The 60,948-nt window shown below is 33.8% G+C and overlaps 8 protein-coding genes across 15 annotated transcripts; 4 read left to right on the top strand and 4 right to left on the bottom strand.

Annotated features, from left to right (window-relative positions):
- Nucleotides 1-5,022: 5,022 nt before the first annotated feature.
- On the bottom strand, nt 5,023-7,820 carry LOC106429447 (probable dolichyl pyrophosphate Man9GlcNAc2 alpha-1,3-glucosyltransferase). The gene is made up of 6 exons (XM_013870191.3): nt 7,325-7,820; nt 6,973-7,147; nt 6,772-6,879; nt 6,118-6,279; nt 5,757-6,009; nt 5,023-5,680 (listed from the first exon to the last, which is right to left on the bottom strand). The coding sequence occupies exons 1-6, from the start codon at nt 7,714-7,716 to the stop codon at nt 5,229-5,231; spliced, it is 1,542 nt and encodes a 513-aa protein (XP_013725645.1). The 5' UTR covers nt 7,717-7,820; the 3' UTR covers nt 5,023-5,228.
- A 3,460-nt stretch (nt 7,821-11,280) lies between these two features.
- LOC106429448 (ubiquitin receptor RAD23d) lies at nt 11,281-14,147 on the top strand. Of its 2 annotated transcripts, XM_013870192.3 has the most exons (12): nt 11,282-11,438; nt 11,857-12,015; nt 12,119-12,175; nt 12,297-12,352; nt 12,448-12,504; nt 12,613-12,790; nt 12,894-13,037; nt 13,147-13,212; nt 13,302-13,349; nt 13,433-13,539; nt 13,625-13,703; nt 13,846-14,147. In XM_013870192.3, the coding sequence occupies exons 1-12, from the start codon at nt 11,373-11,375 to the stop codon at nt 13,963-13,965; spliced, it is 1,137 nt and encodes a 378-aa protein (XP_013725646.1). In that variant the 5' UTR covers nt 11,282-11,372; the 3' UTR covers nt 13,966-14,147. The 2 variants fall into 2 exon arrangements, with proteins under 2 accessions (XP_022550376.1, XP_013725646.1); XM_022694655.2 differs by lacking the exon at nt 12,448-12,504 and having other exon boundaries at nt 11,281-11,438.
- Nucleotides 14,148-23,821: 9,674 nt separating this feature from the next.
- Nucleotides 23,822-25,653, bottom strand: LOC106429450 (ATPase GET3C-like). 3 transcript variants are annotated; one of them, XM_022694654.2, is made up of 8 exons: nt 25,496-25,653; nt 25,345-25,413; nt 25,199-25,276; nt 25,055-25,132; nt 24,884-24,982; nt 24,567-24,724; nt 24,395-24,484; nt 23,822-24,221 (listed from the first exon to the last, which is right to left on the bottom strand). In XM_022694654.2, exons 1-6 carry the CDS (start codon nt 25,538-25,540, stop codon nt 24,602-24,604), a joined length of 492 nt encoding a protein of 163 aa, XP_022550375.2. In that variant the 5' UTR covers nt 25,541-25,653; the 3' UTR covers nt 23,822-24,221; nt 24,395-24,484; nt 24,567-24,601. The 3 variants fall into 3 exon arrangements, 1 of the variants encoding a protein (XP_022550375.2); XR_002655052.2 differs by lacking the exon at nt 25,496-25,653 and having other exon boundaries at nt 25,199-25,265; nt 25,345-25,415; XR_007322494.1 differs by lacking the exon at nt 25,496-25,653 and having other exon boundaries at nt 24,377-24,484; nt 25,199-25,265; nt 25,345-25,414.
- Nucleotides 25,654-27,402: 1,749 nt separating this feature from the next.
- LOC111202200 (14-3-3-like protein GF14 psi) lies at nt 27,403-29,208 on the top strand. 3 transcript variants are annotated; one of them, XM_048754761.1, is made up of 5 exons: nt 27,403-27,576; nt 27,897-28,375; nt 28,467-28,589; nt 28,694-28,810; nt 28,906-29,208. In XM_048754761.1, the coding sequence occupies exons 2-5, from the start codon at nt 27,902-27,904 to the stop codon at nt 28,963-28,965; spliced, it is 774 nt and encodes a 257-aa protein (XP_048610718.1). In that variant the 5' UTR covers nt 27,403-27,576; nt 27,897-27,901; the 3' UTR covers nt 28,966-29,208. The 3 variants fall into 3 exon arrangements, with proteins under 3 accessions (XP_048610718.1, XP_048610720.1, XP_048610719.1); XM_048754763.1 differs by having other exon boundaries at nt 27,471-27,576; nt 27,838-28,375; XM_048754762.1 differs by having other exon boundaries at nt 27,504-27,576; nt 27,786-28,375.
- A 3,270-nt stretch (nt 29,209-32,478) lies between these two features.
- LOC106429455 (RHOMBOID-like protein 9, chloroplastic) lies at nt 32,479-34,921 on the bottom strand. The gene is made up of 7 exons (XM_013870200.3): nt 34,753-34,921; nt 34,087-34,471; nt 33,851-33,992; nt 33,607-33,772; nt 33,250-33,420; nt 33,005-33,159; nt 32,479-32,932 (listed from the first exon to the last, which is right to left on the bottom strand). Exons 2-7 carry the CDS (start codon nt 34,451-34,453, stop codon nt 32,677-32,679), a joined length of 1,257 nt encoding a protein of 418 aa, XP_013725654.1. The 5' UTR covers nt 34,454-34,471; nt 34,753-34,921; the 3' UTR covers nt 32,479-32,676.
- A 4,796-nt stretch (nt 34,922-39,717) lies between these two features.
- LOC106429429 lies at nt 39,718-42,069 on the top strand. The gene is made up of 3 exons (XM_013870175.1): nt 39,718-40,002; nt 40,045-41,665; nt 41,765-42,069. The coding sequence occupies exons 1-3, from the start codon at nt 39,718-39,720 to the stop codon at nt 42,067-42,069; spliced, it is 2,211 nt and encodes a 736-aa protein (XP_013725629.1).
- A 4,618-nt stretch (nt 42,070-46,687) lies between these two features.
- On the top strand, nt 46,688-47,303 carry LOC125585522 (asparagine synthetase [glutamine-hydrolyzing] 3-like). Its single transcript, XM_048754760.1, has 2 exons — nt 46,688-46,804; nt 46,871-47,303. The coding sequence occupies exons 1-2, from the start codon at nt 46,733-46,735 to the stop codon at nt 47,078-47,080; spliced, it is 282 nt and encodes a 93-aa protein (XP_048610717.1). The 5' UTR covers nt 46,688-46,732; the 3' UTR covers nt 47,081-47,303.
- A 10,801-nt stretch (nt 47,304-58,104) lies between these two features.
- Nucleotides 58,105-59,307, bottom strand: LOC106429457 (protein THYLAKOID ASSEMBLY 8, chloroplastic). Of its 3 annotated transcripts, none has more exons than XM_013870203.3 (2): nt 58,563-59,307; nt 58,105-58,463 (listed from the first exon to the last, which is right to left on the bottom strand). In XM_013870203.3, the coding sequence occupies exons 1-2, from the start codon at nt 59,219-59,221 to the stop codon at nt 58,451-58,453; spliced, it is 672 nt and encodes a 223-aa protein (XP_013725657.1). In that variant the 5' UTR covers nt 59,222-59,307; the 3' UTR covers nt 58,105-58,450. The 3 variants fall into 3 exon arrangements, with proteins under 3 accessions (XP_013725657.1, XP_013725655.1, XP_013725656.1); XM_013870201.3 differs by having other exon boundaries at nt 58,105-58,494; nt 58,563-59,266; XM_013870202.3 differs by having other exon boundaries at nt 58,105-58,469; nt 58,563-59,265.
- Between the last annotated feature and the right edge of the window lie 1,641 nt (nt 59,308-60,948).

Below are 60,948 nucleotides of genomic sequence, written 5' to 3'. Positions count from 1 at the left end.
ATTCTATAACAGTTTGATATATTAGATTTGAACACTAATATATTAATATAGTTTTTCGGTTATTTTTTTCAAAATTTTGATTCTTAGATATGTATCTGGAGTGAAACTAATTTTTACATATGTCTATTATTTTTAATTGACACTTATGTAATTCACCGAATTCATAGAAAAAGTTAAAAAAAACTTAACTCATATCAATGAAACAAAGACGGGAACGACAACACAATTTTATAAAGGTAGAAAATAAAATCAATTATGGAGAGTCAATAGTAAACAAATCTAGAGCAGAAAACCTAATCCCCTTTCGTCATTATATAATCGATGTTGCCTATTTGGTTTTGGAGATTTGTGTCAGCCACAAAACTTAATTTTTTTTGTGCATATGAAGTCTTAAAAATAATTAAAATGAGATGTAATACGTTCACTATTCAACAACGATGATATATTTAATAGACCAACATTTGTATTCGTTATTATATAATCGATAAAAATTGTAGTATTGCAAAATGTTAAAACTATTTAATAAATAAACATTATTATAAAAACTCATTCCGCGCATGCGCGCGGCTTATCACCTAGTAAATTTATATTCTCTGAACGTACGATCTGATATTTGTACAATTTGATGTGATATCTGACATAATATTCTATCAATTTTCATCTGTCATATAAGATTGTTAGAAATGTATCAATCGTGATACACACTGCTCAGTGTTGATCATTTGAAATTAAAAATAAACAGTGTCTATACCATGATAACACCAATGTCTTAGCCAATCTAGTAAACCAAATCTTTGTAAATCAAGAATTATCTTGTTACTATATGAATATACTAGTTTTCTTTTGTAGATGAAATCAGGAAACCATGCGTGCATATAAAAATATACTTTCTCTATTAGAAAGAAGATCTTGCCGCAAATAAGAAAAGCCAAGGCATTGGAGCTACTCAGATAATTATTTATGTATTGGGAAAAGATTGCGAATCTGGGAAGTATACCTGAGAAGCAAAAGAGCTATAATATAATACTCAGCAAGACTAGCCACTGAGATCTCTCATATGAAATCTGTTTAAAGAAATAAAACATGATTTAATATTGAAATAAGCGTTGCTAAAAGAAAAAGATTTAATATTGGAATAAGCTTGTCAATAGACTTTTTAGTTTTTTTTTTCTTTTTGAGCAACCAATAGACTTTTCAGTTAAACAACGAAAGATTGTCAATATAGACTCGTTCTTTGATTTTCCGTAGGTATCTTGTTCTTTGATTTACCATTTATCACAAAAGTCGACGATGAAATAAACAATGGGCTTGCGGAAGTAAGTTTACAAAATATTAGATATGCCTAGCTTTCAATGTCACGTCTATAAACAAGCATAAACTATCAGATAATAGGCTTACGTCGTGGCGTAAACGCACCAAACTGATTAGTGTTCAAGTTGTTACTTCTAGGAATTCATTGGGTGCGGATCATGATGTGTCGTCGACCTGCGCTGGGTTCGTGCCGAAAGTCACGTATGTTGTCCGGAAACCAAGGTCCGTACTTTAAAGCATCGTCGGGCATATGATTCATGCAAAATGATGTCGGTTTTCCTATCCGCTTTTGTGATTGTTGACCAGAAAGCTTAGGATTTAAATGTTTACAATGTAAAATCCTAATGTTTAGTTATTTAAATCTTTTTCCATGTTTTTGAGACTTAAACAACTTGTAATTTCATTTTCATCAATGAGTATTTACAATTTAGTGAAAAAAGGTTGTTACTTCTTTTTCTAGTGAAGAAAAAACTTACTAGCAACTATTGAAAACACTTTTAGCAACAAACAAAAAACTATTGAAAAACACATGAAAGGAGAAAACACAATCTTTGGAGAATGAGTTCCAGTCATTTGAAGATTAATAGACATGAAAGGATAATTTGAACATGATTGCATCAATCGTTTAACTCATTATCAACTAAAACTTACAATCCAATGGAGAAGCTTATGGTTGTTGTCTACGTCAACTCCATTTAGGGAAACGGGAGCGGCTCGTTATCCCGGAAATACCAAGGCAAGACGAAACACTGAAAATTTGAGACTTTAATCGGATCAACTTCGTAGGAATCATGGTTAACAACTCAATAATAAAAATTATTTGGCAATGAATACAAGACTCATTTACCAATAAAATATACTACTCCCTCTGTTTTTTAAAGATGAATGTTCTAGGATTTTTACACTTATTAAGAAACCATATTAAAACTTAGTTATTAATGCATAGTTTTTTGTAACTTTATATTTCTTATATTTTTAAACCAATAGGATTAAAAGAAATGTAATTAATATTTTTGAAACACATAATTTTTCATTATTAGTTGACAAAATATGTTTTAAAAACATGAAAAATACATCTTTTGGAAATAAAATATTTCTCTAAAACATCCATCTTTAAAAAACAGAGGGATTACTGTATTATTTACTTCCTTACATCTAACCCCACTTTTGGTGCGAGACATACATTTCTAAGAGCATCATCATTGGTCACCAGACCATATAAGTTTCTTCCCAAATATAATATTGATATTATGTATATAGCTTAATTGTCTTATTAATTTTAACACTGCAAACAAAATTAATCAAATAATATATTGACACATGTTAAATCGTCTATGAAGAAATGTTTAACGTCTCTGTGGGAAAAAGCTAGTGACAACCTCTTTCTTCTTTTACTTCTTTTTCTTTCCTCTTTCTAATTAATTTGTATTATTTAATGCATAAGAAACGGTGTAACATACGCACACTGCCGATGTTAGAATCTTTCAAATTAATTTGTATTATTTAATGCATAAGAAACGGTGTAAGCACACTGCCGATGCTCTGACATATTTCTCACAAACTGCTGCAAATCTATATTATAATGATTGATTTTTTTTTCTCTTATAAGCGTGCCACGTCAGTATTTTGTGGGTTCCACTTTTAAAAAGTGTCAAGTCTATGGTTCGAACCCCGGTTATTAAAATAAAAACACAAACATTTATACCACTAAACTAAAGGATACTTTGTACATTGATGGCCGAAACTAATATATATTTATGAAGATCGGAAACTCTTGTTTCTTCGGCTTTCTCTGTGGGCCGGGCCTAGGGAAGGAAAATAATATAGATTATTTTTAATTGATTTCCTGATTCTTTGTTGAATAATATTAATTGCAGATTCTGTGATTCATGAGTTTATTACCGCCGGACGTGCTAATCATTACAAGCCATCTTTGAAAGCCGGTCCCATTGTGTAAGTCAATCGTTTTGAGGTTGATTAGGTGCTCAAGCATGTACAAGATAACTGATCATTCCTTCCTCATTCGTTTCATCTCACCAACTATTATCGATGAAGTCATCACAGATGCTCCTAAGATCAATCTCCACTCATAATTAGATTGTTTGACAATTTTCAAGTGATTGCGAACACAAACCTAGAACTCCCAGGTATATTATCATATTGCATCTGGGTTTATATTATGTTTTGATATCATAACTGATATTTAAACTCGCAGATGTGGTTGGACAAATCCGTTCTATCCAGGACTCTGGCCTTATCAAAGAAACAACCCGAGTCGTTATCCGTCTTCTCATTGATCCGTAAGAAACAATCAACACACAATTCCCTTTATATTATTATCTATATTGTGCTAATATCAATAATCAAAAATATTTCATACCCAAAGTATGTGGTCGTCTATTTATCTCCCTTACTTATCAAATTAATTTTACACAAACATTTATTTTACAGCTTAAAAGAAACCACAACATCCCAAACAATCAAAACACCAAAAATTAGAATTCCAAAAAAGACAAATCATTAATGATCACCTCTCTTTTTTGTCTAATCTTAGAAATAAACTTCAAAACAAATATACCAAAACAATCACCTCAACTAAAACTCAACGATACATACATCGAGTCAGCTAAACAAATACAAACTACACGGCCAATTATTTAACAATTTACAAACTTACTTTCGCAAAGAAGAAGACGAAGACGACAACCAAGATCAGTGAAATTACCTAAACAAAAAAGCAGAGTAGATTACGAACTCTGATAAATACAACTAAACAATGATTTTTGTTTACATATTACCCATCAAATAAAAGAGAAACAAACACAACCAAACCAGAAGATACAAGATAAAATCCCGACAGACACAAAGGCGGCAACAACATCTCCACCTACTCACTCCTCTTGTCTTATAAAAACAACTTACATGTCCAATATCAACAGGTCAATGTTATTGTCTTCTTATGAGAAATACATAAATTCGTTTAAAACTCATTAATGCCCAAATACTCAGAACTGTCACTCATTTTATAGTTATTTCTACAAGTCTTCATGTATTTGTTTTAAATGTCCGGTAAGAGCAACAAGTTTAAAAATAAAAAAGAAACATATAACAAACATAATAAGGATAATAAAAATTATTACTTAATACACAAAACTTACAAACTAAATTGGAGAAAAAATATCCAGAAAGAAAGGTACTCTCAACAACTTTAATATAATTTATGTACTCTTAATAATACAAGAAACAAATTAAAAAGACAAACAAACAATAAGTCTCGGTGACACAACAAACAACATCACGAACTATATCAATCACATTACTAACACAGTTTAGTACTTCATAAGTGGAGAACAATGCATACACAATTCATAATCACAACTCCAACCCTATAACGATAAAAAAATTTGAAAAACAACTCAAAACGCAAAATTCACAACTACAATAACCCTAGAAAATATTGAGATGAAACAAAAACTTTGTCCACAACTCCGCGCTTGCACGGAGGCAATGCCCCCGGTACTTTGAATGTATAACTAAAATGGTAATCACTACTTTTTAAATTTAAAATCCACTATTCAAACCACATTTCTATACGAAAAGTTTCATCCTGGCCGTAGATTAAAAGTGTCCACATTTTATGTAATTTTGTACGCTCATTATTTGATTGATGATATATTAAGTTCGATCCTGGCCGTCATTAAGGAGACACCATGAACATATTAATCTGTTTGCTAGGAAAAAAAAATACAAAACTTATAAACTTATAAAAAAGTTTATTTCTTTTCATAAAAGACTCAATCTTTACCTCAATATATATAATCTACCGTATGCTACAGATTATGCGCATTACAAAAGTCTGATGACTAAACCACCGATTTGTTAGACAACCTGACTCGAAGAGTTTTGTCTTCTAATCTTCAGATTTGTTTCTTTTCTTTATCCGCAGACCTGAAACGACTCGAGAAATTCCACTGCGTATAGTTTATGTAAAAGGCAAACATAACAAAAAATGAGAAGCATAGAATCATGATCAGTGCTTCGAATAGGAAAGGGTACTTTTGAGGAGGTTGAATGGTCAGGTAAACGACATGGAGAACTAGGGAGATGAAGAAGTGGGTTCTAAGTAAGAAAACATAACCAGGGAAGCTTGTAAAGGAGAACGATGAAGCTTTAGTTTTCGGTAACTGGGAATGATAGATGAGGGTAAAGAGCAAATGTAAGGTTAAGTAAGGAAGCAAGAGATTGTCACGGCAGAGAAGAGGGAACATCGAGAAGAGAGCGTAATAGGTTAAATGATTGAAATGGTCAGGGATTTTGAGAGCTAGCAGTGTTGCGGCTAGAAAAGGCATCAGGATTGATTTCTCATGCACTGCAGATTCAAAAGAAGAATGTTAGATACTAAAAGGTTGTGGGGTGGAGATTGAAGATGAAATGTATATATATACCTTGGAAAGAAAACAAGTAGAAAGCCATTGAACTATTGAGCAAGCCATAGAGGAAACCTTCGTTGCTTGGTGAAAAGATTTGATGAACCATTGAAGGGAGAGACGCTAATACAGTTGCGGCTAAGCTTATAGACTTGAGAGAAGGTGTTGTGAATAGTTTTTTCCATTTTATGAGAATGGAAGTGGTGCACCAGAAATTTGCAACGTAATCCTCGTATATTCCCCTCTCAAATGGAGCAAGACGGGAGAGAACCTGCGTCATCAGCATTTTGATTCACCAATCAGCTATGTGCAGTTTACATCAGAGGAGGAAGCAAGAAGTACAATTTCACAGTTTGAAAATGATCAAATGTGTATTTACCATTAAAAAGTCGTCTACAGAATGCAAATACGGCCACCAAACAATAACGAATGTCACAATGACTGCAATTCCAAGCTTCAGCAAAGAAAGTATAGGATTTTTCCGTCTTAGGCATTTACCAAGTAGATGGCTGAAAAAGGCAGGAGCAAAGTATGCACTCATCTGCAGACATAAACAAAGAAACATATCCAATGATCAGATGATTGTTAAATCAAAGTATCAAGAACCGTCCTTAGACTAACAAAACTGTATGTATAGAAACATGCAAAGATGTATGGGCAAACTACACTACTCCCTTAAAACTATTACAGACTTTGACATCATATATCACACATTTATACTCAAACATCATCACCATCTTAATTCAACACCATGTCTCCATCATTACACAACACAAAGATAATCAAACACGCCATGCAAGCTAAGAAGTCAAAAAAAAAAAATCAGAGAGATGGTAAAGCTTCAACAGATTCTCAAGAAATAAACAAGCCAACAACAAGAAGATTGACAAAGAACAAAACAGCAGTTTGCAACGTAACTGAACTATCACGTCATTGGTCTATAAGATTCATAAAAGCCATTACAAGTGAGATCACGTCTTTGTAAAACAGGGCAACGCTATACCAACATTCAACTAGAGTACCCAAACGTTACCTGTTTATGGCTAAGAGCAAGAGTGAACAAAACACAAGTAAGAACCTCGCTCCCACAGAGTACGGCAGCAATAGCACCCACTGTAAGTCCCAAACTGATACAATTGTACTAAAAACAAACAAACAAACAAACAAACTAATGAGAATCAAAACAGAGACAACACTTCATACAAAACCTGAAAAGTCATTAAAAAAAAAAAACCTGAAAATGACCATGATCAATGAGAATTAAACAAGGGTTCAACAGAATCATCGCAATATGCCAAGCCACTTGGCTCTTGGCACGGTTCCTATGGTACACCAACACGAAAAAGAGAGCAGATGGGAAGAATATGAGAGCATCAGACGACAAAACCGTCCACCTCATCAATAACTTTCTGCACAAAAGAAACCAGATTTAACTCTAAAACACACAACAATCAACAAAAGAAGGAGACTTTATGGCATCAGATGAAGCATGAGTTGATCTGTAGATCATCATTATAAGACTTTCTGCACAAAAGTTTCAACCTTTTATCAGATCAAGCATGATTTGATATGCAGATCATCATTACCCAATGTAAGATTCGTGGCCACGGGAGCTGAAAAGAGAAACGGACTCGGGATTGAAGAATCGGAGGAGGATGCCGTGGATGTAACTCTGGTAAGCAGTTAAAGGAGGGTAATCGAGTCCCCAGTAAGTGAGATCGTTCTGAGTGCCGTTTCTGTACCAATCGGTGGCTGGGAGGTTTGTGGTTATCTCCATCCAGTGCCTCTGAGCTTCGAAGTCTCCGAACTTGGGTGGAGTTCCGGCGCCGGAGTAGGGGAACATCGAGACGGCGGATCGGATCAGTAATGCGAAGAGGGAGATGCAGAGGAAAGAGGTGGTCGTTCCTTTGTGTGATAGCCACCACCAGGCGTCGATGGGAGCGGCGGTGCCATCGCCGGAAAGATTCTTCTTCGGCATCTTTTGGTTTAGTTTTTGGGTTGGGAGTGTGTCGATTAGAACCAAAATGATCGGATCGGGTTTCGAATTTTGTAAGTGCGGGTGGACAAAATATCCACATGAAATTTGATTTGAAAATGCAAGTGTTTTTACAAATTCATTCCAAGATAAATTATGTTTGTTTTAACAAAATTTAAACTATTAAAAATAAAGTATATTTTGTACTTAATCCTGAATTTTCCATACTAATTACCATATTTCATGCCACTGACTTAAACCATTCGTATTAAATTATCAAACCACTTTAATTTAATTTACTTATTTAATCGATCATCATTAATGACTTTAACCTATCGTGTAATTTTTTTTTACAAAATTTGGAAAATCTCCACATATCTAATCAATGCTTCATGCCGTTGACTGCTCCAACCTGTTCGAAAACACATGTTAGACAGCCGGCTAATCGCATGCAAATCGGACTATATCCGTGACGGATTGATGATAAGATTAATTTTGTCATTTCATACATCATTTAACCTATTTTTTTAAAAAAAATTGACAAAATAAGCGCATACTCACCTTGAACCCGGATATGTATGTATTTAACAAACACTTCTAATCACTATGCTATGTCACAACAACACTAAACAAGCACATAACTAATATATATACCTATATGCGATTAATTGATTTGGAGCTAGGCATGCGTTGCGCCCGTTTAGCTATTTCTTGAACATTGCATATATGTATGTTCAACCTAAACAATAAAATTATCAAATATTCAGTCAGCTAAAATGCAATTCAAAACGAGAACACCTTATTGTCCTTTGATTAAAATGTTTTCATGCCGTTTACTTACCATCGTCCTCACAAGGATGTCTTTATCATGTTAATACTTTAATTTTTAACTCAGAAAATCATATGTCCTTTCGGTTTGTATAGATTAAAATATGACTTATCATAAGAAAAAAAATCCGGTTTGTCAAAGTACATTCTGAAACAAAATGTGAAACCGATTTATAGATACATGCAATCAAGGACATTCAAAACATAATTCCTATTTTCAGGTGTGCAATTAACAAAGTGTAAATCATATATACGAATATTCCTATCAACAATCTTTATTCAATAATTTTTTCATAGTATCTTCTACGCGACTCACCATTATTTTTAAATTTCTTTTTGGATAAAATTTCCTATAGATACGATTTAACTGCACATACTAGGAATATCCAAGCATAATGTGTGTGATTAAAGGCCTTATGATATTTTATATATTAATTTTTTTTAGATTTTGAGAAAATTAAAGTCTATATGAATTTTAAAATTTTAAAAAATAATTTAAACGGGTTATCTGAATCTGAACCGAGCCCGTGAAGATCCGGACCGAACCTGAACCAAAATTTATAAATACATGGTTGAAATCTTCAAACTCAAAAACTCGAAATCTGAATAGATCTGAACCGAACCCAAATAGTTCACGAATCCGAATGGATACTAGCATCGTATAAATACATTTGAAAAAGATAATCAATTATATTTGATTTATAAAAATAAAACAAGCATCCGCGCGGATCAAAGTCTAGTGTATGTTAACATACAAACCACCATCCAACAAAAGCCGACAAATAAGTCTAGAAAAAATCACAACAAAAGCGTAGAAAACATGATCATCCAACAAAAGACTAGAAAATGGCCGTCTAACAAAAGCCGAGGCTGCATAAGACACGGCCATTAACACATGTCAGCATAGCCGAAAATAACATGACATCCAGAATCAGCTGGAGTGACAACCCCAGAAGCTTTTTGAGAGGCTGGGGAAGAAACTTGAGGAAGAGGACCTTGAGAAGCTGAAGAAGAAACATGAGGAGGAGGACCTTAAGAAGCCTGCAAAAGAACTTGATTATTCAATGTAAATACAATTTTTTCTTAACACAAATCTGATTCTTCGTGTGAGATCTAGAGTTGTGATAATCAATTCCACAAATTCCACAGTGCATGACATGTTTCTTGTTCTTTGGTTGTTTCTTCCCTGGAGATTCATTTACCAATTTCTTCGTTTTCTTATCTGCTTTGGTTATCTTTTTATTTCCGGGTTGTGATGGCTCTGGAGGAATATGTACATCTGGAGCATTTATTGAAGGCGAAAACAAAGATCTTCTTCTTTGCGGGTCTTTTAAATTCAAATATCGGGTCAGGTTACAGTTCTGATCCAGATATATGTTTTATCGGGTATTATTTTGTCTTGGTTTAGTTTTGTTGGGATTATTGTACAAGATTCGAGATTTCAAATTCGGTTTTCAAATTCGGTTTGGTGCTATAAGATAGCTCTCATGGGGAAGTAGCTCCTCGACCCTATTGAGTTACATCATCTCAAAGATCTTAAATAGTGTACTCTTGAGGTGAAGTAATATGTGATACATTTTTTTAAAAATGTGATTTTACCCATTAAATTTCCTTGTTAAAAATAGCATCCTACATGTTGGACCCAAAATCAGTTCGTCCTAACTTGGCAATGGGCCTAGAAAGGCCGAGCAAAGGAAAGGCTAAGAAGAGAAGCGATGGAAGCCGAATCGAATCAGATCGGAAATTATCACGAGGCCCGTTGAGAAGGCAAAGCCCAACTCAGATAGAGCTCCTCTGACAAGACTAGTATCGAAGTCCGGAGATCGCGGAGAAGTTAAGAGAAATCAGAGACCAATCCACTATAAGAAGGGATCGATGGGCACAAAGAAAGACACAGAGAAAACCCTAGAGAGAGCTATATACACTCATCGGCCTCATTTCACATTGCTTTAAGTCTTTTCTCTTATCGACCTCGTTTGTAACGTCGGATCACATTTCTCTTGTTGTATTCGATCTTGTTAATCAATAAAATTCATCTTTGCCTACTGGAATCTGATTACATCGTTGTGTTCTAAAAATATCGTTGCCCACGTGATATTTTCTTCCCCAGATTAAACTTTCAATCATTACAAAATACTCAGTGTAGATTTTAGGATCTACACTACCCACTTTAGAAATTAATTTGTATATTGGAATCCAAAAAGTGTTATAAATATTATATACAAATGTTATCATAAAAATATATTATATGGTATTCTGGATATACTCAAGATTTAATTATTTTATTTTTAGTATTGTATCTCTATATATTTTTTAACAATAGTTGATTTATGTTTTAAGGAAACTCCAAGCCAAAAAAACTCCAAGCCAAAAAAAGTAAACCTAAATTTCAGACCAATAAATCTTAAAGACATATGTGTGTTTAAATTTAATTATTTTTTATAAAAGTTATTTAATGATAAAATATTTAAGGCTATTATAAGAATTTTGTTTCCTACGATTTACTTTGCGGAGTAAATTTCGCATGCCAATATCTAAAAATCCCAAACCCAAGCAGTAACTCAGTTGATTCTATGAGGAGACTATAATCATCTGTACGCACATACACTTAATTCCATACTCACTTAACAATCCAACGGATCAGAAATCATGACTGTTTCTTAGTCTCCACACGATCTTTGCACACCAAAGCTAGTATAGGCTTGCGAGCAGGCGATCAGTAATTACAATTGTTAATAGTTGGATATATATAAGCCGACTCGAGAGCCCCAAAAGCGGTCTCTCTCTAAATTTTGCTTCTCTCTTCTCTCAAGTTTTCTCCTAAACAAACGATGAAGATCTTCGTCAAGACTCTCAAGGGGACCAACTTCGAGATCGAAGTGAATCCGGCTGATACGGTAACCCTAATTCCTCAATTCGAGAATCTCTCTCGCGTTAACTGTTTATTAGGTATTAGGTCTGATTGGGTTCCTGTAATCATGAGGGTCTGATTCTTATCTTGGTGGAACTGGGTTTGGAATAGTGAATCTCACGACTCTGATTTAAAATTCAGCTGTTGTTTCGGGATGAGAATTCGTTTGTGGCGATTCGTGGTTCCGTTTGAATTCAAAATTAGGGTTTCTTTGTGAGTCATGATACTAATGGCTTGAGTGTGTATAGTATCTTTGTCTTCGTGATCTTACTTGAATCTAAGTTTGCTCTAAAGTTTACTTAGAGTTAGGATCCTTCTGGGTTTCTTTTCTTTATAAGTTTTTATAGATTCATACAATATAAGACTCAATATGTACGTTTGGTTAACAATTGGGGTTGTGACAGATCTCTGATACTAAGAGAAGAATAGAAACTCATCAAGGTGCGCAATACCCGGCGGCTCAGCAGATGCTAATCCACCAAGGAAAAGTTCTCAAGGATGAGACTACATTGGAAGAGAACAACGTTGTCGAGAACAGTTTCATTGTCATCATGTTGTCTAAGGTCTGATCTTTTTTCATTTTTTTTTTTTTAATGTTTTTGGTAGTTCTAGTAGTTTCTGGATGATAACTCGTTGTACGATTGTTTTTTTTTTTTTTTGACTTAGGCCAAGGTTTCTTCAAGCGGGGCATCAACTGCCTCTGCGCCTGCACCAGCACCTCAGGTTAATAAAGTTCTTTTTATGTATTTGGCTATGGTTTACTTTTGTGTTCAAGACTCTCTAATTGCAAGTGAAAAAGAAAATCTGTTCCGGCTAATTGAATTGAATTGCTTTGCTCTTTTAGGCTCAGCCTGCACAGACAGTAGCTACACCACAGGTGGCTGCTCCAACTGTCTCAGTGTAAGTTCCATGCCTTCCTCTCGCTTTGGTTTAACCCAATCTGTTGATGAATCCCTCTATATGCGCCGCTTTGTATTATTGCTTGCGTTTTGCAGTCCAGAGCCTACAAGTGTAGCTGCAACCGTTGCAGCACCTAGTGCTGCTGCTGCTTCGTAAGCACTTATATCATAACTGCTAAATATTCTTTTTCGTATTTAGTCTTCCATTGTTTGGTTATCAAATATCTTGTGTTTCCTTTTATTTTCTGGGGAATTGAACAGGACGCAAACAGATGTGTATGGTCAAGCAGCGTCAAACCTTGTTGCTGGGAATACTCTGGAGTCCACTGTCCAGCAAATTCTTGACATGGGTGGAGGTAGTTGGGACCGTGACACTGTTGTCCGAGCCCTGAGAGCCGCCTTTAACAACCCTGAAAGGGCTGTTGAATATCTCTACTCTGTATGCTTCATTCCACTTTATTATTTTTCACTTACCTTTTCGTTTGTCCTAAGTACAGTATCCTCTGATCCATCTGTTGATGTTTGGTTTTGATACACTTCAGGGAATCCCTTCTCAAGCTGAAATCCCGCCAGCCCCTCAAGCCCCAGCTACTGGTGGACAGGCAGCAAATCCTCTAGCACAAGAAGCTGCTCCAGTTTCTGCAACTGGTGGTCCAAACGCAAATCCATTAGACCTGTTCCCTCAGGTAGAGTTTTTTTTTAAGTCTCACAGTAGCATATAATTAACCTATTTTAATATATTTTCCATTTGTTTGGATTTGTTATATGAGTTCACTCTTATCTGTCTTCACTCAGGGCATGCCCGCAGCAGACGCTGGTGCTGGAGCTGGTAATCTTGATTTCCTGCGTAACAGTCAACAGGTATCTTCACATTCCTCTCCGTTTTGAGTAAAGTGAGTCCTCAATCCGTTCCTCTTATGATAATGACAATTTGTTTACCAATGCTACAGTTCCAAGCCCTGCGAGCTATGGTACAAGCGAACCCACAAATTTTACAGGTACACTTTAATCTATTCCTGTTCAGTTCCTGATAGGCTTTAATCACACAATCATATTCCGCTCACATCGTTTTGTTATGCAGCCTATGCTTCAGGAGCTCGGTAAACAAAACCCGCAGCTTGTGCGTCTAATTCAAGAGCACCAGGCCGACTTCCTACGCTTGATAAATGAACCGGTCGAGGGAGAAGAGTGAGTTTATTCTCACATACATTTTCATTTATTTGTTTGTCCCGAAGACTGATTTTTCATTTACTTTTACAAATACAACCTGCAGGAACGCCATGGAACAGTTGGAAGCAGCCATGCCACAAGCTGTTACCGTCACACCTGAAGAGCGTGAAGCCATTGAACGGGTTTGTTCCTCTCTTTTGTTTGAATTTGTAGGCAATTTCAATGGAGGCTCTTCATCTTCTAGTCGTTTGTGTTCAAATCTGATTTTCTTCTTCTGTCTTGTATTGAAAATTTGATTTTGATATTGTTTGTCTGGGTACACAGCTGGAAGCGATGGGGTTTGATCGTGCGATGGTCTTGGAGGTGTTCTTTGCGTGCAACAAGAATGAAGAACTTGCAGCTAACTATCTTCTAGATCACATGCACGAGTTTGAAGAACAATAGTGGAAGAAGAAACAGATCAATTCCATTCCTCCTCCCTCATAAACTCAGAGACCCATCTTTCTGTTTTTCTTTTCTCATTTACTTTTATATGATATGTTTCTCGTCTTCTCCAGTGCAGTTGACAAGTTTCATGTTTATGCTACATTTTAAAAAAACTTATCATAGCTTTTCTGGTTTGAAAATGTTCTTCTCTCTATTTGGTTAGATCATCAGTTGAAAATTAGTAAAAGGAAGGTGTTAGGGAAGAAAAGAAAAAAGATAACTTAAGTGCCCGTAAGACCGGCGTTTTCTCGTTTGACTCCAGACCTGCGTTTTTTGGTTTGACTCCAAAACACTACAAGTCTACTATAGAAAACTGAAGGATAACAGTATAGTTTATGATAAATCTGTACTTACAGTTTCAACAGCTAGTATTAGTTTCATTCTCTCCATCAACAGCACATCTTTGAGATATGTTATTATCTTCGGATGAACTATTAAAACTAAATGGATTGTTTCCTTGATTGCAAGTATTTACTGATGTTTTATAAATGGAGGAGGTGCTTTACATTTTAGGGATAAGGTGATTTTATAGTTTGAACTTTGAAGATTAAGCGAAATGTTTTTTTTTTAATCTTTTTACATCAAACAAATGTTTATTCTCTATTATTCAAACAAAAAGTAGTATGGACACCATTAAAACGTATTGAAGATTCTTTACCAGACGTTTCGAGTTTCTAGTTAACAGTGTAGAAAATCTATACATAGAAAATTCAGCTTCCGTTATGAACCAAATGATGATCGACCATGGACGAGCCCGTACAGCATGCCCAATCCGGGACATGATAAAGACAACCAGAGACTGTGTTTATCTAGTATATATTCCATGTATATCTGTAACGTAGTGTTTATCCTTATCATTATCTTGTTAGGATAAACATGACCTTATGACGGTCTAATACCTTGTATATATATGGACCTTCTGGTCGACAGTAATGATAACAGAAGTATTTCCCCAACACTTCATTTACAACACGTTATCAGCACGACGTTGCTCTCATAAACCCTAACCCTAAAAACCAGAAATAAATCCGAGCAGTAAAAACCCTAATTCCCGACAAACTTCAAACAGCTCTATCCCTCAACTCCGGTGGATCCAGACGACGAGCCAGATACCAAATTAAAGCTTTTGACGAGACGAAGCCAACGCCGCTAACCCCGCATCAATCAGAGTTCGGACGCGCCCCCACGCTCAGCTACAATACAGGCGGAAAATTTGTTCCAGAAACCAAAATCTCTCTCAACCATGTACCAGTCTCCTATTCCAACAAGCAGCAACAAAAACAATAATTTCGAGCAATCCATCAGCTAACCAGGAAGATCTCTAACTGATAGACCGATCAACCTATCAAAAGTTTTCAGGTATCATCGAAAACTCATCTAAAACCCATAAAGTATTAAATACCCCCATCCGCAGCCATGTAGCTATATTTAGCAACATGTCTCTGCAAATAAAATAAAACCAGAAACCATAAACTCTTTAAAATCTCGAACCTGAACTTGTTTTGAACATGTTCTTAATCTGAAACTGATTTTAATATTGTTTAAAACTTTTTCTGATGATAGTTTCACATTAGAACTGTTTAGGATTGAAAGTTAAACAATTTTTTTAAAAAATCTGACTGCTATATGTTGAAAGAAACCGACTGTTACTTGCTTAAACTTATCATTATTGTCCTGTTTAATGTTCTTATCTGATCTGAATCAACTAGAACTGTTAAGGACTGCATGTTACATAATTGTTTTTGAAAATCTGATCATGGTTTCATAAATTAATCCGAGGTTTTACCTCATGTTCTTGTCTGAGAAATTTGTTTTCCTCATGATTGATAACGACTAGAACTTGATTAGGATTGAAAAAAATATTTTTTAATATTTAAAATCGAAATATCAGAGATATATCTGAGAAAATATATTTATTTTTAAATCGAAAAATATATAATAAATTGCTTGAATAAATCAAATCTTCCTGATTTATTTTTTTTAAGTCACAATAATTTCTTATTTGATTATTTTTCGAAAAAAAATAATAATAAATATATGGTATATTTTTCGAAAATTCTAACCTGATTTCATGATTGAATTGGTTTGCTTGATTGCATATTGTTTGCATACTAATATTGCATACTGAACATGAAATCTCGACTGTTAGGGATATAGATCATTCATAGTTTTCAAGCAATCTGATCTGAACTGAAAAAAAAAAATCATTATACTAAATGATCCGATCCAATGGGATGAAGAAAATATGGAACATTTTCCTGATCATCTAAGATAGAATCCCTAAAGGCCTTGAAACCTTGTGTTTGAAATAAGAGGACCTTAAATCTGAAAAATACATTGATCTACACCTTAAACCGTATGGTTTTAAGAAAATGCATCATTTAGAGAAAAAAATTTCTTTTGGTCCGTGTGTGGCATTGATATGAAGCATGAAAAATTTCAAAAAGATTACTTGATTAAGACCTGTTTTGAATAATTTTCCGACATTCTGATTTTATGTTTTCATATCTGATTTGATTTATTTGTTATTCATTTATGTTATTGAAATAATAAAAACGATTTTGTTTTTATATATTATCTTGCTTCGTCTTGCTTGATGATTCTTGATTAAATAACAAACAAAACCTTAATAAAAGGATAATCAGTCCACTGATAGTTGATTTCATGCATGGTTTAACTTTACCTTGATTGTATAGGTTTAACTTTACCTTCCTGCAATCACATAAAATGAATTGTTGGGTGTAGACTAATGAGTTAGTTCACTGATAGATTGATTTCTCGCATAGATTTAACTTCATCTTGATTGTATAGGTTCAACTTTACCTTCCTACAATCACTTGAAATCAATTAATTGGTACTGACAATGGCAAAAGACACGACATTATTCAGACCCATTGAGTTACAAAGATTTACAACATTCTACATTGAACCAGTGAGCAAAGAAAATACGATTCCTTTCAGATTTTTGAAAAATCGCCTAAAAGCATTGTGAATGCCTATACCCATATTTTCTACTGATTTATTCTATGCAAAGGATCAGTATGAAAGAGGCATAAAGCCATGGTAACCAGTATGGTTCACCACGAAATAAACACTTATGGCATGACCAGATTAGCCATCTTGATCCAAAACATGATGAAAAATTAATTAAGGCACAAAAGTGATCCCATAAAATCTCACAATGTGATATAAGTACACAAAAGGGAAAATCACTAAAATAATTAAGGCTCCACTGTCCTAAGCACTACGAAATTATGAGTGTCCTAAGCACTACGAAATTATGAGTATGTTCATGAGGGGGAGAAAGGTCTAAAACCCACAGTCCATGATCATATCATAAATTCGGATTCCATGGTTTACAATCATAATATACACGGCTGGAAAGCTTTAAAGCCCTCACTAATGGTACATCACCCACGTCCAGCCTAAAGCTTAAGGACATTATGTATATAAATATTGATTTACATCAGGCCATACATGTAAGCATAGACATTCTCACCTCTGAATGATTAAGGGTCATAAACTAGACATATACACAAACCATCTTAAGAAAATACGAATATTCCACCACATATATGTGTGCCATTTAAGATGGAACCTCAGATGAGGATTGAGAATATATATTAGATAAATAAGAATTCCTCCACGAAACTAAAATGTATCTTGTGCCAAACATGGATGATTTAATCAAGTGGCCAAGAACACAGATTACAAAAGATAGTAATCCGATTATCCAACTTTGAAAGGAGAAAGTTATCAGGCTGATAAAGAGTAAAGAGTAAAAGAGAAATATAATGGTATCAACCATAGTTGTCTTGGCAAGATTCTCAGACCAAAGATTATGATCTAGACGTTCTAAAAGAATATGATCAAAAGATATAAAAGCTAGCAGAAATATATGCCAGACACACTGACCCGAAAAGAAAAAATGACTATGTCATACCAGCTTAAGCACCCCGAATTAGATGTCTAAGAGACACAATCAAGTTGCTACAATGTCTATTAGAGATAGAAAAATAAGTTCCAAATAATAAGGAACCTCGGAAAGTAATGAAAGGTGCTCAGAATCGTACAAATTCGAGTTCATAAGAGAAACCAGTTCAGACAGAGAAATAAGGTTGCGCAACCACACATCTAAGGTACCAGACCATGTAGTTTGGGACGCCAAACTGCAAGGTATAAAGGTCTTGGATAATAAGATCTCAAAATCTAATTAGATCATGTCTGGAACAGTATGAAACTAAAGATAAAGAGTGTTAACACCAAAGATGTATTTACATACATAAGAGCTCATAAAAGATTGTAGTACTTGGGATTTGAAGGATATAACCTGAGGATCATGAACCCACGTAGAGTACTCATAAAACCTATATAGGGACGTGGGGCGTTCAAAGAATTCAAAGTAATTATAAGACAGATGGGCGTAGTAACCATGTACATACTAAAAATCCATCTAAGAAAGAAACTAGTGAATGGATCTTGTGAGATAAGAAATTCCGTGAGATTAAAGGACATGACCACATGGTATAGTGTGTCCATGTTCCTTCTAAATAACATTCAAGTATAGCTTGATTACACAAGGATACTCACAAGGACCAATGAACAATTTATAAAGAGATATGCTCCTATATGGTGGATGCTACTACATAAAATCAAGTTTGATTTTGTCTGGATATTTACTAAAGAAATAATGGTGTAGTAAGCAGCAAATGGATCACTAGATAAATGTATCAACGTACCATAGAAATATGAGAAAGAAATTCTCATAGAACAAGCTTTGTTCTTAAGTTGTTTATGGATTGTAATATACAGCAGCTGTAAGTAATATGAAAAACTAAGTATTTACTTAGTGCAGTCAGTCCATACAGAAAATATTATAATTCCTTGTGATCATAATAAAGACCAACTGAGAGAAAAATGTTTAATGGTTCAAAGGTTCAATAATACAAGTTATCGATTGATTAAACAGGCTATGTTTTACATATGGAAAGTGATTAGAAAAATCATAGCCGTGTGTGTGTGTATGATTAAGTCAGCATGTCTAAGTGAGAACCATAAACCAGGATAGTGACCAGAAGGATGTCTGGTCGTGGCTTAATGATTATAAGCATTGCTAAAGCAAGAAAAGATCGATAACCATGTACAAAGGACATGAGTGTATGACTGCGAATTCATTGTGTGATGAGTTTCATTGCAGCAAATAATTATTGATGGTATGACCTTAGACACTCATGATTATGAACGAATATAGACAAGGTCTATAGCTCAACATGGATCAACAAAAGAAAATAAAGAATGATTGGTTACAATGGATAAAGCCATTGGCACATACGAAGAGATATAAGTCCGAATGAACGAAAGATATGAAGTAAAGTTGTTCGTATGTGTTCTGGGTCTATGACTCAATATATATTGAATGTCCACGTTTTGGGAAAGCCATATAACCAAAGATAATCCGTGGGACATGAAAAAAGACCTGCAAGTAAAGTTTTATTGCAGATTATGAAGTCCATCTGAGCACCCTTGAAGCACCATCAGTTAAACCAAGACATGGAGTGATCAGCAGCAAAGATGTACATCCTGACCACATCTTAATGGAGTTCCAAAAGACATACCAACGTCCAAGACTTACAAGTTCATTCAAGGAGAATCCAGCTGATCATCTTCACCAAGTCATAGGCAACTTCAACGTTCAAGAAGACTCGGATACCAGATGGGAATGCGTCTACTACAGTGATGCATTCATCTGGGGGAGTTCATGTGTTATACTATTTTTCCTGTCCTTGGTTTCCCATTTTGCCACATTGGTTTTGGGGTTTTTCAGGAGAGATTTTAATGAGGCAGCATTAAGCATGCAACGAACCTGTACAGGATGTGTCGATCTAGGGTGAGTGTTATAAACCAAATGATGATCGACCATGGACCAGCCCGTACTGCAGGCCCAATCCGGGACATGATAAAGACAACCAGAGACTATGTGTTTATCTAGTATATATTCCATGTATATCTGTAACATAGTGTTTATCCTTATCCTTATCTTGTTAGGATAAACATGACCTTATGACGGTCTAATACCTTGTATATATATGGACCTTCTGGTCGACAGTAATGATAACAGAAGTATTTCCCCAACACTTCATTTACAACAGCTTCAATAATTTTAGAAAATATATGTATATATATTCTTTTGGCTTTCTATAGAAATATTTGTATTGTATTAAATCTGAAAATTTATGATGTTTAAATAAATACCTAAAATAACATGACTTTTTTCATGGAATATAAATTATAGGCCTGGGCATTTTAACCTGGACCCGAAGACCCGAACCGGAACCGACCCAAAAATACCCGACCCGGAACCGGACCGAAAATTTACAAGTACCTTTTGGGTCTAAATTTTTTTTATCCGAAAGAACCGGAACCGAAAAGGAACCGACCCGAATAGACCCGGACCCGAAAAGAACCGACCCAAATAGACCCGACCCGATAAGAACCGATTTGTACCCGACTTAAAAACTTGTATATCTAAAACTATGATGTTTTTGTGTTCTATTTTATATATATTATTTTATGATTTAGTTGAAATATCTTTTGTTAACAACATTTTTTATTATTTTTTAACATTTTTAAAGTAATATAAAGCTTTAAAATGTAAAATTTAGAGTTTTAAAATATTTTATTTTAATTATTAATAGTTTCATTTAAGTCGTTTTGTAAAATTTTAGATATATATGACAAATATTCAACTAAAGTTGATGGAATTGGGTATATCATGTCCTTTTCAGATCCTAAATATCCGAACCCGACCCGGACCCGATATGGACCCGAAAAATTACGGGTATTTTATGGGTATTTTAATTATATACCCGAACCGACCCGGACCCGAGAAGAACCGACCCGATCCCAAACCGAAATTTTTTAAGTACCTATTGAATCTAAATATTTAGGATCCGAAACGACCCGGACCCGAAAAGAACCGGCCCGAACCCGACCCGAAGACCCGAACGCCCAGGCCTAATAAATTATATCAGTTGATATAAGTTTATGATAAAAATTTTAAGAAAATTTAGCTGTTATAGGAATATCAATAATGTTACATGTGAATATTTGTAAGGTTTAGAAAAATTGATATGTTTATTAAAAAGTATTTGTATTGTACTAAATTCAGAAATATATAGAATATAATAATTAAAATAAATATTTTCTATGGGTCTGATTGGTAAGGGCTGTAGCTTTAAAATTTTTGCTGTAGAAAAAAATCTGTAGACTTTTTGCTGTGGCTTTAGATTTTACTGCTGTAGAATTTTATGGAAAGCACTAAAAAATTGCTTTGGATATTTGGCTCCGCAGAGCATTTGTACAGCTGTAGGTTATTTCAAGAGCTGTGGTTTCAAAAAAAAATTTAAAGTTTGATTGCTCTGAATTTGGTGCTTTAGAAATAAATAGGACTGTGGACAACACCTACAGCAACTACCAATCACCCCCTAAAATTCTAGGATTTGGTTGTTTTATAAGATTTTTTCTCAAATACTGTTCACTTTAAAAATGACACATGAAACATTTCCATTTTGATAGATAAGATATGGTTTTAGTATCTTTAAAATGTAGTTTTATACCACAAATTTTTTAATACATTAAATTTTCTAAATCATTTATAAATATTTAATAATAATTTATAAAACACTTAAAGAATTTTATAATCCCCTTAAATACTGAACCCTAAACAATAACCAGTAAACATAAACCTAAATACTAGAGTGTTTTTGTAAAGTGATAGCCAAATTATGATATTTCAAGCCATTTCTCTTGTGTTTATTCAATTATCAATAAGGTGTTTAGACTAATTGTTTTATAAAAGGTTTGATTAGCTTTGTTGTTACCATCCGCAAATAAGATATGTTTGTGAATTGTGTGTTTGTTAACTGTTGATAACAATTATAAATAACTAGGGGTTTGTCCGCCCGTATGGCGGATTGTTGTTTATTTGTGATATTACTTTTTGGATCTATTTTATGTTATGCTAATGTTATAAAGTATAGCTTCCTATATCCGTAATTAAAATTTGTTGATGGTCATGAACGCTTAACATCAAAGAGGTTCTTTTGGTTGACGGTTGGCTATGTTTTATAATATTCGGATCATTGACAACATCTATTGTTCAACTCAAATGGGTTTTCGTAATGTTTGAGTAACAATTATTTATATAGTAGGAAAATAATTCAATGAACAAACTTATTTTTGTGTACATGCGGCGAAAGTAAAGGAAAAAACCATTACAACTATATTAGTAAGTAAATGGGAATCTACAATGGTCAGCTATCCATTAACATGTTTGCATAAATAAATTGGTTAGCATATTTCTACTAAATATGATTTTCTTTAAGAGTTTCCTGTTTATGAAAGATAGTTTTGGAGCTTAATCGGTGGTTACATAGTTATGTAATGTAATATAATATAATATATTTATTTTTTCTATAATTGGTTGTTACATGTGATGATTTTAATGTGGATCTGGTCGACACATTTTATTTGAAAGAAGATGACGGAGGTCCATAATTAGAGAACGTCTTAGTCAAGCAATTTTGGATGAGAAGCCCCGAGGTTCCTGGCCCTGTTTTTGTATTTTTCTGTTTGGCTGCAGTAGTTAAACAACATTGGAGATGGAGTGGGGAGAGTAAATGCTGAAATCGCAAAACAAAGCCAATGAAAACAGAGAAAGCAATAGCTTCATGCAGTTGCTTGATTCTTCAGAGTTCTCATGTCTGAAGGAGGAGACCCAGTCCATGATTGTTCGGTTGATTAGTGAGAGGATTGAAGCTGGCGGAGGTAGTAAAGAGGGCCTTACTTAAACGTAACAGTATAGAAGGAACTTTTGTATGTTTTCTGTTTTCCATGAAGGTTATTTGTAGGTTGACTAAATTTTCTTACACATTTTAATAAATCTTGAGCATATGAGCGAAATCAAGTTACTGAATATCTGATGTTCTGTTTCGTCAAAGTCTGAAAGTAAGGTAGAATAAGTAAACTGTATGGAAAATTAGAAAACTATCGTAGATATTGCTATTCTTAGGAATTTGGGAAACTTTTATATATTTCCATGGTGGGATTTCTGGTCCTTTGTATGAATCACATTCCTTGTTCGAAGATTTTTTATGCAAAATATGTTATCAATGTCTGTCATTATTTGCTTAGTTTTCCTTTTACGCAGAGGCATTTGATTAAGAGTTGGCTTATAATGACGACATAACCAAGAGCAAATTGATTATATGTTTCATCTATGTATTGGGTCCTGTCTTGCATGAGAATGGTTCATTATAAAATAAGAAAAGAGTAATATTAAAAAAAGTCAAATCTCCAAAATAGCACATTTATAAGTTTATATCACAAAAATAGCACTCAAAAACTAAAATGACCAAAATAGCACATTTTTAAGTTTATCCTTTGAAAATTTTAATTTTTTTATTTTTCAAAATTTGAAATCTTATCCCCAAAACCTCATTTCTCAACTCTAAACCCTAAACTCTAAACCCTAAACCCTAAACCATAAACCCAAAACCCTAAACTCTAAACCCTAAACCCTAAACTCTAAACCCTAAACCCTAAACTCTAAAATCTAAATCCTAAACCCTAAACCCTAAACTCTAAACCCTAAACCCTAAACCCTAAACCCTAAATCCTAAACCCCACCCTTTAATTCTAAACCCTAACTTTGTGACTTTTGATAAAACATTAAGTGCTATTTTTGTAACTTTTGACCTTGAGTGCTAGTTTGGGAACATAAACTTGATTTAATGCTATTTTTGTCTTTTTCTCATTAAAAAACTTCAAACGTCTAGCAACTGGAAACGAAAACAAATGCAACAGAATTGTAAATTAGATAGGGGACCTTCTGTCCTAACATAAACCGAGTGAAAAAAGACAAAGCATATGTCAACACATTGGCTTAGTTCCTCATATCATCTCCTTCAAAGATCTATGCATTTCGGGCCTTCTTCAGTGGATTTCCCTTCTGGTGAACCTTGGGCGACGTCACAAACGTCCTCAGAAATTGATTCCTATTGCTCACTGTTTGGTATGGTTCCCTCAGCATCAGATGGTTCCTTGGGTTCGTCACCACCCTCAGGGGGATTACAGCCAGAGGAGACACCAAAATGGAACTTGGAAGAAGCACATTTCTTTCCATGCTTATCATCATCAGGGTTGTGGGCACCACCCTATTGAGAAACAGTAGAACATATTACTATTTTTGTTATATAAGGAGTCAAGTAAATATATTATTTTTATTGATGTACATGTGGAGCAAAAAAAGGTCCTGGTATCCTATCAGTGGGATCGAAGATCCTTGCAATAGTGAAGGACTTATGATTACCCGAGAAATTGAACTCACTGAGCTTGAGATGGAATATGTATGTATTTCCAACAATGTCTTTAGGAATTGAGGGATTTGATAGCCTCTTGGGTCTTGTTCATCTTGTCCCTAAATTTGATCAAACACAATAAATTGTGATGAATTAAAATGGTACCGTAAACAAAGATTATAATATTCTTATGGAGGATACCATAGGGTTTGTAACCTCTGCAGCCCTGACACCTGTCAGCTTAGACATAACTCAGTTGAATGCAACAAACACAATTGTATAACAATAAGCCTGTGAACTGGCACATTTTCTTTTCTTAAAGATGCATGTAATCCCGAAGACTCATTTATTGCCATGACCTAAAAGGAAAGGTAATAGCCAAGTGAATATGCCAGAAGGAGAGACCAAGTCCTATTCAAATTTATCCTTAATGGGGTAGAAGAATAAAGCTAATTAAGTGTCTCAGTAACCACATGTAAACTAATGATCTTTATGAACAGGTAAGAGAATGGTGCTACCGTTGGGATGGTTACAATGACAAACTCAGTAGTGTCCACATCACAGAAAACATTTAGAACTTTCTCCATTCTATCTTTCAGTTGGTCCAACTCGTTGGACTGTCTCAAAAAAAAGAATCTTTAGAAGAATTCGAAAAAAGTATTGATTCAGGAGAAAAGGCCTATACTTACAGGTCCTTGTTGTTGCATCTCCTTTTTATCAAAGACGGACGTAAATGCTGAAGCTGCCGCAGTGATCTTCTTCTTGAGCTGAATATCAAATATAGCTAAGCTAAGCTAAAGATAACAAAAGGATAAAAAACTGAATCATCAAACCTTTGTTATTTTGCCAATTGAAGAGTCATAGAAATTGGACAGAAAAAGGAAGCCGCAAAGTATGTCCCTGCAAGAACACTATACGGAAATTATAACAGAATCCACCAAGTGGAATACTCTAGACTTAGAATATACTATATACTAACCGTGGGAGCAGTATCGAAGACTATATGTGTAAACCTATTGTATTCTGGTGACTCCATAAATTGAAGAACCTGTCAAGACTCAAGAGATCTAAACATTAGACATTAGTTATAAAAAACAAAGTTCATCTTCAGGGGATTTCAACATACGTGCCTTGGATATAACTGCTATTTCGTCAAATATCAGGTGATGCAGCATTGAGCATATCTTCAAGATTCAAGCTCCCTAACTACAAAAAATAATGGACAACGCATCTCTATGACATTTACAAAGTTTTCCCAAACCAACAAAAGTATAAAAGAAAAGAGAATACAAACCTCCCCAGCAAACATCCCTAGCCCCATCCTCGCACCCATACAGCTCATGTCCCTCTCAAACCATCCATTTTATTGAAAAGGTAAGAAAACCTCTTAGTAAGAGATTTGTAAGCAAAAGGGAACAAATCGTACTTTGGAATGTCTTACTTGGTTAGTTTGGATAGGTAACAACGCACCTTCTAACGGATTTCTCGGAGTCAAACTCAATATAATTTAAGAAGCCAGAGAAGGTGGGAACTTTTCGTGGAGGTCAAACGAATGGCTCGCCAGATGCTTTCTGGAGTATCTCATCATCAGAAACTGCAATGTTCCCAGCCCGATATCATCAGTAGCAACATGAGTTCAAAATGTCCCTAGTCAAATGGTCCAGTAAAGAAAAGGGCAAGTTCATTACGATCATCTTGATAATCTTCGTCAAGCGAACCCATCTCGGAGTCTTATGATGCTTGGAAAGTCTTTCCAGAGGCTTCTTCAACCCAAACATTGTGATTCAAACCTGAAAAAAACTCTCGTTGCAAGAATCCAAAAGTCTATAAGAACGATGTTGTAGAACCCTTGCCGCCGTCGACACGAACCGCTCAACTCGGTCATACTCTCCAGAAAACATCCCGGAGAGGTTGAAACCGGGAGACCCCGAGATGATGTGGAACTTGAGATCCCGGAGTTGTAGTGGATCAATCGAACTGAATCAGTGTGGTATCAAGCGAAGAAGACGAAGAGGGAGAGCCGTAGATACTCGAGACTTCTGTCCCAAACTCAATAAACTCAAGTCCAAGTCCATCTGACATGTTTTAATGAAATGTTGTGATTAGAGGAATTTAATAAGTGACGTGGACAGTTTCCCTGTTCTCTATATCTTCCTTTTAGTATCGTAGATGTCAACCGTTTCAATTCGCTGTCAAAAATTGACTACCTCTCACATTTATAATTACAAGAATTTTCGAATATAAAATTTCAGGAAACGATTAAAAATAAAAATAAAAAGTTTCCGCATGCTTAACGCTTCAATTCTATTAAAAATGAATGATCTTTTAGAAATAACCATTCACTTTTCCTAATAACTATTAATTTATTAACCATAAATTATTTATTTTGTTAGATTCTTATCTAATCCAACCAAACTTACCAAACTTATTTTTATGACCAGATTATTCTCTAACCAAATTTTACAATAATGTTAAACAAATTTATTTAAAATGTGAGATACGAACTTTAAATGTTATATATTATGGATATCATCGTTATTTCATTTCAAATACAATATATAAATTATAAATGTTTTATTAAAACATATAAAGTCATTTTCAAATATATGTTAAATAATGTGATGATTATTATAATTTTATAGAGATATCTGAATTATAAGAATACAACAAATAAATTCTAATTTAATATTTTCTCCAAAAATAAAAATCGAAGTTTAATTTATCGGACATCTAAAAACTTAGAGACATATCTATTTATCTTACTAAAACTGAAGTACATTTTATTTGACGTAAACATGCATCTGCGTAACGTTTACTGAATTTGTAATATATAACGATTATATTTTATGTTATAAAGAATTTCATATGTTTACTATATGTAAATAAATATCTGTACTGATTAAACTCTAGTTTATTCTTAAAACTGTTATAAACGATTCAAACCTAAAATCAAAGATCTAATAACAACCGAGCAGGCGTTAATAAAAAAAAAAAAAAAAAAAAAAAACCGAGCAGGCTATTTAGTCGGCCCATTTATCAGCAAATGGATTGTTAGCACTTAGGAGGATGAAAGGACACGTGGCTGGTGGAAACTTTCAGTGGAGCTCTTAACTCGGTTTTATACCACTTTCGCATTGCATCAGATTCAGTTTCTCTTCCACATTCCAAATTTGAAACCACTCTCTAGCAATTCGACACAGATATTCACAAGGTAAGCCTGTAGATCTGATCTTTGATTCTATCATTCTGTGAATCGATCTGATCATGACTGTGTGATGTATTCCGCTCTTTTTATCGCTGTTTCATTGAGAGAATCGAGGGTGTTCTTAATTAGAATCCAGTGAATGAGTTTTAGATCTAAGATGCATAGCTTGTTTGATTCAATGATTTTTTTATTATATCATTCTGTGAATCGATCAGATCAGATCGATTTGCTGAGGAGCATGAATGTGTTCTTCTTAATCTGTGATAGCTTCGCCATTGAGAGGATGAGATTAATCTGTGATAGCTCGCTTTGAATGATTTTCTCAGCGAAGATGTCGTCACGTGAGGTGAATGTGTACATGGCGAAACTAGCCGAACAAGCCGAGCGTTACGAAGAGATGGTTGAGTTCATGGAGAAAGTTGCTAAAACCGTCGACTCTGAAGAACTCACTGTCGAGGAGAGGAACCTTCTCTCCGTTGCTTACAAGAACGTGATCGGAGCGAGGAGGGCTTCGTGGAGGATCATCTCTTCCATTGAGCAGAAGGAAGAGAGCAAAGGGAACGAAGAACACGTTGCTATCATCAAGGAGTACAGGGGGAAGATTGAAACCGAGCTTAGCAAAATCTGCGACGGGATCTTGAATGTTCTTGAAGCTCATCTCATCCCCTCTGCTTCGCCTGCTGAGTCTAAGGTGTTTTATCTGAAGATGAAGGGAGATTATCACAGGTATCTTGCTGAGTTTAAGGCTGGTGATGAGAGGAAAGATGCTGCTGAGAGCACTTTGGTTGCTTACAAGTCTGCTCAGGTTTAGTGATTCTTTCTTCCTTAGGTTGTTCTAACATTCGATTGATTTTGTTTGTTGTTGTTGTTTCATTTCCTGTAATAATGTACTGCAGGACATTGCGACTGCTGAGTTAGCTCCAACTCACCCGATCAGGCTTGGTCTTGCACTCAACTTCTCTGTGTTTTACTATGAGATCCTTAACTCGCCTGACCGTGCCTGCACCCTCGCTAAGCAGGTTTGGTTTCTCAAACCATCTTCTTTAACTTCTGTTGTTTCATGTCAAATCTGTCTTGTTAACTTTTTGAAAAAAAACTTGTATGAGCTCTTATGGTTGTGCAGGCATTTGATGAAGCTATCGCTGAGCTGGATACATTGGGAGAGGAATCATACAAAGACAGTACGCTGATTATGCAGCTTCTCAGAGACAACCTCACTCTCTGGACTTCTGACATGACTGTAAGCCTTGAATACAATGCTATATTATTCACTGTGTGTTTTGAGTGCTTGTTAGTTCTGTAATTGATGATGATTGTTTCTTTGTGGGTTGATAGGACGAAGCAGGAGATGAGATAAAGGAGGCATCGAAGCCAGAAGGCGGTGCAGCAGAGTAACGCTGAAGAAGAGGAAGTCGTTTTATAAAGGGTAGAAACTTCCTTATGTGATAATCTGAGTGAGGGATAAGCTCAGGATTCTTATCAGATACTCTTTTGATTTGAGTTTGTTTATTTTGTTTGTTTGGGAAACAATTTGAAAACTACTTTCGAATTTGCGATTGATTCCTCGAAATTTCCACAAATGATCCTCTAGTGTGACAATAATAAACATGTTTAATCACATGCTTTAAATTTTTCAAATTGATTAGTCTTTCAAAATTTCCATCAAGTACTTTTGCTTGTAGTAAATGTAGTTTTTTGGATTGCAAGTAATGTCCTTTTTTGTTCAACTGATTGCAAGTAATGTCTTAAAACCTGCAAATTGCCTTGTGGAAGACTTTGGTGGTTAAGAACTATGGATTTTTTAGTCTTGGGAAATTTGAGGTTCGATTTGTGGCGTTTTATCCATTTTGACCGGATCATAATCCAGTTCTTCTTTCCCGACTACTGTGCTTTATTATTCATTATCTTTGTTTACAAAAGCCTCCAAAAAGTGAGGCCAGTCGTGGAACAATCTCCATTAGCATAAATGATTTCCTAGCAAAATTATCAGGTTCCGAGGTCGTTTATCAGGTTGATTTTAAGATATATATATATCCTAGTATTAACCCCATGCTTCGCATGGGAATATTTTTTCTTACAAATACAATATAAAATATATTGTTATTAAGTATAAATGAATAGTTTAAGTATAGATGGATAGTTCCAAACTTTAGATTTTTTCAACCATTCTATAAAATTATATATATATCAAGAAAGATTTCAAAAGACCAGAAAAAATATCAAATTGCTCACCATATATATTGAAGGAAATTTCCAATCTACCATATTGATGTAAAACCTATTTCACAGTAGAAAAACAGTTCAGCAATATGATCTTTTGTAAACAATGTAAAAGCATTTACCTTTTATCAAAACCTCTTCTTCTGATTGTTCCTTCGTTTTGTTTGTAGTTTAGGCTTTTTTTTCTCTTAATTATCCGTTGGCCCAAAAATGCTTCATTTTTGTTAAAGCCTAGTTTGTCTTTTTCCTTTTTCCCTCTTCCCTCTTCGTTTCTGTTTTTGTTGTATGCAAAAGCAAGGCAAATAGTTTACAAATGATTAGCCATATAAATAACAAAGATCTGTAAAACACCAATTATGTAGATAAAAGAGTTGTACGTATTATTACCTCAGTTGCTGACCGAGCTTTGAAACAGTACAATCAAGTGCCATATTCAACTTGTATGTACAACAAATTTTGGCATCAGTAGAAGATCTGAACAGAGAGAAAAATGAAAAAGATGAAGCTATGGAGGATGACAAAGAGAGATGAAAAAGAGATAACGGTAGATCAAAGAGAGAGTAAAAGAATAAGAGATTGAAAGATATATAAGAGATTAGCAGTTTCAAATCGTGATTCTTTTTAACGTGGTGGTGAAATGCGAGAAATTTTAGGGATTTAGTTATTTGGAAATTCATCAAATTTGGAAAAGTTTTTTTTTAAAAAAAATTTTAAATTTTTTTTTGCTGGATATCAGATTCTGATTTGCCAAATGACTTGTGTTTTAGTATATAAAAGATATATATATATATATATATATATATATATCAATACTATTAAAAAGGAAAGAGTTCTAAAAAATCAACCTATGAAAGGTTGTTTGGACTCCTTCACTAGACTTATCTATTTTTTGGTATTACCTTATATTTTTGTAACAAAATGTTAGTCTATAACATTACACCGTATATACCAACTTTTACTCCTTTCTTTTAGTGAGTTAACCATATTATTTATATCAAATATTATGGTAATCTTACTTGGACAATTTGCTAATAATACAACTATTTTGGTTGACTAACCCACGAACCAAAACAATATCATTCCTATACTATCGACTTCTAAACCAATTAATATATTTTGAAACTTATTTAAAAGTTAACATATATCATACGTTATTCCAAATATTTTACAAAATCAAATTTAATAAAAAAAACTTAAGTAACCACCTGTTAAAAACAAAATTATATATTTTACATTAAATTATTCTCTATAAAAAAATTATAATAAAAAATGTTATTTAAGATAAATTTAAAAACTATTAAAAACCTTACAAATCTATACAATTAAATTAGCCAAAAAAATCTGCTAAATAAATCTTAAGGTCTTATAAAATGCACACAAAAATAATCAAAGAGTAGGTTAGGGCATTCGAGTCGGGTACGGATCGGTTTCTTTCTGGTATGAGTTCTTCTAATCCTAAAAATCTGGACATAACTAGGTATTTGAAAATTTCTGGTATGTGTCCAGGTCGGTTCTTTCAGGTTCAGATATGTTCGGATTCATAATTCAAATACCTGTAAAACACCTATAATTTTTGGATATGTAACAGGACTGGATGTGTTAAAAAAATGGGAATGGATTGGTTTAGGTATTTAAGACCCGAAAAATTCGAAGTACCCAAAAACCTAAAAAATACCAAAACACCAAAAAACCTGAAAAATCAAATAAATACAAAAAATATTTAAATACCTAAAAGACCCCTAAATTTACCTAAAATCTGACCAGAGGAACCGAAAAAATACCCAAATTTTTTCAATACCCGAAATATGTTTTTTAAATATGGAATTTTGCCCGAAACCCGTAATCGGAAATATGAACCCAAAATTAAAAAGTATATATAATACCTCAAAATATCTAAATATACCTAATTTACACAAAATATTTCAAGTACTTCGGGTACTAATCAACCCTCGGGTAGGATCCGGACTCGAACAAGGATCCGCGGATCCAGAAAAATATGTACTTTACCATGGATCGAAACCCAAATAATACCTATATTTCGGTTTAATTTCCGGGTCTGGTAAATGTCTAGGCCTAAGAGAGAGTTATATAAGATCATGTATACAAAATCTTAAATAAACTAATTGGTAAATTATATAATTTTAAGAAAAATTTTCTTCAATATAATATGACTTTTTAACATGATATTAGAAAACAATTTTAAAATACTAATTCACAAATCTTGTTTAAAATCCAAAGAAAAATCCGCGCTTTTTAAGCGCGAGTCAAAATCTAGTATATTTTTAAAACATAAACTGAGAACTGGCTATAAGAAAAAGGCTTTGGATTTCAATCTTTTTTCTCGACCGCAAATACCATATTTTATTAAATCAACTAGAACATGTTTAGCCATGGAAGCTACCCAGAGAAATCGAAAAGTTTACATGAAAGAAAATAGAGTTTCTTATTCAAGTTTTTTTTTTTTTTTGAAAAGAGATTTGCGCATACATTTATTTGATTTACATTCAATAGAAGAAAAGAGAAACGAATATGAGCAAATTAATCATTCAGAAAGCCATGCTAGACCAATCTTCGACATCATTAATAAGTTTTTCAATAATCATTAATAAGTTTACCAACTGAAGGAAATCAGATTCAAAAGCCATGGATGAAAATCCCAAGGATTTCAACATAATTGCATCAAAATAGTAGATAAACTTTGAGATATATAAATATAAACCAAACCAAACCAAAATGTGAGAATAGTTTAGTATAGTTTTCTCATTGTGCTATACCCCAAACCAAAGAGCTCTCTCCTTGTTTACCAATACAGAAATTCAACTTGTCATTTACATAAGTACACACACACACACAAGACCTTATAGTTGTTGTCTTGATGATGCTACACTAAATGAGAGAGTAGACAACATCATCATACGTAGGGAAGTCCAACGGTCCATCCCCAAGGACTAGCACACAAGTCACGAGAACCGCAACAAAGACTACGAACACAAGAAACGATTTACATGGATCACCGCTATTCTGTTTCTCCCGTCCAACAGTCACAATCCCTTCAGGTCTTTCACTTCCTCTTCCAAGTTGAAGCACTGGACAAGTGAAGAACCCATACACGATCCCAGCTACAAGTGCTCCCAGATTTGTCCTGTCATGACTCGCATGTTAGAACCAAAAACACAGTATCCTTTTCATAAGATGATATATATTGAAAGCTTACCAGTCATCTATAGGACCGAAATGGCTTAATATGAGACCAAGCCCTGTCATTACAATGGCCTTCTGAAACAAATCCTCATACTCATCTCTTTTGATCATCTCCTTGTTCTGAGATTGGTCCACAAGCCAAGCTCCTATTAACGCAAATGCTGGTCCCTGCATCAATCAATATACGAATGGACGGCTCTGAGAGTTAGGAACAAATCACTTTAGTAACATTAAAGGGAGAAGTTTTAGTTAGCTTACAGTTCCACCAACAGTAGGATCTGGAGTAAGAAGAAAGCTCATGAAATTACCAGAGACTCCTCCGAGAATGTAAATCAGACAAAACTTGAATATCCCATAGTCACGGCACACTTTTGGTCCAAAGGTAAGCAGAGCCCATGAGCTAAGTGCTACGTGAGGGATTCCAGAATGCTGCAAAAAGTGTGTAAGATGAAGTGTTTCAGAGACAAAAAAACATGAAACCAAGCCATCAAGAACTGAAGAAACTTAAGCAATATATACTATTGGATTTGACACTTCAATAAGCTGTTCCTGTCAAGTGTGTCTCTGATACACATCAAAGAATGGGAGAACAGACCCAATTTGTTGTTCTTGTACCAGAAACATGGGTGTGAGCAGCCTCCACCATTCTCCAGCGACGATTAGATCGTTTATCTTTGCTCCATAGAGCAACGGAAGCGATAAGAGTCCCATTTCGTTATTCCTCACTGGAGCCGCTGCTTCAAACAGACACACTCCGACGTTTATGGCTGCTAATATGCTCCTGCGTTAAGAAAAAAAGAATTTTAACAAGAACATGTGTTACATCTTAGAAGAAGTGTGAATAAGAAAGAGTTCTTACACAGCATAGAAGTTCAACGTATCTTCTCCTTGATCCTCATCATCATCATCGAGCTGCTGGAAAGGACTAGAATTATTACTTTTGATATCCGCCTTTCTCAGTTTGCTTGCTGCTGAATCTCCTTCTGGTTTTATCACCGCATCTAATGGTCAATGAAGCAGTAAAGTAAGTGCGTAATTAACAAGATAAAGGAACAAAACAGGTATTTCAAGAAGATGTTGTTATTATTCTTGTACCTTGTTGTTGCTTGTCAAGATAAACGCTCAAAGATTCTAACTCCGTCTCCGCATTGAGCTTAGCTTTCTCATCATCACCCGTTGAGATAGAGGGCTTCTTCTCATCGTCGTCTTGAAGTTTCCCAAAATAAGAATCTAACAGCTTAAGTCTCTCCTTGATGATCTTGGTCTCTGATGACGCCCTAACCAAGCACAGCTTTCCTCTTGATGAAAGACAATAAGGGAAGGTCCTTGCAAACGAAGAAAAACAACGTCTGGAACCATTCGTATCAAACAACACTTGTCCTCTGCTATGCCGAGTTGAAGTCCCATGCTGAAAGACATGATCTTTACAGGGGAACTCATGGTGAAGAGGTAACAGCGCCATTATAAAAAAGCTCCGAATCTGTGCATTTAGAGTAACATGTACAAAAAGATTAGATTTTTACCACAAATATGACAAAAGGGCAAGTTGCAAAGCAATTTGAAGTTTCGAGAATCCAAAAGCCTATATTAGATGGATTCAACAGAGATTTGGATGGATTCGACTCTCACTTGGGCATTTAATCAAACAACATAAGGGCATAACTTTATTATTACTATCAGAGCAACGACTACCAAATCAGGTCTTAGAAATAAGAAACGGGAAGAATCACAATCCGAATCCAAGAAAGTGACTGGATTTACCTTGGAAGAAGAAAGGATTGCGTAGCTCAGACCGCAAGATGATGAAGATTGTGGTTGCGAGGAGGATGATAAGTGGGTGTTCTAAGGAGGAAACGAAAATTACGTTTTTGGAAGAGCTCAGAAGAGGAGATTGAGACAAAATGAAAACAAATAGTTTAGTTAATGGTTTTCGTTCGCTTTTTAAAGATATTTTAATTGTTTGAACACCACTGACTCCCATGTCACGTGTCACAAGTAAGTTGACCTTTTGTTTGCTCTCTGTAATAATCCATCTTCGGAATTACTAGCGAGTTAACCAAATATGAAGGAATTAATCGGAGCTTAGTTTTAAGTATTTTCTAGCTTTCAGGTACAAATATATATTATGAACATGTTTACGAGAAAAATAAAAAAATACAACTTGGTCTGGTGGTTTCTATAAGGTAGGGGTGAAGACTCTATCCGATATTTGAAACCGCATCTGAACCCGATCCGAAAAACCCGAACCGAAGTAGCAAAATATCTGAATGAGTATTGAATTAGGAGATATTGGATATCCGAATCCGAATGGGTAATATCTGAACCCGAATGAATATCCGAAGATAACCGAACATATGTATAATTAACCTTATATTTCTAGTTTACATCTCTCATTTTATATAAAATATTTATATTGATACTAAGGAAAAAATAATTTGTTACTCACTTAAAATGCATGACAAACTTTTTATTTCAAGAATTAACAAAAAATTACATCCAAAATTTAAAAACAATAACCAAATTAATGTCTTTTTAGTTTCAAAATGTTATGTCCAAATCTATTAACCATTCAATCTATTAAAAATAAAATTTAGTTAAGTGAAAGTTATATTTTTAAACACAAGAAATTTGAGAAATGAAATTTTTTTTTTCAAAATCTAAATATCCGAACCCGATCCAAAATAACCGAATCCGAACTAAAAATACCCGAACCCGACCCGAAGTATAGAAATACCCGAACGGGTTATACACCTCTATACCGAGAAATACCCGAAAATACGAAATACCCGACCCAAACCCGAACGCACACCCCTACTATAAGATAATTATAATGAGGAAGTCACGACGTCGAGCCCACTTTAGCTCTTTTTTTGTTTTTACTTTTTTTTCCCATTATTGACATATTTGTAAATATATTGTCTTCTTCCTTTTAGGGCTTCACTTACTGTCTTCTTTTTATACAATGCCGCATACGATATTCAATATAATCAAATCCATTTTGTTGTTTTCTTGTCAATTATGTAGTATCAGAGTCTATTACTTAACATCTAATTTTAAACACTTAAACACACTCAAACTTGAATTATCTTGATGAACCGATTTGTTTTCCGAGTTGGACGGAATTGCCACGTTTAGTCACCGCCGTATCAGTGTTTTTGAAAGCAACCCAACGGGGAGGAGGGATGGGGGAGGGGGGGGGGGGGGGGGGGGGGGGGGGGGGTTCTCCCACTCACATTGCTAAGGATTCAATCTTTTTCACCCTTCCATATTTTGTAGCAGTAGGGGCCGACCCACCTTCACTCCCCTAGATACTCCGCGTATACGTGCAATTAATAGTCTTTACAAATTAAAAAAAGAATGCAAAGCAAACACCACCTTACATGTGTTACTCTCGCTATCGAAATAGTAACGGATCCTTGAGGTTGCGTTCAAAATGAGGCGAACGTTTTGAGGAATAAAAATTATTAACATAGATGTCAATAGCTGGAGATGAAATATCATACAACACGGAGTCGACGTGCTTACCTCCCACAAATTTTGGATTTAAGCTCATTTGGAACGATCACCTTTGGATCCACAAAATTTTGGAATGAGCGGAAGAGTAAATTTTCTTTAAGACTTTTACAGCAGTAATTGAACAATTTAGAACTTGTTCTAACCTCTGAGTACGTAAGCTTGCCAAATTCACATAAAAAACAGTCAGAGAAATCAGAAGCTATGATTTCCCCTAAAAAAGCTCTAGTTATTAGAACTTTCCTTTATAGATTTTGATGACGTGATTTCTCTGGTTATTGAAACTTTCTTATATCCATTCTATATTATTTTGGCCAAAAAAAAAACGCGACTGAAAAACTAGATCTATGTGAACGCTTTGACAATGTATATATATAGTCAATCGGAGTGGCTGTCAGGAAGTAAAGAGCTGTTGCAGATCATCTAGTGAGCGTCGTTAACTGAGTGCCATAACTCCATATGTTTCTTAGTCGAATCAATGAGGAGGAGAAGTGATACAGCTAGGGTTTCCGAGTGTAAAGGTTGACGGAAAACGTTACATATGATAACCTTTCATACGTGTGGGTTTAATGGGCCTACATATTTTGTAATTTATAAATCATACACATTTCATAAGTTCTGACGAAGCCCCTTAGTAGATGTTTACTTGCACAAACTGGGAAAGCAAACTCGTCCTCTCACTGCTGACATGGCTCGCTCCAAGATCAGATAGATAATGTGGTATCGCAAGAGAAGATACTCTTCTACTTTGTATATTAAGATATACCTATTCCATATATATTTGATTCATTTCGTTTCTTCTTATAATACAAAAATTTTCTGACAAAAAAATCTATATTAAGTTTCGAATAGTAGTTCAGATCATGTAATTTAAGTGAGGTAGTGTGAATCATGTATATTAAATGACATAAGTGAATATCAAGCATATCAACAGTTGAGAATGTTAAAAGCAGTTCAAATAATGTATATCATATGTTTAAATGATAAAACTTATAACCAAAACTCAAAATATAGAATATTAAATAATACATAAAAGAAGTTAAGATAATATAATAAAAAGTATTTTGATTTTCCCATAATATATATGCAATATTATTTTTAATATTTGTCATATGCTCTCCATTAGCCATATTTGTTGTGTCCATATAATTTAGAACATTTTCAGAATCTTCACCTATGATATTTGTGTGTTCCATTACTTCAACAAATTATCATCAAAATAATTTGAAATTCTGATAAAATTATGTAGTCTCATTGTAGCAGTTTCCATTATGTTTGAACATGAATATCATATCTCAAAAATCATAAAAAAATCCTCAATTTCTTCTTCCAAAATCCAAATGTCCTTTCAGTAACAGAACATAAAGATACATGACATCGATTAAACAATTCTTGTTTATTCGTTGGAGAAGGACCATTGTTGAAATAAGACATGTGATACCTAATAACCCTATTCCGTGAAGATCTATAAGGAGCCAAAAAACCTCGTTTATTTGAATACCCCGAATCAACAACATAATACTTGTCTACCAGAGGAAAATAAAATTCAGATTCACTTTCTTGTGACATTGTGCCAACGGATGTATTGTGACATGATCTAGGTGCTCCATTCCAAACATATGTAAACAACATATTTAGGTCACATATTGCCATGATCATAAAGGATCTCCTATCATGTCGATTCCAATACATTCCATGTACATCCATAGCTCCTACAAATCCACTGAAATATGGCCAATATATTTCGTTCATTTGCAGTCTTTCAAGAATTCGACGTACTTCTTGTCTTTTTGGAGTCATGGCACAATCACAAGCAAGTAACTCAGTCTCTCTAAGAAATTCAACAAAATTCTATTTACTGTCTCCTGCGTCCGTCTGAACCATAATCCATCATCCCTCTGAACTTCATTGTGCCCACAAATTCACAGAAACATTGTCACACTCTCTTCAATGCTGACATTTAGAGTATGTTGTAAACCATAATTAGATTGCAATATATCACATAAGGATTTAAAAGCATCAAGAAACATTCACAGTAACTGCAAACACGCAGCAGATCTTCTTGTAGTCGACACCAAATATTTCTCAATCCTATACCGTCATCGGTTTGAACTACTCCTCTTTTAAAATAGTGATTGTATTAACTCAATGATGGTTGAATTATTAACTCTTTGGATTGCTCATTTTCCAAATTTCATAACTCAATTCTCTCATGGATATTTTGACTGTGCAGACTTCGTGATCTGACATATACGAAAAGCCTACAATTTTTAAAATCAAAATTAAACGTTACGCTTTATGCATATATTTTAGTTAAATTATTTATTTCTATCAAAAATCCAAACCATTCTAGAGAAATGAAACTCAACAACCTACTTTGTTAGGACTATTTATAGACTAATGATGATTATCATATGTGGTTGTTTTAATTAATGGGAAAATTGGAAAAATGTGACACTTTGAACTTTTATTTGTCACAATAGGATTTCTGATATTTTGGACAATTCTGGACATATTTTACCCTTTTTTTATGGAAAAAATAGTAAACTGAATTTTAAAAATGTTAAAAAATATCAAAACTATTGGAAACATAAGTATGACAATATATATGTTTAAATTGTTTTTTTTAAATGAATCATATTTTATTTCATCTTCTAGCTACAGTTACAATACTCATTCTAGTCATCTACTTAGTCTAGAAATCGGCTACTAATGTTTATACATAGATATATCTTTGGTATACAACGTGACCTATCTTTTCTTATATATTCTAACCAAAGCTAGGTTACGTTACGTTATAATCAAGAAAGATATCTTGCTTATACCTTTAGCTTGATAACGACATATAGCCACAATGCGTTGATATACCCTATCTATATTTGGAGCCATGATATGGTCTGTCTTTTACCTTATGTGGCGCCTAGGAAGAATATGTTTCACATCTACTCTACTGTATTCTGACTTACATAGGTTATACATTCTACAGGAAATCCGAAAAATATGGAAACTTCCATAATCGGTTAAAGATGTTTCCTAAATCTAAACTAAATCTTCCCTAAATATCTCCAAGAATATTTTCTCCCACGTTTTTCTCCTTCTCCCACGATCTTTTGTCGTCGTTCTTTGTGTTTCTCTCTTCTTCATCGACATAATCATCTCTCTTTTCTCTATCAATACAACATGGTTCTAATCTATGTCAAATCGGGTGAATGAATGTGTAGTCGCGGTGATGACTGGAGTTTCGTGGTAGACAAAGAAAAGCGTGGTCGAATGGTAACATTAGCAATTACTACTACGTTGAAGCAGCTCAAGATAACGGTGTGTGAGGATTATGGGGTGGACCATAATGCCATTAATGCCGAGTTCAGTTATTCTTTGTTGAATCAAAAAGGGAATCCTCCAATTATTATCACCAATGATCGGCAAGCATCTAATTTTGTGGGCTATGCAAAGAGGGAATCGTCTACTACCTTGTGTGTGATGTTCTCTGTTTCTGGTGTAAATCAAAAGGAACGAGTCAATATCGATTTGAATAAGTAGCCTTGTGATTCAAGTAATGTTGAGGATGAAGAAGTTCCTGAGATAAATCGAGCAGAGTTTGTCAAGCCGTCAAAGGAGTCTTTTGTTAAAAGAACGAATCATGTCGCTGCGGATGGTTGCGGTGCTTTAAGGAGTGAAAACATTGAACTTTGTCAAAACAATGGAGACAGTGATAAGGATGGTCGAGCTTGGAGAGGAGACTTCGTGAAGAAGGATCAAATTTTCACAAGTAAAGGGGTTCTGAAGGCAACAATGGAAATTTTGGCGATGAAGAATAATTTCGATTACACTGTTATCAAATCCACGAGAAAATGGTGGTATATTCGATGTAAGGATGCATTGTGCAACTGGACTGTGCGTGCAGAAGGAATAGATGGGTCTACATATTTCATGATCAACCAATGTGATGGAAGACATTCATGTGCTCCTTCAAAGAAAAGGAAATTCGGAAAAACAGCATCTGCAAGAACAATTGGGACTCTGATACAACATCAATTTGATGATGCAAACGATGGCCCAAAACCGAATGACATCATTCAATTTATGAGAATGGAGCATAGTTGTGAGATTACTTATTGGCACGCTTGGGAAGCTCGTGAGTTTGCTATTGCAGCTGCTAGAGGTATACCAGATCGCAGTTACTCTAAAATACCAGCATATTTGCATATGATTAAAGAAGCAAATCCTGGTACGCATACTCACTACGAAACTAATGAGAAGGGAAGATTCATGTATCTATTTATGTCATTTGGGCAATCAGTTAGAGGATTCTACAATGCAATGCGAAGGGTGATTGTCGTTGACGGAACTTTTCTGAAAAATAAATACAAAGGGACACTTCTTGTTGCTACTGCAGTAGATGGTAACTCTAATTTGTATCCGATTGCATTTGGGGTTGTTGATTCAGAGAATGACGATTCATGGGGGTGGTTCTTCAGACAGTTGAAAGTGGTTATTGCTGATTTTCAAGATCTAGCTTTTGTCTCAGCTAGAAATGCGTCTATTTCTAAAGCTATTGGGACTATCTACCCTCGATCAGCACATGGAATTTGCATTCATCACTTATTGACCAATGTGGTCTCATTTTTCAAGACAAAAGGATTGACTGCGTTGGTGGAAAAGGCTTCACGGGCATATAGGTACACTGAATTTCAAGAACGTATCACCGAAATTTTTGATATGAGTCTTGAGCTTGGAAGATATCTACGGGAGGCTGATGTGCGCAAATGGGCTCGTTCTCTCTTCCATGGCTCCAGGTATGACATTAGGACCACGAACCCTGTAGAGTCTATAAATTCAGTTCTTAGAATACCTAGAGAATATCCGGTTATTCCTTTGCTTGATAGTATAAGAGAACTGTTGACTCGATGGTTCTATGAGCGTCGCTTGTTAAGCTCAAAGCATGTAGATCCTTTAACCGCTAAGGTGGAGAGAAAGATTGATAGGAGAATTGTGAAGGCAAAAGGATTCCAGGTTTACAAGGTTGACAACTTCAGATCGGTTGTAAAAGGAGACATATATGATTGTCATGTTGATTTGGAAAGAAGAACATGCACATGTGGTAAGTATGATATAGGAAAAATTCCTTGCCGACACGCCATTCCTGCAATTTATTCACGAGGTATGGAAGTATAAACACATGAATACTTGAGAATTATTTATTTTCGGGATTTTCATCATATAGACTTCATATTGATCAAGTTTTTTTTGAGATTGACAGGTATGGAAGTGCACAGATTCACTGACGCCTTATACAGCACTGCAGCGTGGAGAACCGCCTATGCAGATTCCATTAATCCAATAGCAGTTCTAGAGTCTGAATGGAATGTCCCTGCTGAGGTTAAACTTGCAAAGGTTTTACCACCAAAGACAAGAAAGAGTGCTGGTCGACCAGTAAAGAGAAGGTATGAATCAGTAGAAGACAAGATCGCATCTTCTCAAGGATCAAGGAAGAATAAAAAGTATAAGTGCAGCCGTTGTGGAACTGAAGGACACAAGAGAGGAACATGCGATTTACCCATCTAGTTTGTTATGTGTATGCATCTGTCTCTGTTTTTTTTCTTATTGCTTTTGAAACTATTTGACCTTCTGTTTAAGAACCTATTTGACAATTTGGTATTTGCTAAACTATAGAGACAAATCGATTTATTCTAGTAACAACCAAAGTATTTGCAAAATAATTCGTTTCAGTAGATGATGATCACCTCGAAATAACAAGAAACATGGTCTTAACTTCTTTGAAAAAAAGAAACAACAAGTTGAGGAAGCACATAAAAGTAGTTGTGCGCGAAGTCGCTTCCTTTGTTGAACATCATGCATAGATATGGTACAAGAAGACCATCACCAAACAACACACAAACAAAGCTTTTATGCCCCTTAGTTCCCTAATGCATTCTGAGGTCTTCTCTTCGTAATGGCACATTGCATCTTCCATCTCTTGAATTCTACTCTCATGGCGTGTCATCATGGCCTCACCAGCTCTCACTGATTTCTGAAACTCGGAATTGTCAACGAGTAACACGTCAAACAGGTCTTGGAAGTCTTCAATCTCCTCAACAACTGACTTGTCAGTCCATTTGAACAAGTGGGTTTTGTCCTTCATCAGTAACATCCAATACACAATTAGATTGACTAATTCTGCTCTCATCGGACAACAAGGAGACAGTTATATGATAACACGACTAACCTTCTGAGATCCCAAAGGACAACAATGAAATAATCTTCCCGGATTTTGAATTGTTTTTGAAGTGAAACGATTCACTGCCTCACCGCAATTGCATCTTGTGGGAATTCCCCATTGTTTCGCGAGGCGATCTCTTGTAGTGGATGAAGAATTTACTGAAGACATGAGGGAGTCGATCTCCAACTTTTCTCCGCTGCAATCTCTCTGTCGAGGAAGAATGAGGAGTCGATCTCCAACACGGCGAGGGGCCCAACGATTCAATGTAGTGTTCACACGCCATATAAACATAACCACATCCATCTCCTAAAAATTTACAATGAAAGTTAAGTAATATAGCATATAAGAAGTATTAGGAAGATAAATTCACTAAAGGTTAGTACAAGATTCATTACCTCGTTTCCAAGCCATTTTCCAGCACTTACTACTCTTGTAGCTACAGACAAATTAAAGCATGTAGGACCAATTGTTAAAGGTATAGGCTTTAATGCCCATTCCGTGAATCCTTTCCATGACTCTTCGGAGATATAATAAAGTGACGCCTGCGGAGAAGCATCTTCTGGCAATGGTGAATCGCTAAGCTGAAGTCCATGACCTTTTCTTTCGCACCATTTCTCCCACTGTGACGGCGGTGGAGCTGTATTCATCTCTGTCTTTTCTTTCTTTACTGGATTATCCACTGAACCTCGGACCGAAGTCATTGGAGTCCACCAGTCTTCTTCTTTTTTGTCCTGAGATGGATCAAAGCCTGGCACATACGACGTCTGAGAAATCCCTTCAACCCCTTGCGTACCTATCCCGCGACCCATATCATCTGCTTCACTATAATTCACATCGAATGTAGTCTCGGAACCATCTTTTATGTCACGACAAATAAGCAATAATTGAGACACCAAAATACATTATCATTACATAATTATTTTACATAAAAGTTCCAGACCATTACATAAGTTCAAACAAGACACTTACAAACCAAGGACACTTACACACCAAGCACACATACAAACCGAGACCTTATAAAGTACAACAAAATTCAGGCCGATAACTTAGATGCCAATAAAACAAACAGACACGCAAACCAACTTAAACAAGACAAAATAACATTGAAGAGGATGGTGAAGACTAGTGTTTGTTTACCCCGCGTGTGGACCTCCTCAACGGTGCCTGGCTCGTCGATGGCTTTGTCGGTGAAGGCTCTCCAAGCTTAACTTCAACGCTGGCTTCCTTACGTGATTGTTTAAGCTCTGTCCGCATCTGCTCAAATGTCTCGGCCATCTGTTTCTGTATCCTTTGTTCCATTCCAGAGAAGTTGTGCTCAAACAACTTTGTCATAAAAGCCTTCATGTCTTCATAAAAAGGAGATTGCTTTGCACCACTTGCGAGAACCTTATGCTTTCTCTTCTCCATACCACGATCGGGAAGCCTCTTTTTACCCCTCTTTGATCTAGAACCAACGTTTTTTGATCCTTTCGGAGTCTGAAAGTCGTCATCACTCTCGGCTGCTTCAACATTCACGCTTGCTTCATCATTCACAGCTGATTCGTCATCGAGAGATAAAGAAATCACTTCATTTTCTTCAGTTTCCCAAACATGCTCACTAAAATCATGCCCCTTCTTTATCATCTCCATCAGAACCTTGATTCTATCATCCTCCACATCATCATCTCTGTGAAATGACTGAGCTTTGACAACATCATAATTTCCTGTCCATGAGATGTATGGGTAGATGTCATCCTACACAAGAAAGGGAAATACAGTTAGATACTAAATACTCATTTCAAACCGGAAGGAGTCGTCATAAGTAGATAAAATTATCTTGGGTGTAATAATCTCCTCCAAGCGAATGATCTCCTCATATGACACCTTCGCAGCTCCCATCCAGTTTATGCATCTAGGACCGTCCTTGAAACCCTTATCCAGCTTTTTTCCACAAAGCTTCCCAATTTTTGGTACCGCTTCCATTTCCCAAATCTGCAAGGCGTATGAGAAGCCATCCAAGACATAGCTAGTGGTCTTTTCCTTCAGTTGGGAACGATTTTTGGCTATTGATTTGCAGAGAAGGTCATAAGCAGCAACTCCCCAAGGATACCGTCGAACTCTGTCAAGATTCATGACCACCGCGATGTACTTCAGGGGGATATTAGCCTTCTCATCTCTCGCCAATACCACACAAAGAATGATCGCCAAGTAGACAAGACGTATGCAATCTGCATTCCTCCACTTCTTTACAGCTTCCTTGTCCTTAGTCCACAGGTTGAAGAGTGTAATTGTTCCATCTTTTCTCCTCAAAACCTTGCTCCAGAAACCACCATCATATTTCCACTCTTTAAACTCCTCAAGCGAGATATGAATATCGCATTCAAACCCGGTTACGGCGTGGAACTCTTGCAATGAGAATCGAAGTGGTCTCCTCGCAAAGACAAACCATAGCTCGTGCTGTAAGAAAGTCACCAGCTCCCTACACAAGAAGCTGTGTATCACCCTGGCAGAGTATCCAAGACCATTCTCATGGAGCTTAAAAATCTGATGAAAAACCGGGTCTTTCTTCACGACATCCAACTCCTTTGGCAGCCACGCTTGGAACTTTCGGATTATGTAGTCGATCCTGCAGTTGTTGTTGATCTGAGTAACTCGGGGCTCCTCGCCCTCCTTAAAAAGCCTCTTCGGTAGCTCCTCAGACATAGCTACAAACCGTGACAAAATTGTTAGTTCAACATGTAAAGGTTTCAATATCATCACACAAATAATGATGTATAAGATGTTTAACCAATCCGTGAAACAAAATTAGTTTAAGAAACACGCCAAATCGTTTTAAAAAAAAAATCGAGCTTTAATGGAAGAACACTTCGATTTCGTTTAATATGAGAATCTATAGATGTAATCCAATACCTTATGTGAAGAATTGTGAGATTGAGAAGCGAAATTGATGGAAGAACACTTCAAAAATCGATTTGACCCGACGAAGAGGAAGAACGATTCGCAGCCGTTGTGTCTTCAGTGAGATCGAAAAGGATGGTGACGGAGACGAGAGTAGAGACCACGGGCTGATGAAACACCGAGGAAGAACAGAGCTTCTCACCGTTGAACCCTAAATCGCCGTGGGAGAGCGACGACTCTATGACGGAGAAGACAAGGAGAAAGGGGAATTAGGTTTGCGGCATCCCGCGTCTCCCCTTTTCCCATTTAGTGTTTTTTTTAATTTTTATAGATTTTAATTTTAACATTAAAATCTATTACGAAAATTATTATAATTTATAATTTAAATTCAACATAATTGGTAAATTAAGGGTACTTTGGTATTTTACAAGGTCTAAAATCCTATTTTCCTAAAATATCTTCTAGAAATCCTAATGTGACAAATCCAAGTTCAAAGTGTCTTATTTATCCAATTTTCCCTTAATTAATTGATATCCTGATAACTAATTAAATAAAGGGAAAATTACAAAAATGAGACACTTTAATCTTAGATTTGTTCCAATAAGACTTGTAGAGGATTATTTAGGTAAATAAGATTTATATTCTCTTTAATACCATTATACCCTTATAATTAACCAAATTAACCTTAATTAAAATTTAAATTAATTCGTAATTGATTTAAATTTTAATAAAAAAAAGAAAAAACCACAAAAGGATTAAAAACTTGTTTACCCTAATATTTTTTCACTTCTCTTCTTCTCCGCCGTGTACCTTCAAGCCTTCAACCCTTTCAATGTCAATTTAGGGTAAGCGGAGAATCCTTATTTTTTTCATCGTAAATCATCAATTTTTTTGTCTCTAATCTCGTTTTTATCTTTCTTCTCTTTGTTCTCAGATACAATTCAGCGAATTGGGGATTTGTTCTTTGGTTTGTCAAACGGTCCTCTTCTCTCTCTACGGTTTCATCGGACGGTATTCTTCTCTCACTACAGGTTTCGTCGGACGGTCCCTTCACAGTTTGATGTAAGATCTGGTCTAAACCACATTGCAGATCAGGCCTGACATCGAAAGGATGGGTGTTACGCATTGCTTATGATGATAAGAAGAATCCTTATCTACCGAAGGTTTTCAAACAGAGCCATCTTTGGAAAATTCTTCCCTAAGGTTCTACTTCATTCTTTGCCTGAACTGTCTTTGATCTTTGATCTGATATGTACATATAATGAGCAGAGCGCTGCTAGAGCTACTGTGCCAGGAGGTCCAAGTGTACCATGTAGTACAGCGAAGGCTGTGGAATGGGACGCTGCTTGGTCACAGAACCTTGACCTGTCGGGTTGTGCGGCTCTTGGAGTTCATGTTGCAGCTTATGAGGAAGATAAAGCCGAAGGTACCCGTCCTAAGAAGCTACAGGCAGAGAAAACTGCAGAAGGCATTGTTTGAGGATTAAACAAGGTTTATAACGAATGTTTGCATCGCACATTTCTCTTATTTTCTCAAAAGACAATACTTTATCATCTTCCGTAGGGTCAATAAGTGCCAATAAGTTGTCTCTTTAACTTTAGGAGTTTCTGAGGATGTACCTAAGTTTCTGGTGATTTTCTATTTGTTTTCCTGAATATGAATCTTTCTTCTGTTACAAAGTTTCAACTTTTTTTTTTCTGTATGATGTATCGTTCAACTGTGTTCAGTCTAGATTTGTTTCAGTTCAGTTTTGACTTTTGAGAAATTAAGTTTTGGGAATTCATACACCTTTGAATTGTTCAAACTAGATTTTGGTTCATTTCTTCTCTATGTTCTTTAATTGGGTTTAAAAGGTCTATAAGCTAAATATATCACACAACAAACAATTAGACTTTGTGGCCCAATGGATAAGGCACTGGTCTACGATATATCACACAACCAGAGATTATGGGATCGATCCCCAGCAGAGTCTCTTTTGTTTTTGTTTTTTAACGCAATCAGCCTCAACAACACGGCTCCTTGTTCAAATTGTTCCTTTTGATTTACACCAGTACGAAGAGGAAAAGATCGGAGAAAGATCGTGGGAGTAGGAGAAAAACGTGGGAGAAAATATTCTATGAGAGATTTAGGGTAGATTTAGTTTAGATTTAGGAAACATCTTTAACCAAATATGGACTTCCATATTTTTCGGATTTGTCTAGAATATGTAGCCTACCTTACGCAGAACATAGTAGAGTAGATGAGAAACACATTCTTCATTAAGCGTCACATAAGGTAAAAGGCAGAACATATTATGACAAATAATATAGATAAGGTATATCATTGCGTTGTAGCTATATGTCGTTATCAAGCTGTAGGTAGATTGAAGACAATTTTCTTGATTATAACGTAACAGATTATAGTTTCGTTAGAATATATAAGAAATATTAGTTTACGCTATATACCCTGGATATATCTATGTATAAAACTTAGTATCCGATTTCTAAATTAAGTAGATTACTAGAATGTGTTTTCTAACTGTAGCTAGAAAATAAAATAAAATATGATTCAACTTTTTTCAAAAAAAAAAATTAAGCATATATATTGTCATACTTATGTTTCCAATAGTCTTAATATTTTTTTACATTTTTAAAATTCAGTTTACTATTTTTCCCATAAAAGAAGGGTAAAACATGTCTAGAATTGCCAAAAATATCAGAAGTACTAAAAGGACAAATAAAAGTTGAGAGTGTCCCATTTTTCCAATTTTCCCTTAAATAAATAGTAGTTGTTGCCTAAATGGGAAGCTTTCGTAACTTGCATATGCATTTTTTTAGATTTAAAGAAAGTTGTGAACATAGCGAATTTAATTTTCAGTTGACGAATTAAATGTTTTCTTCGTCTAAATTATAATTTAACTAGTATTATGATCCATGACTTGTAGTGGTACATTTATTTTATAATATAAAATGTTAATACAAAATATATAACGTAAAAATTGTTTCGGAGTGATTTAAATATACATCTATATTATTAAAAGAGAAGTATCAATTTGAAAATGTTCTTACTTCATTAATTAAACTCTTTTTTTTCTTGTATTTTTGAGTTGCATTTATGAAATATCCTAAAACGAATAAAACTGCCTAATTTATTACTTGTCTTTTTAGTTGCATTAATGAAATATGCTTAAATGAATTTAAACTTCTTATTTTATTGTTTGTGTTTTTCAGTTACCTTAATAAAATATCCTTAAATAAATTTGGACATAATGTCATTTAATCAACCAAAAAAACTCATGTGTTATCCTTACGTGCATAATTTTAATAATGAAGATTTTTAAAAATGTACATCATTAAAATGTTACCTAAAACATGCAGCACTAATATATAACATGCATCAATAAAACTAGAATTTGACTCACACAATTGTACGGATATTATTTTCAGTTGATTAAACTTAAAAATAATTATATATTCAAAAAATATTTAAGAACGGCTATGATTTTAAAAATTATATGGTATTATTTGCTCATAACTAATTTGTCATTTGATAAATTGTTAGAAAGAAAATTTTAGCATAATATAACTCAGTTGTCATTTGCTAAATTTATGGTTTTTATTTATATTTTTTATTATTTAATTATAATATTTTCATTTTATATTTGAAAGATAAATGAATTTTCTTTCAAACAATATTTTTGTAAATGTATTTTTTAAAAAATAATCAATTAAAATTGTTATTATCATTGAATATCATTATTTTTGACATAATTTGAGTTTTAGTTTACATCAAAACTTATCATATTTTAGGATAATTTTAATTTAAAATGTAATTTTAATATTTTTCAAACAAATTCTAAAAATATTTTTTAAATATTTTGTTATAATTGTTAAAAAAATGTTGAGTTGCATTTCAAATAAAAAGGTAATAATATTAAAAATATTCTAATTAAAATATGTAAAATTTAATATAGTTTTAAGGAAATGGTCAAAATAAAAAAAATTATACATAAAATAATCATGATTTTTGTTAACTGGGTGGATCATTATTTATATGATATCGCACACGAAAGAAAAGTTTCTGTTTTTAAAATTATCTAATTAACTCTATACTCATTTTTTTATAGTTTTTATATGATATCACACATTCGTAAAAAATAGATAGTTTAAGATGCAAAAAAAAATATTTACTTAATGAATATAATATGAACGAATATTACAAATACATCATTTAATAAAATAAATAATTAAAAACTGAAAATTCATATCCGCGCTGGCGCGCGGGTCAGGGTCTAGTGTCTTTGTTAAAATGATCATATAAGTGTTACTTACATGATTGATTAAGTATAACATGTTTATAAAAGTAACATATATATTTAACTATTTAAAGTTTTAAATATTTTTAAAATAAGAAACATATATGTTAAAGTACTATACCAATTAAACACATTTTTGAGGTTAAACACATCAACAAACAAAATTCAATCAAAAACAACAAACAATACGTAAGATTGAATGAACAAGGAAAATGAAATACCACTATTTATGCAGTTCTATTGTTTATTACTTTAATTTTTTCAAAAAAAAAAGAGCTTGGATGGTAATATATTATACAAAGAAGCATAAGTTGAGGTCCCATCACTGTTTTGCTCTCCCATTCAAACTCTTATGCTTGAAATATGTGAAACAGATCAAAATATGCAGATCTACAGATAACATAATTCAAACAGAATATATACAGATCAAATAGTTTATTAGAACAAAATCAGATCTAACTGGTTAAAATAATTTACCAAATTATCATATTTGACCGAATGATAAAAATAAAAAATTTAAATATCTCAAAAATAAAAATTCTTATATATAAAAAGTAAATATTATTATTTTAATAAATAAAATTTTAAATATTATTTAAAATTAAATACAATTAGAACATACACTAAAATTAAAAATATAGATTATTTTATTTACCAATAATGTATTTACAATTTAATCAACTATAATATATATGTTTTCTATTAATCTAAATCTTATATAAGATTATTTAATGTAGTTATATTTTAGAGCATACAAATAATGTGCATAAATACTTTTTAGAGAAACGTTTATTAATTTCATGAATATGACAAGAAATTTTTGTTAATTTCAGGAATATGTCAAGTAAATATTCATCTTAAATTAATATAAATGAAAATGAAAAAACTTACTATTGATTTTTTTTTTGATTTATGAATGGGAGAAATAAACATGCGTGTAAAGTGTAGTATTTATAGGTAAAAGAAAAGAAAATAAAATAAGGAAATTTACCTATTGGGTTTCTGTGTTTTACCAAACCTCTTTGTTTTCTTTGTCCACAGTACAATTTTTTAACGCACAAAATTCTCGGCAACCAGCTCATTAATTATTATTTTTCTAGTTATGCATATTAAATGGTGAATGTGCAGTAAATGCATATAGGACTGATATAAGCTTTTGTTCTGCTTTGCATTAGAACCCAAATAACATAGAAACAGTTTTTACATGCAGTTTATATATTTTTTTTTTTAGTTTTGCATTTTGATAGTTGAATGAACAATATATGGAGACTCTTTTGCATGTCATTTTTCTGCATTTCGACTGAATTAGTTCTATTTCACATTCATACCCTTAAAGTGAAATAAGTTAAAGTGAAATAAGTATAGATCAAAAAAATAATATTGAAGAAATGCAGATCAAACATATCAAATAATTTATTATTTTTTGAATGGTAGATGCAGTTCAAAAATGCAGATCATATATTTAAATAGTAAAAATTACAAAAAAAAATTAAAAAACAAAGAATATATGATACAATACATAAACAAAAATATAATAATTTAATGAAAAGCATTTCGATTTTTCCATACCATAGATGTCAATAGCTGGAGATGAAATATCGTACAACAGGGAGTCGACGTGCTTATCTCCCACAAATTTTGGATTTAAGCTCAGTTGGAACGATCACCTTTGGATCCACAAAATTTTGGAATGAGTGGAAGTGTAAATTTTCTTTGAGACTTTTACATCAGTAATGGAACAGTTTAGAACTTGTTCTAACCTCTGAGTACGTATGCTTGCCAAATTCACATCAAAAACAGTGAGAGAAATCAGAAGCCATGATTTCCCCTAAAAGCTCTAGTTATTTGAACTTTCTTTTATAGATTTTGATGACGTGATTGCTCTGGTTATTGGAACTCTCTTATATCCATTCTATATCATTTTGGCCAAAAAACAAACGCGACTAAAAAACTAGATCTATGTGAGCGCTTTGACAATGTCTATATATATTTATAGTCAATCGGAGTGACTGCTAGGAAATAAAGAGCTGTCCGTCCAAAAAAAAGGAAGTAAAGAGCTGTTGCAGATCATCTAGTGAGCGTCGTTAAATGAGTGTCATAACTCCATATGTTTCTTAGTCGAATCAATGAGGAGGAGAAGTGATACAGCTAGGGTTTTCGAGTGTAAAAGTTGACGGAAAACGTTACATATGATAACCTTTCATACTTGTGGGTTTAATGGGCCTACATATTTTGTAATTTATAAATCATACACATTTCATAAGTTCTGATGAAGCCCCTTAGTAGATGTTTACTTGCACAAACTGGGAAAGCAAACTGGTCCTCTCACTGCTGACATGGCTCTCTCCAAGATCAGATAGATGATGTGGCATCACAAGAGAAGATACTCTTCTACTTTATATATTAAGATATACTTATTCCATATATATTTGATTCATTTCGTTTCTTCTTATAATACAATAATTTTCTGACAAAAAATCTATATTAAGTTTCGAATAGTAAAAGCATTTCAAATAGTTCAGATCATGTAATTTAAGTGAGATAGTGTGAATCATGTATATTAAATGGGATAAGTGAATATCAAGCAGATCAACAGTTGAGAATGTTAAAAGCACTTCAAATAATGTGTATCATATGTTTAAATGATAAAACTTATAACCAAAACTCATAATATAGAATATTAAATAATACATAAAAGAAGCTAAGATAATATAATAAAAAGTATTTTGATTTTCCCATAATATATATGAAATATTATTTTTATTATTTGTCATATGCTCTCCATTAGCCATATTTGTTGTGTCCATATAATTTAGATCATTTTCAGAATCTTCACCTATGATATTTGTGTGTTCCATTACTTCAACAAATTATCATCAAAATAATTTGAAATTCTGATAAAATTATGTAGTCTCATTGTAGCAGTTTCCAATATGTTTGAACATGAATATCATATCTCAAAAATCATTAAAAAAAATCCTCAATTTTTTCTTCCAAAATCCAAATGTCCTTTCAATAACAGAACGTAGAGATACATGACATCGATTAAACAATTCTTGTTTATTCCTTGGAGAATGACCATTGTTGAAATGAGACATGTGATACCTAATAACTCTATTCCGAAAAAATCTATAAGGAGCCAAAAAACCTCGTTTATTTGAATACCCCGAATCAACGACATAATACTTGACTACCAGGGGCAAATAAAATTCAGAGTCACTTTCTTGTGACATTGTGCCAACTGATGTATTGTGACATGATCTAGGTGCTCCATTCCAAACATATGTAAACAACATATTTAGGTCACATATTGCCATGATCATAAAGGATCTCCTATCATGTCGATTTCAATACATTCCTTATACATCCATAGCTCTAACAAATTCACTAAAATATGACCAGTATCTTTCGTTCATTTGCAGTCTTTCAAGAATTCGAAATAGTTCTTGTCTTGTTGGAGTCATGACACAGTCACAAGCATGTAACTCAGTCTCTCTAAAAAATTCAAAAAAATTCTAATTACTGTCTCCTGCGTCCGTTCAAACCATAATCCATCATCCCTCTGAACTTCTTTGTGCCCACAAATTCACAGAAACATTGTCACACTCTCTTCAATGCTGACATTTAGAGTATGTTGTAAACCATAATTAGATTGCAATATATCACATTAGAATTTAAAAGCATCAAGAAACATTCATAGTAACTGAAAACACGCAGCAAATCTTCTTGTAGTCAACACCAAATATTTCTCAATCCTAAACCGTCATCGGTTTGAACTACTCCTCTTTTAAAATAGTGATTGTATTAACTCAATGATGGTTGAATTATTAACTATTTGGATTGCTCATTTTCCAAATTCTATAACTCAATTCTCTCATGGATATTTTGACTGTGCGGACTTCGTGATCTAACATATACGAAAAGCCTACAATTTTTAAAATCAAAATTAAATGTTATGCTTTATGCGTATATTTTAGTTAAATTATTTCTTTCTATCAATGGAGAGCAAGTTCTCTCATCTCTCCTCCATTTAGTTACTGTTTCATTTTTTAATACTTTTTATTATTTGAGAACACTGTTGTGGATGGTTTTATGTCATGGCTCATTAGGCATGAGAATCATTTATTATTCATTTCTCATTCTCAACCTAAGTGTTTGAATGGAAAGGTGGGACAAAGACAGTTCATACACTTGGACAGGAGAACTACTTTTGTGTTGTCATTAACGTTTTTCAATTCCAAATATGATAACCAGGAGGACTGCACAAATTGCTAATATTTTTTATCTTTTCTGCATAAAAGCAGTACACCAGCAATTCTGCATGCAATTCTACTAGCGTAGTTATATTTATAGATGATAATTAAATCTTTTCGAAACTAATTTATTTTAGAGAAAATTGTCTATTGGTTAAAAGGGAGGTGGAATAACTTGAACATCATCAAAAGTGGTGTGGATCAAACGACATGCAAATGAAATGTTTTTTGCAGAAAATGACAAAAATTGCTGTTTTTCTCCTTTTTACTTTTGTAACTTAAAAAACATGAACGGCTTAAAATACACAAAAAACAAGTGCAAAACATCTGTCATTGTACTGCTTCACTATTCATAACCTAAGGTTTCAAATCATGTAGTTGGAAAAAAGGCAGTTCAACTGCAAATGCAGTTCTCTTGCACAAAAATCATCATTCAGAGGTTATGAATGAGAGACTGGGAGAAAAGCAGATGATTTATACATGCATGAAAACTACATTTGAAACACCATTCATACTTTTCTATTTTAAATATTTATTTAGGAAGAGACCTCCATGCTGTTCATATTTTTTGATTTTTTTTGTGAAAAATCAGGAGATCTGCATGTGGTTTCTATCCGCTATACGTTTGGTGATGTTCACCAATTTTCTTCTTCTTTAATCAATAAATGAATTTGTTATAATTTATTATTATATTTAATCTTTCTTTTATAAATAATACATTTTCATTCTGTTTTACTTACAACTTTGACAATAAAAAAAAATTCTCAATGTCAATTTATCTATCTTTTATTTTTGTTATATAAATTTTACATTTATTTAAATTTTCTATATGATACTTGTGTTTTCAATTATAATATGTGTTATATAAATATATAGTATTATGGTTTAAATATGTATATTAGTGAAAATAGATGTATTTTGTTAATAACTAATGTTTTCATATTTTAATTTTAAAATTACAGAAACATGTTTTTAGCATAATATTTATTACTATTTATGTATTGTATTTAAATGATAAAAACAGATCTCCTCTACTTGTCTTTTTACATATTTTTGCCATTCACTTTTTTCTGTATTATAAAACAAAAAAACCGGAGGACCGCATAGAAAACTAATTTTTGTCATTTTTGGTAAAAAACAGGTGTTACATGCATGCTCTTCTGTCCACACAACTATCGAATATGCTCATGCATTGCTTTTTTTATGTAACCAATAGGTGAATCATCTAATTTAAATGAAATTTAAGACATTCATTTCTCTTATATAAATAATAGGTATCTGTTATAAACGTGAAGGAAAACAATGTCAAAAATATATGCACCGAAGCTTGACATTTCTGTGAATATTTACTTTATGGAGTCCACTGTCACAATGCACGCACAATAACTTTTTTTCCTTTTCACTTCTATATATGATTGTTTTGATCAATTGTAACACACCATCTCTTCTCCCTCTTATAATATAATATTCTATCTCGTTATTATCTTTGTATCAGTATTATCTCCGTTCGGCGGGTGTAGAAATTTTCCGTTTATTAAATTTCCCGGTACAATAAAATTATAAATCTTCTATAACACATTATCAGCACGATCACTCTGCGATTTGGTAGGACTATTATGTATCATATATACCCTACTATAATGAATGGTATACCGTCTATATTACTATTTATTATTTTGTAGTGGTTAATTTAATTTACAATTATTTTGACAATATTGCAGATATGTTATGGGAAAATAAAAATACTTTCATTAAATTATTTTATCTTTGTTTATATATGTATTGTTTATATATTATGTGTTTTGATATTTTAGTGTAATTTTTATTGTTTAAATGTGATATGCATTTTTAAACTATTTTTGTCATTCATAACGTATAATAAACTACTTGTTCTGCTTGATCTGCATATGATCTGTTGGATCTGCACTTGTTCTGCTTGATCTGCACCTCTTGAACTGGTTTTACATTTCGAACATTGATTTCTTAAAAAACATTCAAATGAGATATGCATAAAGAAAGATAATTCATCCGCTTTTTTTCTTTGTTTGGCCAATAAATGATTTTGTTATAATAATTAAATTTAAAATATATTTTATCATCTTCTATAAATATCATATTTTTATTTTATTTTACTTACGATTTTAACAATACAAAAACTATCATTGTATACTTATCTCTTTTTATTTTTGTCATTTAATTTTTATATTTATTTAAATTATTAAATATTCATAATATGTGTGGTTTTAATTATATTATGTATTATGTCAATATATAGTGTTGTAGTTTAAATATGTATCTAATGACAGAGATATGTATTTTGTTAATCGCTAATATTTCATATTTTGATTTTAAAATTCTAGTAATATGGATTTAGTGTAATATTTATTGTTACTTAGGTATTGTATTTATATATTACGTGTTTTAATCTTTTATTTTAATTTTATTATTTAAATATATAATATGTTTTATTTGAACTTATTTTAACATTCAAAATTGTTAAAAACTAGGGGTGGGCATTTCGGTTATTTTCTCAGTTCGGTTTGGTTAGTTCGGTTCTAGTATTTTTCCAACTGAAGTAAACCATAGTTAGTTTGGTTTGGTTTGTGTTCGGTTCGGTTTATATTCGGTTCGGTTTGTATTCAGTTCGGTTTGTATTCTTTTTGGTTTGTTGTTTTGGATCGGTTTAATTATATTCTTTTTAGTTTAATTTTTCTAAGAGAAATTATGTTTTAAAACATAAATTATGTAAACATAAACTATATGAACTAAATTCAATATAAAACTGAAACAAAAACCTTTAAAAAATCACAATAAGTATATAAAAATTAAAACAAATGAAAGTTAACTAAAGTAAAAAAATAACAACATTATTAGTAATGTTTCTTATATCATTAAAATTAAAAAGCATGTAATAAATAAAATATTTTAAATCAAAACATTTTGATGATTACATATTAGGTTAGAAGAATATAAGTTAATGAATAAAAAATAAAAAATTTGTGGTTTGGTATTACAAATATTTTTAATTTAAATAATTACAAAAATACATCGATTTTTTGGTTCGGTTCGGCGAACCATTCGGGTTGGGAAAATCATCAACCAAATGGTTTGAAATAGACTTGGTTCGGTTTGAATTGGTTTCGGTTCGGTTGGTTCGGTTTGACTCGGTTCGGTTCAGTCTTTTTGCCTACCCCTAATTTATCCCACTTGAGATGCATGATATGCACTACTTGAACTACTTTTACTATTCGAAAACCTAATTTCTACTGCCTTTAGAAAGGTTAAATTCAGCTGTTTTTCACTTTTAATCATTCATCCATAAATATATTTCTAAATAACTTTTGTAAACTGAATTTTATTACAAGTCTATTATAAACTCAAACAAAAAAGTTTAAGGGTTTGATCAGTAGATGATCTTTGGTTTTCCGCTTTAGATATAGACCTTTTGTTTTGTTATAGGGGTTGATTGGTAGAGGATGTAATTTTGGATTTTTTGCTTTAAGATTTAAGCTGTAGTTTTTGTGGCTTTAGCTTTAAATTTTATTACCGTAGGTTTATTTCAAAGTTTAAAAAACACTAAACCTAAAGCTGTAGAAAAATTGATTTCTAGAGCCATTATATTTCTTTTTAAAAATTTTGGGCTCTAACTTTAGTTTTTATTAATAAAGCTTGATTGCTTTGATTTTATTGCTCTAAAGAGAATTATGGCTGTGTAAATCACTCACAGCCAACACCAATCACCTCGTAGTTGTATATTCTACTGACATAGATTTTTATAAATAACTTTCAAATCACTAAATATAATGCTATAGAAAATTGATTTTCAAAATCAATGTTTTTATTATTTTAACTTTTGGACTGTAGATTTAAATTTTTTTTCTAAAGAACGATTGGTAAATTAATGTGGGTGTAAAAAAAATGGTTATGGAAATCACTAACTTGAAAAAAAACAAAAGTGCTAGAAAAACTCAAAAAGCTCTTTTAACACTCCCTAAATGAATGTTGCCGGAATACACATGCTTCTGAATTGGCTTCTCAGAGTGACAACAAGATCTTCAAATACATCATTCATAGGCACGAAGTGTTAAATATGAATTAGAATAAATTCTGACTCGTTAATTAGAATAAATACACAACAGAGAAAATGACCAGAATTTATCAACACTTTGGGAGGCTCAAGAACCATCTAGCCGAGGGAGTAGCATTCGAGAAGTTCAAGAACCAGCTAGGTGAAATTGGCGGTAACAAAGCCCCACTAGAAGAAGAAGAAGTTGAGAGGGTAGTCCACACTTGAGCCCTCCCTCACGTACGTATCCTTATTCCATTTCCAAAAAAAAAACCAAACTCTAACTCTAACCTTTAGTGTCACAATGCTAATTTGGGTTTAACAATTAAAGCAATGAAGGAAGAATACCTTTGAGTGGAGGCCACCTGAGCAGCAAGTTCTTCCTCCCCGAGCCTCCTCAGTCCCTTACTCAAAACCTCTGCAACATACTCGTCTGCCTCCCACGACTCCGACCCCCACCCTCCCTCTCTCATCATCGCGTATATCCTCACCGCCGACTCCCTCCTCTCCGCTCCCATCACCGCCCTTATCAGCTTCGCCAAAGCCTTGTCGTTCTCGTAGCCTCCCTCAATCCCCTCCATTTCGCCGATGAGACTGTCTATCTCCTCGCGCTCTCCGTTTCTGGCGAGGGCGTTGACGACGTCCGCGCAGAGAGTGAGGTCCAGAGGAGGATACTCGGACCGGAGGGTGGAGAGAACGTGGACAGCGAGTGTGCAGTGGTCCTGACGGAGAAGCTCGCGGACAACGGCAAGGAGATCAGCCTTCAGGAGACGGCGGAGAGGAGGGAGGCTAAGGGAGAGGGAGCCGGTGCGATTGGCTCGCTTGAGGGACTGGATCGATTGGATGGCTTCAGAGCTAAGGATCCGACCTTTGAGAAGAGGTCCACGGTTGTCGCGTGGGCCGCATCGGATAGAAGAGAAGCATCTTCTAGGAACGGTGGCGCTACAGCTAAGGCTCGGTGGTTGAGGGAGGCTGAGAGAAGGGATGAACGAAAGAGAAATCGACATCTCTTTATTTTGGGCGGACCATTGAGAGGCCACTGTTAGCTATATACGTCGTTTCATTTTATAGGCCCATTTGCTTATCGACCGTTTCCCTACTCTTTTCATTTTTGTAGTGAGGCCTTTAAACTGATTTCTTTTGCGCCCTATTCGTTTTCTATCTACCCTGCCTGCGACTGATCGGGTATCTGGTCAATTTTAAAATATCCGGATCCGGATCCTTATCCAGCGGATCCATAATTTTACTATCCTTATCCGAATTAAAAAAATCAAAATATCTGGATCCGGATCCGGCTTTGACGGATCCGGCTTTGACGGATCCAACATTTTACTATCCGGATCCAGATTTGGCCCCTTCGGATTTTCGGATTGGATCCGGATCGGATCTCGGATCGAATCCGGATTTCAGATAAAAGTTTCAGGCTGGCGCTGCATATATATATGCAAATCCTAGGAAATTGTTTTATTTTTGACAGTTTTGAATGCAAAATAATAACATCTATAAAATCTACATATTTAAGATGAAAATTATATAGTTTAGATACAAATTTATATCTCAAAATATAATATACTTAAATACTTTTTAACTAGACGTTTCCATCTTACATATATTTGTTCGTACATTTATTATAAATATTTGATAACTTCTTCTTTATACTTTCAATCATGTTTATTTTCTCTAATTATTTTTCCTATCCTATTTCATCATCTTAAACATAAATAAGACTACGAAAACGTAACAACGTATCAAACATTTATACACAATAAAATAAAATAAGAAGGTAAATCTTCATTTTAACAATTTTATCTTTTCAAATTAGCAACATGCATAAAATTACGGAAAGAAATTGGAAAAAAAATTCAAAAAAAAAAAAAAAAAACAAGTAAAAATTAAATTAAAAACTAAAATGTTATGATAACTAATGAGAAAGGAAGCAGTTGAAATATTGATTTCTATTGTTTACTCGATAAATATATACATAGATTTATCTTACTATTCATATATTCTATTTTTGATGAAAGAAAATAGGTAAAGAAAATAAGAGGAGCTCAATAACTAGCATCTGAATGCATGTTGTACCCGAGATAAATATATAATAATATATTTAATTATTCATTAAAGTTATAGCGATTTTAGCCAACCTAATTTTTAACATAAGAGTTTAAAACGAGAAGGTGTTCAAAAAAAAAGTTTAAAACGAGAAAATCATTTCACAAATAAGATAACATTAATCTTTTTTGAAACACATTTTTGGAAAACTAAAAAAAAAATATTTTTTTGGTAAAAACAAGAAAACTACTTGCACAATAAAGCACTTATCAATAGGCACTTCCCCTCTATCTCGCGACCTAGAATTCCTTTAATGCCTTTGTGCAAACTGCAAAGTCCACCTCGTTTCAACATTGTTTAAACCCAACCAGATTAACTAAACTTTTATAATCATCTTTTTACTCTAATTATGCCGTCACTTTATCAATATTTGTAATTTTTAGCACAAAGTCATAGTCTTTCATCTAATTGTACTTGTATATATTTCCATAGAAGATTTAAAAAAAAACTCCCATATTATTTTTTCCTTTCAACATGATAGCACCTTTTAAACCATGTTTCTTGTAGACAATTATCTTCTTTACCTCCACTAATCAAACTTTTTTATAAATTTTATTTTATTTTCAAATTTTATTTTTGTAATTCGAAATACTTTTTGAAACTATTTTTCAAATTTTTATTT

The sequence above is a fragment of the Brassica napus genome, chromosome C4 (genome assembly GCF_020379485.1).
Source record: "Brassica napus cultivar Da-Ae chromosome C4, Da-Ae, whole genome shotgun sequence".
In the NCBI taxonomy this organism is placed as follows: Eukaryota; Viridiplantae; Streptophyta; class Magnoliopsida; order Brassicales; family Brassicaceae; genus Brassica; species Brassica napus.
The sequence above is the reverse complement of the archived record's forward strand: the minus strand, read 5'-3'. Positions and strand labels throughout refer to the sequence as shown.

Bases quoted from the DNA above. Each gene is read 5' to 3' on its own strand.
- LOC125585522 (XM_048754760.1), top strand. From the start codon at position 46,733: ATGATGATAAGAAGAATCCTTATCTACCGAAGGTTTTCAAACAGAGCC. The intron at 46,805-46,870 runs GTTCTACTTCAT...TATAATGAGCAG, and splicing joins TTGGAAAATTCTTCCCTAAG to AGCGCTGCTAGAGCTACTGT.
- LOC106429448 (XM_013870192.3), top strand. From the start codon at position 11,373: ATGAAGATCTTCGTCAAGACTCTCAAGGGGACCAACTTCGAGATCGAA. The intron at 12,016-12,118 runs GTCTGATCTTTT...TTTTTGACTTAG, and splicing joins TTGTCATCATGTTGTCTAAG to GCCAAGGTTTCTTCAAGCGG. The intron at 12,791-12,893 runs GTATGCTTCATT...GATACACTTCAG, and splicing joins CTGTTGAATATCTCTACTCT to GGAATCCCTTCTCAAGCTGA.
- LOC106429447 (XM_013870191.3), bottom strand. From the start codon at position 7,716: ATGCCGAAGAAGAATCTTTCCGGCGATGGCACCGCCGCTCCCATCGAC. The intron at 6,880-6,972 runs GTTTTTTTTTTT...GTTTGTTTTTAG, and splicing joins TTGATCATGGTCATTTTCAG to TACAATTGTATCAGTTTGGG. The intron at 5,681-5,756 runs GTATATATATAC...TTGAATCTGCAG, and splicing joins CTACTTGTTTTCTTTCCAAG to TGCATGAGAAATCAATCCTG.
- LOC111202200 (XM_048754763.1), top strand. From the start codon at position 27,884: ATGATTTTCTCAGCGAAGATGTCGTCACGTGAGGTGAATGTGTACATG. The intron at 28,376-28,466 runs GTTTAGTGATTC...AATGTACTGCAG, and splicing joins TTGCTTACAAGTCTGCTCAG to GACATTGCGACTGCTGAGTT. The intron at 28,811-28,905 runs GTAAGCCTTGAA...GTGGGTTGATAG, and splicing joins TCTGGACTTCTGACATGACT to GACGAAGCAGGAGATGAGAT.
- LOC106429429 (XM_013870175.1), top strand. From the start codon at position 39,718: ATGTGTAGTCGCGGTGATGACTGGAGTTTCGTGGTAGACAAAGAAAAG. The intron at 40,003-40,044 runs GTAAATCAAAAG...TTGAATAAGTAG, and splicing joins TGATGTTCTCTGTTTCTGGT to CCTTGTGATTCAAGTAATGT. The intron at 41,666-41,764 runs GTATGGAAGTAT...TGAGATTGACAG, and splicing joins TCCTGCAATTTATTCACGAG to GTATGGAAGTGCACAGATTC.
- LOC106429450 (XM_022694654.2), bottom strand. From the start codon at position 25,540: ATGCTGCATCACCTGATATTTGACGAAATAGCAGTTATATCCAAG. The intron at 25,133-25,198 runs GTTTGATGATTC...TTTGATATTCAG, and splicing joins CAATTGGCAAAATAACAAAG to CTCAAGAAGAAGATCACTGC. The intron at 24,725-24,883 runs GTAGCACCATTC...CTTTCCTTTTAG, and splicing joins TCATTGTAACCATCCCAACG to GTCATGGCAATAAATGAGTC.
- LOC106429455 (XM_013870200.3), bottom strand. From the start codon at position 34,453: ATGGCGCTGTTACCTCTTCACCATGAGTTCCCCTGTAAAGATCATGTC. The intron at 33,773-33,850 runs GTAAGAACTCTT...TTCTTAACGCAG, and splicing joins ACGTTGAACTTCTATGCTGT to GAGCATATTAGCAGCCATAA. The intron at 33,160-33,249 runs GTAAGCTAACTA...TGATTGATGCAG, and splicing joins ATCCTACTGTTGGTGGAACT to GGACCAGCATTTGCGTTAAT.
- LOC106429457 (XM_013870201.3), bottom strand. From the start codon at position 59,221: ATGTCGATTTCTCTTTCGTTCATCCCTTCTCTCAGCCTCCCTCAACCA. The intron at 58,495-58,562 runs GTATTCTTCCTT...GGTTAGAGTTAG, and splicing joins CAGGTGGCCTCCACTCAAAG to AGTTTGGTTTTTTTTTTGGA.